The 53,086-nt window shown below is 43.3% G+C and overlaps 2 protein-coding genes, 1 long non-coding RNA gene and 1 pseudogene across 4 annotated transcripts; 2 read left to right on the plus strand and 2 right to left on the minus strand.

Moving 5' to 3' along the window:
- Positions 1–6,071: 6,071 nt before the first annotated feature.
- Positions 6,072–7,945, plus strand: LOC103652755 (glutamate synthase 1 [NADH], chloroplastic). Its single transcript, XM_008679726.4, has 6 exons — positions 6,072–6,122; positions 6,637–6,756; positions 6,840–6,953; positions 7,046–7,198; positions 7,281–7,381; positions 7,648–7,945. Exons 1-6 carry the CDS (start codon positions 6,072–6,074, stop codon positions 7,922–7,924), a joined length of 816 nt encoding a protein of 271 aa, XP_008677948.2. The 3' UTR covers positions 7,925–7,945.
- Positions 7,946–27,571: 19,626 nt separating this feature from the next.
- Positions 27,572–28,493, minus strand: LOC103652756 (uncharacterized; annotated as a pseudogene).
- An 8,986-nt stretch (positions 28,494–37,479) lies between these two features.
- Positions 37,480–43,899, minus strand: LOC103652757 (NHP2-like protein 1). The gene is made up of 3 exons (XM_008679727.3): positions 43,636–43,899; positions 43,436–43,539; positions 37,480–40,335 (listed from the first exon to the last, which is right to left on the minus strand). Exons 1-3 carry the CDS (start codon positions 43,754–43,756, stop codon positions 40,303–40,305), a joined length of 258 nt encoding a protein of 85 aa, XP_008677949.1. The 5' UTR covers positions 43,757–43,899; the 3' UTR covers positions 37,480–40,302.
- Positions 43,900–45,200: 1,301 nt separating this feature from the next.
- Positions 45,201–47,942, plus strand: LOC109945992 (uncharacterized). 2 transcript variants are annotated; one of them, XR_004857664.1, is made up of 7 exons: positions 45,201–46,301; positions 46,394–46,627; positions 46,728–46,816; positions 47,062–47,144; positions 47,233–47,342; positions 47,408–47,536; positions 47,616–47,942. It is a non-coding gene; the product is annotated as an uncharacterized lncRNA (long non-coding RNA). The 2 variants fall into 2 exon arrangements; XR_002268996.2 differs by having other exon boundaries at positions 47,426–47,536.
- The last annotated feature ends 5,144 nt before the right edge of the window (positions 47,943–53,086 follow it).

A 53,086-nucleotide genomic window follows, 5' to 3' on the forward strand; every position in this document is an offset into this window, starting at 1 on the left:
TGTGCTAAGCGGCGATGCCACAACCAGCCCATGCAAGTCTTAGCCATTAAGCATGCATCTAGACCGGCCTCTTCTTTTGCAAAATCAACTAAGTAAAGTTTGCCGTCTAGTACACCCTTAAAAGCTAGTGAACCATCACATCTTCTAAAGACAGACACATCTACATTTGTAAATAAACAATTATATCCCATATTACATAATTGACTAACAGATAGTAAATTATATCCAAGACTCTCAACTAAAAACACATTAGAGATAGAATGCTCATTTGATATTGCAATCTTGCCTAAACCTTTCACCTTGCCTTGGTTCCCATCACCGAATATGATTGAATCTTGGGAATCCTTATTCTTGACGTAGGAGGTGAACATCTTCTTCTCCCCCGTCATATGGTTTGTGCATCCGCTGTCGATAATCCAGCTTGAACCCCCAGATGCATAAACCTGCAAGGCAAATTTAGGTTTGGGTCTTAGGTACCCAACTCTTGTTAGGTCCTACAAGGTTAGTCACAATTTCCTTAGGGACCCAAATGCAAGTTTTATCACCCTTGCACTTTGCCCCTAATTTCCTAGCAACTATCTTCATATCATTTCTACAAATAGCAAAGGAAGCATTCAAAGCATGATAAATTGTAGAGGGACCATTCATAACTTTCCTAGGAGCATGAACAAAATTCTTTCTAGGCACATGATGAATATTTTTCCTAGGCATATCTCTACAAAGCATATAGGAAGAACTGGAAGCATACATAGCATAAGAATCATAGGCATGTGAATTAAAAGCATTACAACTCCTATGAGACTGTCTTCTATCATTGTACATAAAAGCATGGTTCTTTTTAGTACTACTTGCCATAGGGGCCTTCCCTTTCTCCTTGGCAGAGATGGGAGCCTTATGGCTTGTTAAGTTCTTGGCTTCCCTCTTGAAGCCAAGCCCATCCTTAATGGAGGGATGTGGCGGAACCGCCCGAATTATTCCAACTTAAGTGCCTAAGTCCCACCTTAGAGGCTAGACCACACTTAAATAGGAATAACCCGTCAGTCCCTCGGATCTAGTCCGATAAAGCCACTTAACCAGGATCGAATACCACTAGCTCACACGAAGGTGAGGCACAGAGAAATACAATAAAACATAATACCACAAATTTAATAAGTGTCATTAGTGATTACATTATCGGAGTTTCAGAAATAATAACATAAATTTTTAATGCAGCGGAATTTACTAACGGAGAAAACCGAGTAACATGGCGAAGCCTGGCCACGCTACTCCTCCTGGTCCTCTCCTGCGGAAGCAATAACCCAATCGACCGTCTATCCCGGTGGCAGGGATGAAGGCCAAGTCACACCATCAACCAATCATCCTAAGGAGTACCTGCAAAAATTGTGCCACAAGCAAGGCTGAGTATACTAATACTCAGCTAGACTTACCCGGTGTGAGGAGTCTACTCCTCTACCTCTAGACATGCAGCTGTTTGGCTGAGGGGTTTGGTTTGCCAAAAGCACTAGCTGAGTCTAAAATCAAGTTTTAGCTTTTCAAGTTTTAGTATGATCCTTTTTAACTAGATGTGTACCTAGCTAATCATACATGGTATCAAACATTTTTATCAACCAACATCTTTTGCCAGTCACCACATTTCCACTTATTACTCAATGTAGCAGCATGGATCAAGCAGTCTCATTAGCTGCGAGAAGCAGACGATTCGAATCGAGTTTTTAAACCTTGCAAGGTAAACCTAAACACACGACATGTAGGGGCACTCCGTCCCCACACATATCAACCGTCCCCATCGATTCCCTGGCAACAGATCAGGGCTCACCGCCTTGGCGTACAATGCCTCACTGACCCCGACTGCCGTCGTGCAGTGACCGCACTTGTACCCACCATAACCGGAATGGGAGACCACGTCTCAGGTCGCGTGAGGGGTAAAGTCTGCGGGCAGGTTCACTCAGGTACTAGGCTTACCGATTTACCATATTTCTCGGTATGTGTTTAGTACGTTCAAACGCTTGACACACGGTACCACACCTTAATCCTTATTCCAATTTTCACCTCGTAGACAACCAATCCCCATGGATTGTTGTCCACAGGCCAACATCATTATGCTATGAAAGTGGATACAACCAAGTCCTGACCTCGCGCGAGTGCTAGAAAAATCACTCGACTTCTACCGAGATCCCTAATTAGTAAAGCAACTACTCGACCTAGCATACTAGTATCCATCTCAAAAGGAATCCTGAGTTCATGCAACTAAGGTTTCAATCAACTCCTACACTTAAGTGCACAGTACAAGCCTACAAACATTAAGTGCAGTAAAATAGCATATATAACGGTTATGCATAAAACCGGGGCTTGCCTTTAATTTAACACTTATATAGTGTTTGCTGGGTGGCACTCGCTTGGCGAGCATCCACTGGTTATGTCCATCATTCTTCAGGTCGTCCACCAACTGTATCTTGTGGTTGGCACCACATCAATGGCTCGATCATCATCTCTCAGTCCTATATGAGGTGCAAGATGCATATGTATGAATATAAGGAAATAGCACAAGATATTTTAAGTACACGCTAGCGAATTAAACCCCAAGTAGTGAGACATCCCAAGCAACCACACACACTAGCGTTAGCTAACTACCTATCATCGAGCGCACAATGTTAACACCACTAAAAGACGACAAACATTTCGTATACTTACGCAACACAAATATGACCCCATAAGTACAAGCGTTTATTTAATTTGCTACGACTTTTCATTAGTTCTTCTATTTATCACACAAAAGCATCCAACACAAGTTTAACCGATGACATAGGCATCAATGGCTATGGAAATTCTATATCACAATCAACTAAAGAAGAAACATATAAAACAAGACACACATGTCATCTCTAGCTTAAACATGGCAAGTCTACATTACTTAAGAGCAAACCAAACATTTTTAGCGACAAGGGTGAACTAAACAATCAAAAGCGCACTAGCAGAATTTTTGGACAGCAATACAGCAGTTGCTAGTTTTAATCATATCTCTTCAAATATTAATCCAAAAATAGCAAACTAAGATTTTCTGGAAAGCTTAGAAGGTGCTCTACAACTTTGGTATTGTCATCACCGCACGATTAAACACTTAGCAAGGTCAAAAGGTGTTAACACAACAGCGCTGTCCAGATTTGGACAGATTCAGACTTGTGACTTTAAAAATTAATAACTGAAGATTCAGGCATCCAAACAAGGTAATTTTAGATTTTCTGGAAAGGTAATAAAATTTTCTACATATCATTTATAAACATCTCAAGGTGATTCAATATTTAACTAAGGACAAAAGACACTAGAAGGCTTTGCTGTCCAGAATTGGACAGATTCAGTCTTCAGACTTTAAACATTCATAACTTAATTTTCAGACCACCAAAAAGGGTGATTCAAGACTTTTTGGAAAGCTTGGAAAACTTACTACATAACTTTTATAAACACCAAGAAGTGATTCTATATTTAACTAAATCAAACAATACAGTTTTCTAAATCTGTTCTGACAGTGGACAGAATACGGCAATCCTCTTATAAAATTCATAACTCTCAAACTATCAGGTTTATTGTCATGACAATTTAACACAAGTAAGATAAGAACATTATCTACAACTTTCTTATAATTGATAAGGACTGATTCTAAACTGAACTTAAGCAAACAATGCGACCTCCGAAATCTGTACAGGAATTGGACAGATTCAGTTACTAAACTTGCGAAAAGCATAACTTCTAAACGATCAGACTTATGGCTGTCAAATTTTAACACAAGAAAGTTAATAAAGTTATCTACAACTTTCTTGTGACCACCAATAACTGATTTCAACATTAAATTAAGCAACCATTGCAATCTCTGAAATCTGTTCAGAAATTGGACAGATTCAGTTACTGAACTTGTGAAAAGTATAGCTTCTAAACAATCAATTCTTAGCTCATGCATTTTTAGGACAAGCTAGATACACAAGTGAACTATAACTTTTATATAGCACATATCTACAGAAAACATACTTTACTTAACTAGATTAATCGCACAACTAAAACTGTACGTGCATGAATTACAGTTTGATATCACAATAGCACTCAACTCAATCATCAATTAAAATCATGTAGAGACACCACCACCAATTTCTCAAGTTTAAATCATTATGACTTAGTTATCAAGTTTCAATTTATATTGAGATACTTTAGCATTTCAAAAAAAAACATGCACGTTTTTATTTACTTCTAATTTTTCTCTAATCCCTACTACTATTAAGAGAGCAAAGTGGGCGCCTGGCGTGGCCAATGCCCCCGCCTCGCTCCGCATCATAGTCTGCCATGCGGTCCCACCTCAGCTTCCTCTCTGCTCTGCGTAGCCGCGCCTCCACCCCATCGTCCACCCAGGCAACCGCGCTTAGTGCCCGCCGAGACCGCCCGACCCGCGTCCCACCAGAAGCTCCAGCCGTGAACACCAACCCCCCGTTGCCGCGACTGCCGCCCTGCTCCCTCTCTGTGTGTGCGTACTCCTCTGCTTCTCTACACGTCGGAGCAACAAACTGCCCCGACGCCCCACCCCCGGCCAAAGCCCGCCCCTGTCGTAACCCCCTGACTGTGATCCCACCGTCAAATCACGCCCCACGATGCAATCCCCTCATGGATCCGATCACAGGCCCATCGCGGTCGCGGCGATCCCTGAAGCAGCGGCCACCAGCGAAGTCACCAGAGCTATCGCCTGTAGTTGAACGGGGGAGGAGCTGATCCGTAGGGGCGAGGCCGTCCGCCCCCAAGCCTCGAGACATCCGTCGAGCGTCCCCCACCCCGGAGACACCGTCGTCCTGCCCCGCCCGTCGTGCTCGCCTGCCCCGAGGACAGCTCGTCCTCCTCTTCGTCCACCCCTGCTCCAGCCTCGCCAGTGCTGCCCTAGGACCTCCACCACAACCGGGCGAGGCCGTCCGCCCCCAAGCCCCGAGACAGCCCTCGAGCGTCCCCCACCCCGGAGACACCGTCGTCCTGCCCCGCCCGTCGTGCTCGCCTGCCCCGAGGACAGCTCGTCCTCCTCTTCGTCCACCCCTGCTCCAGCTTCGCCAGTGCTGCCCTAGGACCTCCACCACAACCGCCGCAACTCCCTTGACGCTCGGACCACCGGATCTGCTGCCGACCGTCGACTTCCAACAAATCGTCCCCAAGCCAAGCCACCATCAGAAGGTGAGCCCTTTCCCCGATCTGCACGTTACGCCTCCTTGCATGTCGAATCATCTCAGCGGGAGAGACCGAGCTTCACATATTTTAGTCTGGGCACCTAGCACTAGCAGCAGCCACACATTGATATTTGTCATTTTAGAAATCGAGTAGTATTTCATATTTGCTTTTACTTCAATTGTTGCAGCTACACAACACGTATTTCAGAAAAGATTTTCACCTTGCAGCAACAAATTTTTAGTTACAATATATCATATTCAGTAGGAGACCCCATTCCTTCAAGTGCTTGAATTGTTAAAATAAGAGAAGATACTGCTTCAATATTGCTTCAATAATGACAGTTTTGTGCATCGGCTGAATCAATCCAAAACTGACGCAAATCATGCCACGTTCAAATCCAAATGTAAATATTCTAGAGATGATTGTGTAAACTGCTTGTGCAATGACAACTCTGATATGGGTGGTGCTATGTTCAACAACAAATCTGAAACAGCAAAAATGTAAGCTCATTTGATTTGAGTTACTCCCACATGTCTTTCTGTTAACTTCATTTTATAAATTACATATACCATGCTCTTCTCAATAGATTGTGGATGAGTACAATCTCCTGCTCGCAAGTCAACTTGAAACTCAGAGAGGTGCAGTCCATACCTGCTAAGTTTTCTACTTAACTATTGAAAACAAAGTTTGTCTCTGATGTATAGAACTATAGATTGTATAGACTTTGTTAGCCAGTTGAAAACGTGGTTTATCTCTGATGCATCCATCTGCCTTATGTTCATATTAGCAGTATTATGAGGGCTTGTTGTCTGAGGCTAAAAAACAAGGAGCACCAAATTTTTTAAGCTGTTGATAAAGCTGTAAGTGCTAAGTTTGAAGAGATGCAACTTAAGCTTGAGAACCTTATTGTGGAGAAAAAGAAAGTTGCATATGTGAGCATTTAATCTCATGCATATTTATCAAGGACAACCACTTGTTAGCATTATTATAAATAATGACTTGTTGTGTTGGTATTTTCTACCTTTCCGCAGATGAACAAAAAAACTAACTAGGAGCCAAGATATTTTTCTATCTTTTCGCGCGCAGGTGCAACACTGCAGCTCATGTAGAGCCTCGTCGACCTGTTCTCCACCCAACCTAACCAGTAATTAATAAAATACTGCATGAACAATTAATTCTTCTTGCGCCATCGATATTTTTGTTAAATGCGGTGGCTAAAGCATGTTTTTAAGGCATGGTGTGTACTAACATTATTTTTGGCAGAGGTATTTGCATTCTATGTTCTGATACTTTAGAATTTGTTGTTTATGGTAGAATCAACAATGTAAATACATTATATTTATATCTTCCTTCAAAGTTCAAAGAGGCGATGCCACATGCATTGTAGCTACACTATTTTGATGTATCATGTTCGGGATGCCGATTTTGCTCTCCTTTTTACCCTAGGTTAATGATGCTATTGAGATGCTTGAGAGAATGGCTCACCGTGGTGCCTGCAGCTGCGAGAAGAATACAGGAGATGGTGCCGGCATCATGGTCGCTCTACCACATGACTTCTTCAAAGAGGTGAGTTTCTTTGCAACAAAAAGAAATAGAAGAACAAATATGTTCTTTTCAATAGTTATTCAATTGCTTTGGTGTTCTTGTAGGTCGCAAAGGATGCTGGGTTTGAGCTACCCCCACCAGGCGAGTATGATGTTGGAATGTTTTTTATGCCAACAGATGAAAAGCGTCGTGAGAAAGGCAAAGCTGAGTTTAAGAAGGTTGGTGTAACACTGTTAATAAATTTGATAGCCTATGATGCAGGATTTTCATGTTAAGCTCATTTCTCTGATTAATAATCTTGTCCTTGCAGGTTGCAGAATCACTGGGACATGTAATACTCGGGTGGCGTCTGGTTCCGACTGACAACTCAGACTTGGGTGAATCTGCACTCGAGACTGAGCCAGTCATTGAGCAGGTTTTCGTTACCAAGAGCTCAAGATCAGAGGCTGAGTTTGAGCAACAGGTAATTCCATACCACTAGATGTAAGTGCATATCAGCACATTTGATGGATTTGGCTTTAACATTTTTTCATGAATTGTCGCAGCTATATATCCTTAGGAGACTCTCAATCATCTCTGTTCGAGCCTCTCTGAACATTAAGCGTGGTGGAGAGAGGGATTTCTACATGTGCTCTCTATCTTCTAGGTGCTTCCCTTTTCTCACTTCAAAAACTTTTGTTCATGCTTTTGATTTCATTAGGTTTCAGGGCTGAAAAGGATCAGAGAGTCTCCACTTAGCACAGTTTTCAAAATGGAATTTTGGCATTTTTTTTGTTTTTCTATAGGGGGATAGCAAAAAAATTGCCTTAGATTTGCTCTTAAAAATTGTAAATATGTAGCCAAATGACATTCTGGTTGGCTTATGTTTGTATAAATAATTCTTATTCAAAGTTGTATATCTTTATATTACAGGACTATTGTTTACAAGGGCCAGCTTAAACCGTCCCAGCTTAAGGGGTACTACTATGCAGACCTAGGTCATGAAAACTTCATGAGTTATATGGCTCTGGTAAATACAAAACTTTGGCACTTACACAAAAATTGTCATGATCATAGTCGACGGATGGGAACCAATAATAGCAAGGTTGTTGTAAGAAGATACACTCCTATGCAGGCATCGAACTTTGAACTGTCCTACCATCACTGCTCTACTCATATGCTATTTCAGTCCTGGTTCTTGATGCCTTAAAGTGAAGTATTAGAAAACTCTATTAGTTGATACCCGATAACCATGTTGCAGAGTCCGGCTGCAGTTCTGCTATAGCCGACTGCTATGCCCGACTCATCAAGATGTGACCTCCAATTAGGTGGTGGGAAGGAAATGTGTTTGGTTTGAGGTAGCTTAGGGCTCCCAACTATTTTGCATGAATTTCTGTGCAACTGACATTTTTTTTGTGGTGTTGATCTCGTTTAGTGCATCAGAGACAATTCTACTTGAGATGAGGCAACCGACTTTTCTGGTCACCTTGTCATGCTGACACTATTAGGCACAAATGAGGGAAATGTACTGCCACATTAGGCACAAAGTAGTGTATATTGCTAGGTGCTTATTCCTAGACCATGCTCTGCTTTTAGTTTGTATTTCTCTTATTTTTCTTAGGGTATGTTGTTAGCTGTTTCACACAGGACATTTAAACCATGTTGTTGGTTCTAGGTGTGTGGCCTATGGGTGCTGCGCACAAGCCTGTTGCCTAAGTCGAACTTGGGAAGTTGGGGATGTGTGCCTCAAATTGGTTTTTGGGTGTCACAAGTAGGCCATCACACTTGAGGTTTGGAGTTTGAAGAACGGTAATAAAGTGGTTAAGTTTGCCAATAATCTGTGGTAAGCTGCAACATGTTGTGATGTCTTACCCTTATAGCCTTGTCTCTTTGCTGGTTGGCATGGTCACCATTTAGATTCTGTCCAACGAATGTAATGTTTGGATAAAACGTTTGTTTTGTTTGTGCTAAACAGAAGGAATTCTGGCTAGGTTATGGTTACTGGAACATTTACTTGTTTCTTCCATAACACTCATGGGGTATTATGGAGTAATACTCCTGGATCTGGCGACCGACTCCATCACCCACCGTCACCTGCAGCCTCTACGGCACCTCCCCCACACCCACCATCGCCGTGTCGCCATCTCTCTTGTTGTGGAAGAAGACGTTGATGATCTGGTCAGCTTCCACCTTTTTGGCTTCTTCAATTCAGTTCTGTTGTCTGTATTAAATTCTAGCTTAGCTAATAAGCAGGATCGATCAGCCTGATAGAAAATTATTTCTTTGCCTCATGTTACTTTGTTTGCTTGGTACATAGTAGTGTACAAGTTACTTCACTTGCCATATTACTTCATTTGTCCAAAACAAATTCGTTTGTCTGGTGTCTTGTATTTTTTCCAAACACTGGATGTTCTTAGATCTGTCATGGGTCCTGCAATCAATATTATAATTGTTTACCAGACACTGGAGTAGCTTCTTGTGATTTATGGATTCTTCATAGTTCAACATGACCCATCAGCTCATACTGGTAAGTCATTGGAACATAAATATAAGTAAGAACCTGCATCCTCTCCAAAGTTTATGCAACTATATAGCGGTGTGGGTTTTGTATGAGTTTTAGAAAATAGAAGTGATGTAAGGAACATCTTTAGCTACTCACAAATGCCAAAGGCAGGTGCACTAAGCAAAAGTTTCCTCCTAATCTTTCTTTGTGTTGATTGTTCTAAACTGCAGAGCCACATCACTTGATGCATATTGTCAGATAGAACAAAATTGGCAATTAGTTGTTGCAGCAATATGTCTTCATTTTGTCAACTGTCACTATCATATTTCATTAGGATTGCATCTACCTGAGAGATGGACAAGGAGTGACTGATGGCTTCGATGAAAACATAGGTATAGTATGCCTCTCACCTTTCTAAACCCCTGGTAAAAGTATGTTCATTTATGCTTCTTGATGCTACACTGGTTCGTAACATTTTAGCTGTGCTGAGAGATCGGAATCAGTTTGTTTGTGTTTTAATTGATCATATAGACTTATATACATATACAAAACATCTTCAGGAGTTGTTGCTGCCGGTGGTGAAGTTAATATTTATTTGGCGTACTTATCTGACTACTGCTACCTTTGCACAAACAAAAGGTTTTCAAAACAAAAAAAAACTCTGCTATACTCGAGGCTTCTTAGAATTCAAGATTTTATACTTCTTCCATTAGCTTTTTTTTGTATGATCAAGTGAATTTGAATCTGCTCCTTACAGATTTTTGTGTGTTGCACCTTCATAGTTTTTAGTCATGTTTTTATGAAACTTTGTGAGCTACTTCTTGCTTCCGTGTTGTTTTTATTTGACAAGCTCTAATTATTTAGTCAACATGTCACAAGTTGGCTTGTATTATTTTGATAATTGAAAGAGCTCTAACTACGCTGCTTGAGTTCACATGTTCTGTAATTTCTCAGACAACTGAACTGAATTTTGGGGTTCGAAGACGCAATGTTGCATATTGATTTTCGATATTGGTGTGTGTTGCAGGATGTTGGTAAGGTTCTTCCTCATTTGAACGGTAGGATGTTGCATGATGTTGATGCCTGATCCAAGAGCTCACACCCGTTTATTTAGTTCAATTCAGAGCTTGCATGCTCTATGTAAGAAAACTGCTATGTGCTGTGTTTTTAACAAACTGCTACATTCTGAATGGAGTTTGCATGCTCCGTGTACTGATACATGCCGCTTGTTGCTGATCGAAAATTTAGTTTTCAAACTATATGTTGAGGACAAATATTTTGTAAACTGCTACTTGTACTGATGTCTGCTTGCACTGTAATTTAACATGTCTTTGTCGCTTTGCGCGCGCGTGTATGAGCTTTGCAATCCGCAATTTAGCATCTAGCATCTCTGTGTCATTTCCAAGTAACAGGGTAACCAAACAATCGCATGACACCCATGCCCCGCAGGGCAGCACCACACGGGGCACAATTATCGCAGGTATTGCTCCGCCGGTGGTGGCTCACCGAGGGAATTCTGCCAAACGAGAAGCCTTAGAGTGGGAGGAGGGGACAATGAAGACAATAACAGAGAAGAAACAAGTCCAGGTTGTTTTTTTAGCTCTTAGGCCTATGATAAGTATATGATAGTAAGTGAGTGAGTAGTAGGCATAAATAATAGTAGTAGTAGTTAATTAGTAGTCGTTTATTAGTAGCTGCTGTCAGTGTCAAGAAGGTGATGAAAAGGCACACTCCAGCTCTCTCCTATGCTCGTTTGTGGCATGGATGGATCTCTCACTGTTGTTATGATATGTTGTTTTATTTACAATATCGTGTGTATAAATATTTCATATTTTTCACTTTGTTTGATTTGCGGTACCACACATATAACGATTTTTATATGTTTTCCGTGGCAACGCACGGGCATAGACCTAGTTGTTCTTATAATTATAAAATGGGTGTTATTTTAGCACCATATGAAACTACCTAATTTGGGGCTGGAATTTTTATGAAGCATAGGTAATGACAAATCATGACTAATGTATAAATTTCACATGCTCAGATTTTATATTTTATTTACTATAAAAATAACAATTTGTTAATGCAATAAAGCATGTGAGAGCAAGTCAAATCTAAAACTAATTATGTTCTGTGGATGCATGACCATGTTAAGTTTTCTTAGGCTACTATAATATTATGAGAGGACAATGAAACACCATTTTCTATTTTTACATCCATATATTATTTATAAACCATTTGAAACTACTTAAGGTGCATTAAACAAGTTAAATCACTAACTTAATCATACATGCACCACAATTCATGAAATATTTACCAGTCACCAAGCATCAGAACAAGAGTCTACTGTAAAAATTTGAATCAATTTGGAGCACTAGAGCTACAGATCTAAAAATAACATGAAAAACAATCATCTTTTTCCTATTTAACATGTTTAAATTAACACACCAAGAAAATAGTGAACAACCTACAAGTTTTATATTTTTCTTAGATAGAGTATGACAACATCTAACTAACAAAATAAGTTTCATCATTTTTGGATTTTTATAAATAAAACTATGGAGAGAAGCAAGTTCATTTATTCTCTAAACCAGTTTTTAAATACGAATTTCTACAGAAAAACTTTTCCACTAAAACATACCAACATATACATCCAATAGTTAGAGAATTTCATAAGGAAGCCAACAAAACAAGTTTCACGATTTTAGGAGCTCCAAAACTCGAGATATGAATTTTTGAACACAACACAAAAATCTGCAACTTGTGTACTGAAATCTCGCCTTGGGCCCACCTGTCATAGGCACTAGGCGTCTTCTTCAACCTTGACGTGAACAACAGGGAGGCTGCCATGGCTGGAATGGAGATGCAGCTCATAGGAGCTCTCTGGGCGCCATGGGAGCCGATCCCTGCTGCCGGAGGTGGAAGAAAGGGGCGCCATGGGGAGGGAGCTCCCTGCTCAGCCGAACAGAGAAGGGAAGGGAGTGGTGTGTGGGAGAAGGGAGAGGGTGGGCTGCCATTTATAGAGCCAAGCTCTAGACATGTCAGACTGCACCAGCAGGTGGCAGGTGCTGCAGTGACGACTTTGGACGACGTGTTTTGGCATTTTTCGCTTGGAATTGGATCTTGGTTGCTGCACAAAATATCTTCCTTGATCTATACTCTACATTTGTTGTAAAGGACTTGAGGTGATTCGGGCACTGGTTAGAGAGTTATAGACCCACGAAAATTGGTTTGTCAGTGGGTTAGAAAACAGTGGAAACTCATGAAAACTGAATGTCAAAGCATGTCAAACAAAATCGGATGAATGCCATCTTTTACTATGTTGTGCCCCTATTAGTTATTAACAACTTTTGTATTTGGGGAAACTTGAGTTGTTCAACAAAAATTTGGGAACGCGAGACGTCGACCCGAACGATGCTGATTTCAGACTTAGAAGAATTCGAATTCAGAAATCAGATTTTTATTCTGTCTTGATGTCACTGTTTGAGATACTTAGAAATTGAATCAAGGCTTGGTTTAAATATAAAATTTGTTGTATTACACAGGTTCTACAATGTTTATTAAAGGTCAAACCTCATATCTTGAATATAAATTAAAGTTTTACTTTGGTCAAGGTAGCATCATTATAAAGCTTCAAATTATATTTTTAAGGCATTCGGGGTATTTTCTTGGCATTTTCTCTACATGAACCCTTAATAACTTTTGTTGTAGAGTTGATATAGAGTTGTTTGAGTAAGATGGCAAGACTTGGTCGAATTTCAAAATTTACATTTGTTCAAACGAGAAGTTTCAAGCAAGTATAGGATTTATCTTTTCATGTGAGTATTTCGTTCAACCTTCTAGAAATCTTTAGAATACACTTGATGGATAGAGATGAATGATGATATATAGAAAACAAGTCGAGTTGCATAAGAATTAATTAGAGGTTCACACAAAGAGATCCTGCGGGAGAATGCAGATTTAGATTAAGTATTTGGACGTAGACCGACTATCGAGACAGCGGATTCGGACATAGATCGGATAATATCACAACTGTCAAGAGTCCGAATAAATGAGTCTGGACAGGAGTTACGGGACGATATTAACTTTCGAATTTGCATTTGCTCCGAGAAATAAAAGTTTTAACAGGCTCCAAATTTGGCTGTTCTCGAGATAGAATAATTCCAAATTTGGTGAAACATTCATGAGTAACTTGATAAATGGAGATAAATGTGATAAAGAGATAGAAATTTTCACTGAGCATCCGAGATTAGGATAAATATCCCGACAAAACGCGAAATAGAGACCTGGGGTGTCACAGGGATGTCTACCAATCGTGTAGGCATCCCTAGCAAATTTTAGTTTATCAAAATCACTTTTGCTAGCCTTAAGTTGGGCATTAAGACTAGCCATTTCATCATTTAATTTTGCAATAGAAGCTACATGTTCACTACAAGCATCAATATCAAACTCTTTACATCTATTGCAAATAACAACATTTTCTACACTAGCTATTTCTAACTTAGCATTCAAATCATCATTAATGCTCCTTAAGTTAGAAATTGTTTCATGGCAAGAAGATAATTCACAAGAAAGCATTTCGTTTCTCTTAACTTCTAAGGCATGAGATTTTTGTGCTTCTAAAAATTTGTCATGTTCTTCATACAACAAGTCCTCTTGTTTTTCTAAAAGCCTATTCTTATCATTCAAGGCATCAATCAACTCATTAATTTTATCTACCTTGGTTCTATCTAGGCCCTTAAATAAACATGAATAATCTATTTCATCCTCATCACTAGATTCGTCCTCACTTGAAGAAGCATAAGTAGAGTTTCGAGTACTTACCTTCTTCTCCCTTGCCATAAGGCATGTGTGACGCTCGTTGGGGAAGAGGGATGACTTGTTGAAGGCGATGGCGGCGAGTCCTTCATTGTCGGAGTCGGAGGAGGAGCAATCCGAATCCCACTCCTTTCCTAGATGTGCCTCGCCCTTTGCCTTCTTATAGTTCTTCTTTTTCTCCCTCTTGTTCCCTTGATCCTGATCACTATCATTATCGGGACAGTTAGCAATAAAATGACCAAGCTTACCGCATTTGAAGCATGAGCGCTTCCCCTTGGCTTTGGTCTTGCTTGGCTGTCCCTTGCGACCCTTAAGCGCCGTCTTGAATCTTTTGATGATGAGGGCCATCTCTTCATCATTAAGTCCGGCCGCCTCAATTTGTGCCACCTTGCTAGGTAGCGCCTCCTTGCTTCTTGTTGCCTTGAGAGCAAGGGGTTGCGGCTCGTTGATCGGACCATTCAAAGCGTCGTCCACGTACCTCGCCTCCTTGATCATCATTCGCCCGCTAACGAATTTTCCAAGGACTTCTTCGGGCGACATTTTGGTGTACCTGGGATTCTCACGAATATTATTCACCAAATGAGGATCAAGAACAGTAAAGGACCTTAGCATCAATCGGACGACGTCGTGGTCCGTCCATCGCGTGCTTCCGTAGCCCCTTATTTTGTTGATAAGGGTCTTGAGCCGGTTGTATGTTTGTGTTGGCTCCTCGCCCCTTATCATCGCGAACCGTCCAAGCTCGCCCTCCACCAACTCCATTTTGGTGAGCAAGGTGACGTTGTTCCCCTCATGAGAAATCTTGAGGGTGTCCCAGATCTGCTTGGCGTTATCCAAGCCGCTCACTTTGTGATATTCATCCCTGCACAATGAAGCTAGAAGAACAGTAGTAGCTTGTGCATTCTTATGAATTTGCTCATTAATGAACATGGGACTATCTGAACTATCAAAGTGCATTCCACTCTCTACAATCTCCCATATACTAGGATGGAGAGAGAATAGGTGACTACGCATTTGTGGCTCCAAAATCCGTAGTCCTCCCCATCAAAGTGTGGAGGCTTGCCAAGTGGAATGGAGAGCAAATGTGAATTTGAACTTTGCGGAATACGAGAGTAGTCAAAAGAAAAGTTCGAATTAATCGGTTTCCTTCTCTCGTAGTCACTGTGGTTGTCGTCCTTTTGGGAAGAAGTAGACTCATCGCTGTCGTCGTAGTAGACGATCTCCTTGATGCGCCTTGTCTTCTTCTTCTTCCCTTCCTTTCGTCTATGGCCCGAGCCGGAGTCGGTAGGCTTGTCGTCCTTCGGCTCGTTGACGAAGGATTCCTTCTCTTTATCGTTGATCACGATACCCTTCCCCTTAGGATCCATCTCTTCGGGCGGTTAGTCCCTTTGTGAAGAGAACGGCTCTGATACCAATTGAGAGCACCTAGAGGGGAGGTGAATAGGTGATCCTGTGACACTTGAAAACTTAAGCCACAAAACTTGATTAATCGTTAGCACAATAATTGCCAAGTGGCTAAAGAGGAATCCTCAACAAAACACAATAACCAACGAGGATCAATCACAGAGATGGCACAGTGGTTATCCCGTGGTTCGGCCAAGACCAACGCTTGCCTACTCCACGTTGTGGCATCCCAACGGACGAGGGTTGCAATCAACCCCTCTCAAGCGGTCCAAAGACCCACTTGAATACCACGGTGTTTTGCTTGCTTTTTTTCAATCCCGTTTGCGAGGAATCTCCACAACTTGGAGCCTCTCGCCCTTACACTTGAAATTCACAAAGAACACAGAGCAAGGGAGGGATTAGCAACGCACACAAGACACAAGAATCAGGGTGTCAACACGCACACAAGTCGCAACAAGAGCTCGCAACACAACTCAATGAGTTCACAACTCCACTAGAGCTCTATATGCTATCACAATGAAACGAATGCACGAAATCGATGTCTTGGTGCTTAGGAATGTTGTAGGAATGCTTGGTATTTTCCTCCATGCGCCTAGGGGTCCCTTTTATAGCCCCAAGGCAGCTAGGAGCCGTTGAGAGCAATCCAGGAAGGCTGATCTTGCCTTCTGTCGACTGGCGCACCGGACAGTTCGGTGCACACCGGACACTGTCTGGTGCCCGATTTCCTTCCATAAATGGCACAGTCGACCGTTGGTAGCCAGAGAGCCGTTGGCGCACCGGACATGTCCGGTGCACACCGGACAGACCGGTGCCCCATTCTAGCCGTTGGCTCGGCCACGTGTCCCGCGCAGATCGCGCGGCCGACCGTTGGCCCTGCCGACCGTTGGCTCACCGGACAGTCCGGTGCACACCGGACAGTCCGGTGAATTATAGTCGTACGTCGACGATGAATTCCCGAGAGCGACGAGTTCGCCTGTGAACGGCCCACCGGACAGTCCGGTGCACCACCGGACAGTCCGGTGAATTATAGTCGTACACCGCCGTCGAAGTCCCGAGAGCAGCCTTTTCCCTCGAGCCAGCCTGGCGCACCGGACAGTCCGGTGCACCCAGACTGAGCAGACTTTGGCTGCTCGATCCATCTCTTCTCCAACTCGATTTTTTCTGTTTCCAGCACTTAGACACAATACATTAGTCCATAAAACAATGTACTAAGTCTGAGAAACATACCTTTATCCTTGATTTGTACTTTGTCCACCTTTTTACAATTAGGCACTTGTGTTGGACACTAAATCACCAAAATACTTAGAAATGGCCCAAGGGCACATTTCCCTTTCAGAACCCGAGTCCGAGCCCTGGGGTCAAGCGATGCGGAGTTTCCTATGGCGCCCAAGGCCGGACTTGGCTACTGTCAGCCTCACTCTGTCGAGTGGCACAACAGTCGGAGCGGCGCAGGCGGCGCTGTCCTCTTGTCAGGCCGGTCAGTGGAGCGATGAAGTGACTGCGGTCACTTCGGCTCTGTCGACTGAAGGGCGCGCGTCAGGATAAGATGTCAGGCCATCCTTGCATTAAATGCTCCTGCGATACGGTCGGTCGTCGTGGCGACTTGGCCAAGGTTGCTTCTTGGCGAAGACTGGGCCTCGGGCGAGCCGAAGGTGTGTCCGTTGCTTGAGGGGGTCCTCGGGCGAGACGTAAATCCTCCGGGGTCGGCTGCCCTTGCCCGAGGCTGGGCTCGGGCGAGGCGAGATCGTGTCCCTTGAGTGGACCGAGCCTTGACTTAATCGCACCCATCAGGCCTTTGCAGCTTTGTGCTGATGGGGGTTACCAGCTGAGATTAGGAGTCTTGAGGGTACCCCTAATTATGGTCCCCGACACTTGTATTACTTTGTAGTTCCCACTAATAGAACCACTTTTGTTAATTGTGTTAGAAATAAGTAGGAGCATTGGATGGAACACAAATACCAGCATCAGTTCCTATATATGTGCAAGATAGATTTAGGGGTAGAAAGCACTATCCAACACAAAATGTGTTAGCTGTCATGGACTTTGATCTTAGATTTACGTATGTGTTGGATCAGCTCATGATTCCTTTATGCTCCAAGATGCATTGTCACACCCCTCAGGCTTAAAAATTCCAGAAGGTATTAGTAGTCGTTAACTAATTTTGGTTAATCCAACTTGAGAGCACCTAGAGGGGGGTGAATAGGTGATCCTGTAAAATTCAATACTAAATAGCACAAACTTGGTTTAAAGACGTTAGTGCAATTAAAACCAAGTTGCTAAAATGAGAACTCTAGAAGAAAAACAATCACAATGAATAGGGACACGAGACACAGTGATTTTTATCCCGTGGTTCGGCCAAAGCCTACTCCACATTGTGGTGACCTATTTCAGTTAAGGATTGCACTCAATCCCTCTCAAGTGATCCAATGATCAACCTTGAGTACCACAGTTTCCTTCCTTTGCGATCTTTTCCTGTTTGCGAGGAATCTCCACAAATTGGAGCCTCTCGCCCTTACAATCTTTGATCACAAGAGAAGCACAATAGTAAGGGAGGGAAAGCAACACACGCAAGACTCAATTCGCAGCAAACACATGCACACAAGCCAAGACGTGAGCACAAAACACGGCGCAGGGAGTTCACAACTCAAGTGGTGCTCAAATCTCTAACACAATGATCCGAATGCTTGGCGACGTATAGGCGTCTTAGAATGATCAGAGAATGCTTGGTGTAGTGCTCCATGCGCCTAGAGATCCTTTTTATAGCCCCAAGGCAGCTAGGAGCCGTTGGAGATCCAATTGGAAGGCAATTCTTGCCTTCTGTCGGGTGGCGCACCGGACAGTTCGGTGCACCACCAGACATGAAAAGTACTTGTCCGGTGCCTGATCTCCTTCCTTTTTTTGGCGAAACCGACCATTGCGTCCTTGGTCCCCTTGGCGCACCGGACACTGTCCGGTGCGACCAAGTGACCGTTGGCTCGGCCACGTGTCGCCCGTTGATCGCGCTGCCGACCGTTGGCCGCGGGCGTCGTTGGCTCACCGGACAGTCCGGTGCACACCAGACAGTTCGATGATTTTTAGTCGCGGCGCCTGCGCTTTTTCCCGAGAGCGACGAGTTCGTAGCCGGGCCAGTCTGGGCACCAGACACTGTTCGGTGCACCACCGGACAGTCCGGTGTTGGTTCTAATTCATTTCCACTTTTCTCGGCTGTGTTCCTAGCACCTAGAGATATATGTTAGTATCCAAAAACAATTTACTAGGGTTAGAAACGTACCTTGATTCTTGATGTGCACTTCTCAATCACTTAGCACATATGAACTAAAACAATATGTGTTGGGCATCTAATCACCAAAACATTTATAGAAATGGCCCAAGGGCACATTTCCCTTTCACAACTGTAAAACATGATGTCCCATATATATATGGGATTATGAACTTAATATGGGATATGCGAAAACAACCAGGATACAAAAGAAATTGTTTTGTTCTAATTTTGTATTTGTAGTCACATTTTTGTATCATTTTTTATTCGTCGGATAATATAAAATGGAGCATGATAAATATAGAAATCAATCATTTTCATCCCTATTTAGGGAGTACTAAGATGAGACTTGTTGAAACAAACAAAATATCAATTATATTTGAAGGCCAATGGATCGAAAGATGGTGTACTAAACCCGCTGACACAACGCTTCCATTTTCTTTGTTTGCATTGGGTGAATAAATAGTACACATGTGATCTTTAGTTCTAGCATAGCACATGATTCTCGTTGTATATCGAGTTTGTCTCCCCTTAAAACATTCGCTTAGCAAGCACATTAGAGTCAATCTAAAGCTACAACAATACACATAAAGGTTGCTGACTTATCCTTATCTCCCAGCACCACTAAGATCGTTCAGACATATATGTATCCACTAAACAAGGTCTAGGTGTGGCAGCACCATACAGTGACAAAGATCAGTCTTGAAATCGGTTTAAAGACGTGAAGAGATAGAATTGGGCAGAGTTGTGCCACAAACATTCTTTACTATCCTCTACAGTAAAATGCTCTTCTCCTGATACCACTCATTCCCACTGTGAAGCGGTAGCTACCTGGGACTAGGAGGCTTGAATACATAGCTGAGAGACAAGGGGTCTTCATGAGCTACCTAGGAGGCTTGAGAGCCATATGTATAAGGTGAGTGACGAACAGTGGGTGAGTGATTTCTTATCACATTTACAACAACGTCGACCAGCACCGTACCTCAGCTAACACATGCAACCCTTAAAAGTGGAGTCAGAAATTGAAAAGAGTGACTTCAAAATAAAATGAATGAACATATGTACTACACGACTTCACATCTTCCTTAAACCCAACTGAGTGAGCCACATGTATCATATTGCACATGCCACACAACGGATAACATAATCTAGCTACTTAATTTACAGGTAAACATGAGCGATGTCATGACTACGATATGAGCTATGGACATATATATAGTTACTGTTCCACACGATTAAAGTCCATGTTTCGCAGTTGATTGGCATATTTTATTTCATTGTGTCATTGAAGGAACAAATTTAATTATGGACACGTTGTATTGTATCAAATTGGGATTCTTACTCTAGGTGGCATGACTACCATACAAGCTATGAATATATAGGGACTGTTTGGTTTCTAGAGACTAATTTTTAGTCCCTGGAAACCAAACACCCCATAGTTATGATTCTACGCGATTAAAATGTTGAGCAGCTCAAGCATATGGTCACAGATGTATTAAATGCGCAACAAAATCATGCTATTTATGCGTCCAGCAGCTCAGTTGCACAATATGCATAGTCTTCCTAGGTGTTGCGCATATCCATGGGTTTCATCACATTGCACATCCACTTCTCTTTCTTGTCAGCCTCACAACCTCATTAGGTGCAACCTCTTATGCATGAACAGTTGGAAACACCTACTAAGAACTTATTCGGTTATTTCTATCCCATATGGATTGGATGTGATTGGAAACATTTATAAAAAGATTTTGACTTGTTTAGGATTTAAACACACTCAATCCGACCCAATCCACATGGATTGATAGCAAAATGAAATAGACCTAAAATTGTGCAATGCAAAGTGCCGATCAATTCGCAAAATGCACATGCTAGCCTCTAAAGTAAATTTACCATAAATGAAAAATCATGTGTCTTATGGCTGTAACCGCAGTGCCACATAGAATGGTCAATTAATGCATAAAATGTGATACTGCAAAATAGTAACTACTAGGCTTTAGTTCATCACAAATATTATCGTGATTTCTCATAACCGAGAGATCTCAATGAATGACAATTGTAAATAAAGGCATCAACTGGTAAGATCTATTGCAAATATGTGACCCGGATATACATTGCATTCCCAACAAAGTCTATACATAGAAGTAGAGACTACTGAGCATTAAATTGATGTTTAAAAACTACCAAAGTGATAGCAACATTCGTCAGGTTTTTACTTAACCATATATCAACCCTAATTTTTTATAGCAGCAGTCTAACACAGATTCAAATGATTTTTTAACGAACTATTGGTCAAAATAATAGCAATAATTTCTTGCAAGATTGATTCATTATTGCATGAAATTGTGACTCACAAATTATATCCTCCCTAAGCTCCTGCCATGAACGAACCATGCTGAACCAAAAATACTCTGAACTCTCGGGAAAACCGTGACTATAGTTCCTGTTGGACTACTCTACTCCTATCAATACACATGTGTGAAAAAAAGTCCTAAAACCAACACAGTTTTGGCAAGTGAAATTGACTGAAGAGATAAACAAAATTTCTATGCAGCCTAAATGTTAACAGAACTAGTGCACATACACCTTGTTGCTGCTACTGAGGAACAAGCTGAGCTTCTAACTTCAATGGGTGTTGCACAACTGTAGTTTTACCATTATTTGGAAACATTGAGTTTTTGAGAAATTTAAATCAGCACATTATTTGGAGAATATTTTTCTCATTGAAATCACTACACATGTACAATCAAGAGTATGACATTTATGTCTGATGCCAATAGCACATGTTATATGCATGCATTGATCTTTGGTTGAGTGACACGACACCATTAGCCATTTCAGTCGTTTTTGCTTTTGATTTCTTATTTTCAATATTCCATGTTTCAAAAATAATTATGGACATATTCTCACGTAAGTGGCATGCTAGTGGAAAAAATATATATAGGACTATAAGGTCATGTATAGTGCAGACGTACGGCTGCACCACATCTAGATATAGTGGAGACGCATAGATGGACATAATTTTCATCGTCAGCATTGGCCATATATATTGGAGTCCCTACCTTCCCCACATGGATCCTACACACTACAGTTTGATCAATACATTGGGGCTGATATTGTTCTGCTCAACTATACACAGGAGCATCATTGTATATAGAAATGAGATGCATCATGGAAGAGATGTATAAAAATACGTTCTCGACGGGAGGATACCACACGTGGATGCACTAGACCAATAATGATCCAATCACCTTAGCCTTAGAGCATAGCATTGTACGTGGCCTCAGAACATAGCGTTGGCGATGGATCCAAACACAAATGTTCTTGTCACCATCTTGCATTGACAAAGCATGTGGTGGCATGGATATATATAGCACTGAGTTAGAGCCATCATATCACCGATGGGTGTGTAAAAGCAACTTCCCTGCTAAAGAGTGCATGATCCACATGAGGCGCAAGATACCACCAAATAGCGCTAGAGAAAAAACAAAAAAAAAAGATAATGAAAAAACCTGCCAACTTGTCCCTCTCAGCTTACTGATATGTAAACAAAATGAGTAGCTCTTTATCTTGGAAATATACTGATAATAAAGAATATCCATTGTATATCATACAATATCTTTTACACAGAAATAATACTCCCGCTACTTAACGAAAAAAAGCTGAGGTGTTGTGGTTATTGTCGTACAGTTGCCTTTTTCACGTGTTTATGTGAGTTTTGTAGTTGTGTTGTTTTCTATATTTTACCTTCTAATATTAATACATTGACTCACAGATTTCCTGCCGGATTCTCTTCAACCTATTATGTTGTATATAACACATGAACACAAGAAATAATAGATATAGATGTGCGGGAAAAATAAGGGAAAAAGAGTAAATCGCATCAGAAGGAGGAGTACAAGAATTAGCAACGCTGGATTTCATATATTCCATGTTATCAAATGGTCAAATGGCCTAGCTATGCATGCTAGTCGCACATGACCTTTTGATTACCCTACACAGTGTAGCATCTCAATGGTTCGCATCCACATAAAAGAATAGTGTCAAGTCGAGAAAAATAATTGAAAAAGAAAATCAATGAACTGGTAGTACAACTTGACATTATTTTCCTTATAATCAACACGAAAACAAGAGTGATTATTAAATATTATATTGCACGTGAATAAATTGGTCACCAATCATAGCTTGTGTGAGTGCCATCATCCCTTAGTGACCTGAGCCATGGAGCTGACTTTCCTGCTTTCACAAGCTAGAGCAGCATTTGACGAGTACTGAGGTACTGATATTGTGTGGATTTCGAGACTGGACTATTGAAACAAATAGAAAATTACCAAACAGTCATACCGAAATCCAGCATCCAAGTGATGGAGACTGAGTAAGGCACCAGTGCAGTCCATAATGTTCAACCAAGACATTGCGAACAAATACAAAGATAGTTTCCTTGATGCCTCCAATTCCCAAAATGATAATTGTTCCTCCTTCATTGACATCGGAGAAACACATGACTCTGTCTTTTCCTAAATGGAGATTCAGAAGCAGCGTGTGAAGAAGGGCGTATGTATGGTGAGAAGCTACAGGCCATTAATGAATGAGATAAATATAGGTAATAGCAGTATGGTGAGACAATTATGTTCTCGCGTAGGTTGACACGGTTCTAAAGTTTGTCCCCCGTGAAGCCAGCCAGCCAGACGAAGGATTTTACACGGGGCGGGGCATAGCTGTGTCCCAGATGAAGAATTTGTCCAGGGTGGCTTTGAGCGCGAGTGCAGCATCCACAGAGCCTTTGAGCAGGATCAATGTGTCATCTGCGTATTGCAGGATAGCCAGGGGAGCCTGTAACAATAGGCCGGTGATGGATGATCCTGTTCGATTTGATCAGAGCTTGGAGCATATCAGCTACTAGGAGGAATAGGTAAGGCGATAGAGGCTCGCTCTGTCGAAGGCCCTTCTTATAACCTGATCAAGCTATTGAGAGAGGAAGAAATTAAGTAGTACCAACGGGCAAAGGAAAAGGATGTCCTACTAGGACATAATAACACTATATATTTCCATATGATTGCCAATGGGAAACACAGAAAAAAACGAATTTTCTCACTTGAAGTCGGCAGCAACAAAGTAGAAGGACAGGTTAATCTTAGAAAAAAAATCACATACTTTTATAGGGGTTTATTTGGTGAACTAGAAGAAAAATTCTTCACTTTTTAGATGAATCTATAACTCTTGACCTACCTCGGGTTTCCAGCCAGGAAAACGGGCTACTCACAATTGAGTTCTTCGAAAATGAGACTAAAGATGCTATTTTTTTCGATGAAGCCCAACAAAGCTCCAAGTCTGGATGGTTTTCATGTTGAGTTTTATCAGCAGTTCTAGGAAACTGTTAAGGGGGGACCTCATGCAAATGTTTCGGGATTTACACAAAGGGGACCTTCCCCTGTTCACCCTTAACTTTGGAATCATTACTCTCATTCCTAAAGTTCATGAGGCAAATGTCATTCAACAGTATAGACTAATCTGCTAAAGGTCCTTAAAGCTTAGTCATACCCCAAACGTAAATAGAGATCTGTGGAAGCTAAAGGTCCCCTTGAAAATTAAAAACTTTCTATGGTATCTACGAAAGGGGGGTAATACTCACAAAAGACAATTTGGCTAAACGAAACTGGCATAGAAACTTAACTTGTGCTTCCTACCATAAAGAAGAGACCATCAATCATTTATTCTTTGAGTGTCGTTTAGCTTGATCAGTATGGAGCATTATACAGATGGCAATTGACCTCAATCCACCGCATAATGTGGAACATATGTTTGGAGGATGGCTTCAGAGCCTCAATAAAATACTGAAATCTGTATTTCTACTTGCGGTAGGCTTGTGCTGGGCTCTTTCGATCTGTAGAAACAAGCTAGTGTTTAAAGAAAAAAATTGTTTATTGTCCCTTGCAGATTATCCTTTCGGCGACACAATGGCTTTCGCGTTGGGCTATTCTACAGAGGGAGGAGGTTTGGCCTCTAGTTGCATCGAGGTCGCGAATCTTGGCAAGGGTGGCCATGGCGTTTTTCTTCCGGATGCACGGGTGACGATCTAGCCTTTGGATTGATTGCCACTAGCTATGTGTAATTTTCGTTTCTATTTTTTCTTTTATGTAGCTAGCTATGTGCATTAGGCAGAGGCCGAAGGTTTGTACCAAGGCTTTGTATCCTATTGATGTAATGACTTGGTATTTTAATATAGGAACAATTGGATCTATACCATTAAAAGATCCAAACTTTAGATATATACCATGGACCCCACATGTCATTGACTCATGTGGACCCACATGTAAGTGAGATAGTAATGGTATGGATCCAAAGTGGTGATCTTTTAATGGTATGGATCCAAATTTCCCTTTAATATAATATTCCATTATGAAAAAATGTTATCAAATGCTCAAATATTTAGGATTGTAGCTGTGATGAGCTGAGAGCCATCACCTTCCACCTCACTGACCGGTGGCCTAGCTGTGCACGCTAGTCGCACACGACCTTTAATTCTGATCGCCCTACAGAGTGTAGCATCTCAATGGTTGTCATCCACATGCATGGTGCCATTATTGTACTTGCTATGTGTGTACCTGCCATCCGTATGGTTACGATGAGGAACACCGAAAATGCAGTAGTAGACGGAGATTCAAAGTGTTTATTTATTTGTATGCAGAGCTTTCGTCCTCTTACTGCATCACCTAAAAATTTACAGAACATAAACACACCTAAAATTCAAAGTGTTCATTTATTTGTATGCAGAGCCCTTCCTCTTATCGTCACACTATATCCTAGCCCTTTGCATGTATATATATAGTATCAGAGCCTCATCTCCTGGCCTATGCATCGACCATTCTATCTACAAAAAAAATATCGAGTATGTACAATGCGATCTAGACTACACAAATACCATGTTTATAAAAATTCTGGTAGACTAATAAGTCTGGTCATTATGGGAATGAGACGCACCAGAGAAATATGCGCGACGGATGAAGCTAGGAATGATGTTCTATCCTAGTTTCATTAGTACGCTGCAGGTAGGGGTCATTGCGATGGCGAGAAGATGAGATTATTACAAGAACAGTCGTCATACTGTCGACACGTACTAACATCTTGAGTGTTTACGGTGCAGATGACTTCTGAGCCATCAGAGTTCAACCGTGTTGGGTGGCCAAGGACCAAGGGAAGTCACAAGAGACAAACCGAGCTCCTCCATCTTCTGACACAAACATGAATACCTGATTTCCGGCTGACGATGCTCCAACTGGAGCAGTCTATGCAAGACGGAGACATAAGAGGTGTACGTGGTCACAAGTGTAAAAAATAAATAAATAGTTTTTGTATAGACAAAATTAAATGGGTTGTTGCTACTAATTAGTCTTATTAAAACTGGTCGAACGATGATTACTCACGCGTCATAGTAAGGATAACACAATATAATCGTGGTCACATAAGAATGTATACTTGCATTACTTCAGTTGATCCATGCACTGGTATAGAAAAGCATGTCGGCTTTTAACACATTTTCTATTTGTGTACTCAATCGTGCAGCGTCAGCTAAGAACTTCATGTTTATTGAAGGGACGTCCTTGGAGACATTAGTTGTTGGCAGACGCCTCCGCAAGAGACCTAGCTAGCTAGGGCAGTGTCCAAGACCATCGTCCTTGGGAACGCTAAGAAACCATTCAACACTGTACCCCTTTAGATGACATCTCATTCTTGGTGAACTAGTAAATGGCGCGCGTTTTGCGCGCGTGAGAAAGAATAGTAATATAAGTCATAACAATATTATGTTGGTTTGAGGTTGTATATGTACGTTTCATAATATAAATGATAATTTAGCAAACTATTTATATATATTGTAGGTTATATATGTATATACAAAAGATAGAATAGTAGTTTGTTCTGCAGCAGACAAATCTGGTTGCTATATATGATACAACTCCAGAATTGCTTAATTCAACCATGACTTTATATTAAGTAAAAGTTCATTTCGTGGTCTTCTAACCCAGGAAAACCTTTTTTCTAGATTATGGCTGAAACATTGTGATTATGGTTCAATGAGACAAAAAAAGAAAACATTTTTTCTAGATTATGGTTGAAACATTGTAATTATGGTTCAATGAGACAAAAAGGAACTTCGTATACATGATATACATTGGTTTATTTTAGTGCAAAGTATCAGGTATGGCACGGTATATTGGACAGGACGATGAAAATAAAGGAACACATTTCAAAATACTATTGAATTTTCTGAGTAATATTTCAATAGTACCATGAGTAATGAACCAATGATAATTCAAGTCATTCTAAGACCATAAGTTAAAACATGTTTCTGAGTAATATTTCAGTAGTACTGTGAGTAATGAACCAATGATAATTAAAGACATTCTAAGACCATAAGTTAAAACGTGCATGTAGTGAAGCCTGATTACCGGAGGTGGCAGCTTCCGTTTCAGGTGGCAGGTGAAATCGTCAATGAGAAATTCTTCTAGAGGAAGGATGAAGAGCTTACAGAATGCATAAGTTGTCAGAGATGAGCAAGTGCATCTCAACATTCAATTATATATAAGCTGAAGAAAACAACAGTGCGGTAAATTGAGACCACAATTTTACTAAAATGTAACAAAAATGCTGAAATTATAAGTATTTTATATTTATAAAAAATATGTGTGATAATAACAGAAGTGACAAAATTATCTGAAATAATTCTGTCACTACTATTGCTTAACAGAAAATTTTTCGCTTTTATATTTTCAGCATTTCTGTTATATTTTTAAAAAGGTACAACACACATCAATGGCTTAGCACAAGACAATTATGTTTTTACCTTCTAATTTGAACTTTATAATATAACATAAATGCTGAAATTCAGTTCAGTACAAAATGACAGAAACCATGTAATCAACTGTTGATCCTGCTAGCCCTTAGGTATTCTCTTCCAGATTTTCAGGTCCGACTATGATATGGTTCTCTAAACGTGGAAACATAGCCTTGTATGGTTTCATGAAATGTTTCCCACCAAAGAGTTCACCAGAAGCAAGGTAAATGTGTGTTTTATTGTCAAATCCCATAGCAGGTAGCACGTAGAATAAGACCTACATGCACAACAAACCAAATAGAATATTAGATTACTTTGGTAGTAAAAAAATTGTTCATGATGAAAGGCTTACCATGTGCCCAGGAAGCCATCGTAATACTCCAGCAGCGCTCGTTTTTTCTCCTGAGATGAAACCACTTATTCCCCATTCAGCAGCTTGGGAATGAAATTTTCTCCCTTCGTCTAACAGGTTGGGAGGTGACAAAAGGGGTATTAGCATCACCAAACCAGACCACACAGACAGGCAGCCCTTGGAAGCACTTCGAGCGAGGCATAAGGGCAACATGCCTAACGACCGGTGCGCACCAACAGAGGTGGTGTATGGCACTCAGAATTCCAGCAAGGATGAGGAGAAGACTTGAGGACTCCGTGTGCAAGACGAAGGATGGTGTGCCTCCTCTAAGCTCTCCTTACCGGTGCGCCCTTCATCGCTTTCTTCTCATCCACCACGGAAGCAAAGGAATGGAAGGGAGATGAATCAAATGACGTGATGCAACGATTCCTGGCCGATGGCGGGGCTTCCATCTCCCGTGCTATCTTGGAGTTTTCGTTGAGCGTGTCTTAACCGAAATGATGCCCCTCGATCCATCTCCCAGGCGCGTGGTGACTTGGTGGACAAACGGGGGCGACGTTGCAAGGAGAAAGGGAGAGAGAGGTGGGGGCCGCAGGGCGATGCGAGCAGTGACGGCCATATGTGGGGTGAAGCGAGGCGGCGAGGAATGGGGAGAGTAGGCGACAAAGCTATGGGAGAGAGGCGGTCTGGCGGCCACGTATCCTTGGGAGGTAGAGGAACCGGTCGACTGGAAACGTTGAGACTCTTCGAGCTGCGAAAGGACAGGCCGCTCGGTCCGATGAAGATCCTACGACTATTAATATTTCGATGACGTGGATGCACGAAGAGTTGCCTTTACGTCGCGCTTTAATATATAGGAAAGGAATGACTCGATGAGCATGGTGGCCTTCGGAACAAAGATCTCTAGTAGCCTTAGCCAGCCAGGTAGCTTATGGAGCACGATGGCCCCATACTGACTTGAAGAGGGCCCATCTAACAAGGCGTTTTAAGGGGAATCTCCCTTCAACCCTCATGACGATAAACATTCACTACAACACATGTGACCTTCTATAACATTTTGATTATATCACAGATAGAAGTTTTTTGACACTGTTTTTTTTTGTGACGACTCTGTGACGAAAAGACTCGTCACAGAAGGTGCGTGTTAAAGTAACTTTTACGACAAAAGGCGAAAAAGTGTCAAAAATGTAGTGACTAAAAATGCATTCGGCACATAATCTATGACGCTCTAAATTGTTATAAATGAGACCCACAAACGTCACAAAGCGTAGCATTGGACCATTGACACGTGATAATTTTATGACGACTATGTTCATCACAAATAGATTGACATGGCAGCTGACGTGGCAAAAATTGTGACAATTAATTTTGTCACGAGTCCGATGAGATGGCAGCTGACGTACCAAACAAATTATGAAGAATATTTTTGTCATAAAGCATGATGACATGGCAACTAATACAGTGGATGGCATGACAAATCGTTTGTGATGTATATTATCGTTATAGAATCAGATGCCATGATAACTATTTATGACATTTTTATTTCATCATCAATTAATAAAAAACAACATATTATTGAATTCAATCCAACCGGTCTATACAATTTCATTAAACAACATGTGTACACAACTTTTTCTAGCATTCACGTATAATTGAAGCATAAAGCATCTATCACAAGTGTTAAACATAAAACATGTCTAAATATATTATAACTTAAATCCAAAAGAAAGTAAAACATATCCCTAACAAATTCTTCTTGCTGCAGTGCACCTCCTTGAAAAGATTGAATGGACTTAGTTGAATATCTTCATACTTTTCTTGCCACTGAAAAAGATATCAAATATATTTAGTAAGCATATAGATCGAAACATAAGCTACATGTTGGTTTAGAAAGAATTGAAAAGGCTTATAAGACATATAAATGACTCAAACATGTAGTATTCTAGAGATGCTAACTAATGATCATCATCTGTTTTTAATATGGTTTAAACACATAGAGTTCAAAATTCCATCTTTGTATTTACAGTCGACGCCGCCCAGGTCAGCCATCCTCCCAGCCGCCGCCCAGGTCAGCCCTCCTCCAGCCGCCGCCCTCGTCTCTCCTCCCAGCCACTGTCCAGCCCGCTCTCCCCTGCACCCAGCTGCTACCCAGCCTGCCCTCTAGTGCTCCCAGCCGCTTCTCCTCCCAGCCACCACCCATGCTGTCTTGGTGGCCGCCCGATAGCGCGCTCAGGCTGCCTCCCTTGCCTGGGAGCAGGAGTATGCGGCTGTCGCTGCCCTTGAGTGCCAGCTCACCACCGCCGGTAAGGATGCCTCTATCCGTCTCGAATGCCCCTCGTCCGTGCCCAAGAGGCCACCACCACCCTGCATGGCACGGTCGTGGCCCCGTCCCCCTCGCCGGCACTGTCTCCTTCAACCCAGTCATCGTCGGGCGTGGGTCTCTTCTCCTCGGTGCCACACAGGATGTCGCTGCTGCCACCTAGCACAACGTGGGCGCGGCAGGGCACTGTCTCCTTTCCAGCGTCGCCCCCATTAGCACCAGCTTTCTCCACCGTGGCACAGGAGCGACCGCCTTTCCTCAGGCCACCGTCGCCGTCCAGGATGTCTCATGCCGCATGACCCTCTCCTCCAGGAACGTGGCGGCACGACCCTCCCCACCGTCCATGTTCTCATCGGCACCCCATTTCCCATTTGTGGCACAAAAAGTCTTTTCATGTACGGAATGCTTATGCTCCAAATGTTTCAGGTAACAAATTTTGGAGTTGTGGTCCTCCCTTCCGTGGAGGTTATGGGCGCGACACAGGGAGCCAAGGATATGTTTAGAATCGTTGGGTTGGTGGAGGCCGACGAGCTGGTGCTCGGCAGTTAGCTTTTATTGTATAAGCGATTTATGTGCGCATATGTAAAGGTAGAAATAACAACTTGTGTTGATTGGATGACCAGAAAAACTGAGGAAGGCTTGAAGCGTAATGAGAAAGCCCCTCTTCCTGAGAGGCATGGTGCATTGGAGAATACTCCACAGGCAGAGCAGAAAGCCTCTGTTTCTGAGAAACAGGGTGCACTGAAGGACACTTATATCGAAGAAGAGGATAAGCCATACTTGTGCATGAATTAACTTTTCTTTTTTGTTTGATATTGAAGTAATTTGAGGTAGAGGGAGGCTAAACTAGGGATAAACTAGAACTACTCCCTATGCATATGGTAAAAATGATAAGTAGACTTGATTTGATCGATTGTGGGTGCTTTAATCGGTCGTAGCCCTTCATCTATATAAAGGGGAAGGTCTAGACCCGTTACAAGTCGTTTCCCGAGTTATTCCCGTGGATTTAGCTAACAAATGCCGCAAGAAACTCGGAACCCTAACAGGTTATGCGCATGCGCGGACTATCCAGCCTTAGGACTGAACCGTCCGCACGATCACTTCATGCGCTCAACATATGCCCCTGCCTTTTGGTGGAGGTTGACGAACCAAAAGCATATGAACCAAGTCTAATGCAAGTCATCGACTTTTCAATCCAATATGGTGATCATTCAGTAGAGCTCTAATGCATAAAGGTCGTTTCAGATTGCATCTTTCTCAGCCATGACCATTTGATCAATGGATCAAAAGGAATAGAACGGAGGTGCCCCTAGCCCGAATAGACGAAGGGACTTTGCATATACCATGGGTTCATCGTCGTACCATTCCATATTTGAATAGAACAATATATCGATGATGAATAGACGGGTGGAAAGCATCCTGGCATCATAGGATGAATAAGCGATGCTTGTTGCGTCGCTTTTTGGGTCGTTTTGTTTCAGCGGGTGACCTGGTTTCTTTGTTGGCGATCACATAGAACGACCTTCGTTCTAGCATATTTGGAGAGCAACTGATAAAAAGTTGGGCCGACTTTGACCAACCGACCATGTGTGCTTTGCCCTTGCGTTTCTTTCCTTGCTTTGTGTGGAGGCTGACGCCTCTGGCCATGGACGGACTATCCGGCTGAGTCAGCCCGACCGTCTGTCTGAGCACCGAACCGTCCGCACGTAGGTGACAGACCGTCCGTGATGCTCGGCTCATGTTGCCGTGCTTGGTTCCTTAATTGAGTCTGCCCCCTAGCGCCTCCGGACTTATTTAGTCTTCTTATTCGGAGCCTTCCGAGCAATGTCTTCTTGTGATATATTTGACGTGCGAGGATCGCCAGTGACGATGTTTTTGCCTTTGCCTTTATCGGCCACTTTAGGCCGAACCAAGACCTTTTTGCATGTGGGTTCTATTGTATTGATAGGAAATGGTTGTGTGTCCACTTGTATCTTCTGAAAAGCCAACCGACCCTCATTTATGGCCGATTGTATCTGTCGATGACAAAACATTACAATCATTGGTGGCATGGGAAAAAGAATTATGCCACTTACAACAAGCACATCTCTTTAATTCGTCCATAGGAGGAATAGTGTGAGTTAATTTAATGTTGCCATTTTTAGTAGCTCATCAAATATTCTATCGCATTTGGCAACATTAAAGGTAAATTTAATCGCTCCTTACCGATTCTTTTGAACCGACTGTAAGGAAGAACATGCAGAAGATTTGTACTATGTTTGCCAAACAAACTCAGCGGTATATACATCTATGGATTCATCATCTGAACTATCACGCTCTACTAGATTAATAGTATGTGCGACCAATTTTGTTGTCTCTTTAAATCGGTTTTCACAGGCTAAAGCCCGTTGATGTAGTTGAGCTATTGAAAAGACCTAAGCGTCATCTAATTTGTCTCTTAAGTAGGTATCAACCCATTAAAAGCCAACCCTGCTAGCTCTTTGTCTGCGACATGGATCCGAAAACATCGGTTTCTAGTGTCCCAGAACCTCCGGATATAATCATTAACCGATTATTCGTGTCCCCGTCGGACAGAAGCTATATCAGCTAACCCTAATTCATATTCCCTAGGAAAAAATGTTCATGGAATTTACTCTCTAAATCATTCTAGGAATTAATGGAATTAGGAGGTAGGGCGATGTACCATGCAAAAGGGATACCAATAAGGGATAAAGAAAATAAACGAACACGAAAGCTTCCCCATCGGACAATTCCCTAGGTGTGCTAGGAACGGGCCTATATGTTCATGTGTGCTTCTACCATTTTCACCAGAAAACTTAGAAAACTCCGGTATCCTTGCCCCTTGTGGATATGGGATAGTGTCAAACCGGTGATCATATGACTTTCGATATGATTGCCCCACTCGGGCTACACTAACTCCGAGCCTATCTCGAAATAATTCAGCTATCTCTTCCCTAATTTTCTCCATTACGTCCGGTGGCAGACCATGAGACCTTGGGCTGTGAGGCTCATTTGGTCGGGCATTGCTGCGCCAACCTTCTTACCGTGTCCGATCGATAATGTTGATCGGCCTATGATCATATGGTGCGTTGTGGTTTAAATATGTAGGGGGCAGAACGTACTGTTGTTGTGGTGTGTAATAATTTGGTGCATAGTGTGTAACAGTAGGTTTTGCGTATGCATATCCGGTCTGTCCGGTGGTAAACCCGAACTGCCCAGTTGTGTTTGCTATTATCGGGGTGCCACATGGTGGTCCTGGAGCAGCCCGGACTCTCCGATAGGGAAAGCCGAATGGTCCGCATAAGGGCCGGACGGTCCGGGCAAAAGCTCGAATGATCCGACCGTGTCCAGGGGCACCGATCTACCAAGAAGGGATGGCGTTGGTGATATTTACCCTGGATATGGCATACCATATAATGGATGGGGTTGCGGATCCACATTTATTGCCGATGTATTAGACATAGATATTCTATTACTAGTTTCATATGATGAGAAACTAGGAGCAACAGACTTCTCCAATGAACGTGTTAATTTTCTAATTGATTCTTCTAATACTCCAATCTATTGTTTCATTTGATTCTGCTGATGATCTACATACTGTTTAATAGATTGGATGTCATCGGGTTTACTTACGTTGGGGACTTGAAACAAAGATAGAAGAGATGTGACGTCGATCTCTCCATGTTTGACAACGTTCTGGTGGCGATTCACCGTGTATTGTTACAAGAATTTCTCCTTCGCTTGACGCATGTAGTCCTCGTATTGCTGTTACTCATCGACCGTCAAACTTTCAACAATTTGCTTTAGGATATTGTCTAGGGAGATATCGGTGTGATCTTTAGAACCGGTCATTTGAGGGCCTGCTTTTAGTAGATCTAGACACCTTTCTCCAGCGGAGTCACCAAAAAGTATGTTGGCGCCGATCTGGGCGCCAAACAATGGAGATGACTGCCTGGTGGTGCTCTCTGCAGAGGCACAGACAGACCGCGACAAAGGGCCAGGCGGTCCGCGACCCGGCATAGGAGCAACTCCTCCTCTACGTACATTCGATTATGGGGGCTTCAATCGGCCGTAGCCCTTCATCTGTATAAAGGGGGAGGTCTGGACTCGTTACAAGTCATTTTCTGATTTAATCCCGTAGATTTAGCTAACAAATTCCACAAGAAACTCGGAATCCTAACTGATTGCGCGCACGCGCGGGACGTCCGCGCCACCACCGCGGACCGTCCGCGCGGCCACTTTCTGCGCTCAACACCTTATCGGCTCCTCTAGCGCGTTTCCGGCAAGCTACCTCGATTCAAGGTGAGTCTACGCGCATTGCCTCCTCCAACGGTCGGACCCCTTATCGACCTGACGCGATTCATGGATCCAGGCATCGAGGTATGTCGTATGCGTCGTCCACAGCAGTACAGCTCCTCCCCTCTCTTGGTTCTTGCTCTGGCACTCGCTCATTCATGCTACTAGAACAGACCGCGCCCTTACGGGCGCCCTATGGAAGATAATGTTTCGAAACAACTTGTCTGAGATTTGCTAGTCCTATTTATGTGATAGCTATAGCCCGTCTAACTATATTCATAGCTATTGCAACCTTTGCATTATATTCTACAGATGGTGTAAACATTGTGCCCTATGTAATTACTTGATCACTGTATTATGAGTAAAAACGCTACACAACGTACTCTTCATCATATCAAGCAACACCAAGTCACTATGCAGCAGCCTTGTCTCATCTTTAAGATCATAGAAGTCCCAAATTCTAGAGGCATGGACACGGAGGCGGTCAGCCGGTCACTGCAGTCCCCAATCAACAGCCCAGCAACTACTCCATCTCCCATCTGTGGTCATGGAGACAGAGATGTTAGGCTCCATACAAATAGCATGTAAGATAAGAATTTATTTCAGGTGAGGGCATGAACATATCAGGATAAACATACGTGTTTTGCAGAACCCAGCTCGACATTTTAGTTTTTTTTTGTGGGGGGGGATAATGACAGCGAGACGGAACTTCTCCAAAACCCATATATACATATAAAACATGTACACAGGACCCTATGTTTTTGCTGCATCAAGTGCAGTGACATTCGACCATAATTCAACTAAAAAACATCAATTCAAGAATTCAAACTTGGCATGCACAGATTACATCAGCAAAGAGCAACCAAATGGAGGGGCTTATGTAATATGACCAATTATTATAAATATAATGCTCATTGAAAGTTCGAAACACTCACAAGCTTAGTGTAGAATGGTATAAAATGCCCTGAATTATTGTATTCACATTTTTGGCCATTAAGCAATTATCTAATGTTAAGCACCTATAACCTGCAGATATACAGATGTGTCATTGAAGCCTTATGAATGTCTCAATAAACAAGTTATATTCCAAAAAGGGGTAAAATGAATAGCATGATACAAATCTTAGCTCAGCTATAATAAGCACTAAAATTTTAAAATTAAAATGAACCTGTTGGCTGGTCCCTTGCGGCATTAGTGACAATGAGTACCTTCAACACTACACCAAACTCGTTGAAACGGTGAGATAATAAGTCCTTGGTGGCAGTAAATGGTATAAATCTTCAGTTTGTGTGCTTGGTTGTTCCTGTTTGAGCCTTTTTTTTCATTTTCTATCTTTTTTGTTAAACAGGAAGGAACATTTTTTCTGGTGAAAAAAGAAGGAAGCCAGGTACCACTTGCTTGCAAGTCTGAAATCCCATCTCAACCGTTTGGACTGTTTCCCCCAACAGTACATGATATGCACATGGCCTGAAATCTTCAGGTTGTCATAAAGAGGCTTCTGCATTTGTTGGTTTGACTGACCGAGCTAGCCACCAATGCAAAACCATAATCCAATTCAGACCAAGCAAAGCATAGTTGCTAGATGCTTGCATGTCTAGCTCCATCACCTGCTGATAACAACATAGTTTGATCAGTACGATCGATAGCAATACTGGTGTACAAATGTTGCAGCCATCGAACACAAGGTCACGCAGGATGATTAATAGACATCATCTTGCTTTTCAATTATTTGTCATGCTGATTAAAAAGAGCTCACGATCGTACGTGAGGATCTACGCACCGCACCTGACAAAGAAGGGTGGGGGCGGCGGACTCTGCCAAGTCCCACATCAGCGATGATGGTCTCACTGCCGGAGAGGAGGAAGGTGTTGTTCGCTCCTGGTCGTAGGTGCGGATCGACGCCTCCGCGCCACAGGCGACAAGCGTGGGCACGAACACCATGAGGCGGCGGCGATCCATGGGAGGGAAGTTGCACTGGAGGCGGGAGATCTGGCTCGTCGCGACTCGCGACCACCACCCGACGGCGGCCGCGGACGTGAAAACCGTGAGGTGGAGGGTATCCATGGGACGGAGCCTACGTTGGAGGCGGCGAGCGGGCGAGGTGCAGTGGGCGGGTGGTTACACATTCCACTGGAGAGGAAGGGACGATCGATGGACGTTGACCCGAACGGTTCACTCAATCGAATGAAAAACTCGGGTCCGACCGCGCGGCCACGCGTCGTCACGCGCGACGGTGGAGCTTCCGTGGAACGCGGGGAGAGCTTCAAACCCGTTGAGGTTTTAATAAACAAGATTGTACTGTACGTTTGAGCAGAATAAAGTTGGGACGTGTTCTTGGTCTTTGCCTTCAGCTTCCTGACATCTACGATCATTACTAATCCAATAATAATGTTCTGCTGATAGGATTGCTCTGGCTGGCACATGGTCTTCCCTTCGAAGGTCTGAATTTACTGTTGATGTCACCAAACCCATCTTAGTGCCATCGTAACTTTTACCCCATTATACTGGTTTGCAGATTTCTCCGTCCGCTACACTTCACCGTTTTTAGTAATGTATCGCGCCTTATACTGATCTTGCTTAATCCTCTTGAATCATCTTCGTTGGAGGCTATTTTACGGTGTTATCTGCTAAGGACAAATGGATGATAGAGAAAGCTTAACCAATATTCTGTCATCTATTTTTGACGTCTGGCAGAGTATTCGGTTGCAGAGTCCTCTGGATAAGTTGACAGAGCCGAACCAATGAACCAAACTAGAACATTAGGCGCCCCTTCGGGCGCCCTACAGTGGTTAAAGGCAGAAAATAATAACTATGTAAATGGCATGGCCTAAAGAGAACCAGTTGCATTTCCAGCTATTCAATTTTAATATTTTCTGCATATACAGTCGTACAGGTGCAAAACTTGAACCCACCACATACAAGCGGATGCAAAATAACAAAGCAACTTGAAACCAGTTATTCCTGTCTAAATGACTTTGAATGTTGCATTTGCAGCAATATACCCATGACATATACATTTAAATGATAAAAGATAATATGATAAGCATCTGAAGATGAAATATATCCATGACATATACATTTTAAAATTTAGGACAAGGATTTTATATTGAAAGATGCCAGCAAATTATTCAATGAGAATTAAGATCAGTTGGCATTCTAACTTGTACACATAGAATCGGTTATGAAATGAAATGACGTGCCGCAAAAACTAATTCTAAACAAAATCTGCTCCTTCTCTATAGAGCATTGAATTTAACTATCAACCTATATCACCCTCCATTTGGTGGCAACAAGTAGCTCTCACTTTTGAGTACTTTTGTGCCTAACGACCACAATGTCGATAACAATGACTTCTTGCCTTCTCAGAGATTTAAACACCCCATGAATGCAACCCAACACTAATCTATTGATATGTCAAGGACAGACATAACAAGAAACAACTTTTATTTAGGTGGCACCATATGTATCTTCAAGAAGTAAGCAGGATTGGTGTGGCCTAGCAAGCGGTTGCAGGCCTTCACATGTGCACACAGTGCTGTTGGAATCATGGCCTGCGCTCCTAGAGATGGGTAAGTATTTCATTAAAATACCATGAAGTCGCTCCCCCTGTGGTGTATGTTCATTATTCTGCTGGTGTTCTTCGAGAGCTCCGTTTTATATGATAAGCCGTTCACTAAGTGAATATGTTTCACTGCCTTCTAATAGCCTTGGCTGCCATAGTCTCCTGCACAAATGTACATCATCCGATAAAAAATTGAAGGGCGAGGGAAACAGAAAAATAAAGATGGAACCAATCCAAGTCCCTTCTCTTCACCAGCCATAATTGAGCGCAGGGACTGCAGTTCTATGTCTTTTATAGGAATGAGAATAGGAGGGGATTAAGGAGTGAGCGCTTACATTTGGTGGAGCCGAACATGGCTGTCGATGCTTAGTGAAGCTAGCGTTCCGTTGACGGGACTCAGCCTGCCTCATGAATTATATTTAAATTCCAGGCTAGTACTTGACACAAATATGAACCATGAACTTGGTATGGATTTGTGTTGCTTGCTCGAGCATTTTGCACACTTGAAAAAGAGTTTGACAAGTTTCATAATCCCTATTTGGTAGTATTAGCTCCCCTACATATGTGCTAGATGTTTGGATTGAGGTTTACAAATATGTTGATCTAGTCTCTAAGCTTATACATTGTTTGTACGATTATGCTTTTATATTAAAATTATAATGATGCATGAATATTTTATGAGAACAAAAATAGCTGATCCGACCATCCATCAAGGATTCAACGTCCATGGTCAACCCACAAGGACCTCTCTCACTGGTAGCTGCTGACAAAGTAAAGCTACGCTGCTACTGTTCCTAGCAAATTGATGGGATGACCAAACAAAGCTGATGGGTAGCATTTTGAGGAGATAGCATGTATTTTTTAAAAAAATTGAATGTAATAAACAAAATGGAAGAATACATCCCATTGCAACAATAATTCTTCATATTATAATATAGTTTGCTCTAAATTGAGAGGTTGATGTTGTCTTAAGTATAATTGTTCTGTATTTATTGTAATAACTCAATATATTTGTAGTAATACTCCATTTATTTTATAAATGTAAGTCTTCTATCTTTCTCTTATTAACATTAACTAGGTCTATAGGGCATTGACTAAGTCTATAGAAATTACATCGATAATTATAAAATTAAAATAGTTTTTATTAAATCCACCATGGCATAGATTATCATAGTTCTGTCATCTAGTGTTGTGTACTTTCTATTTTAAATTATAAGCATAGCACCAAGTAGAACGATTTATAATTTAAAACGGGAGCAGTATATATTTGTATAACTTTCTAGATAGTTTGACTTACGCTAAAAGTAAAATAATTAGGACTCCTATGTTATTGGAACGGATGGGTATTATTTAGGATTTTTGTAAGGCTGGTTATCCTATATAATTTGTAGTCATTCACTGTTCTCTATTTCTAATCGGATACAGAACAATTTACACTATCAAGAAGGGAAACATCAAAGAAAAAGTTACAGTAAAATACAATGTTACCTGCAAAGAATTTCCTTCATGGTAAAAATGAATTGCTGTTATGTTTTACTTGGTCAGGAAAAGAACACAATGATGAGGACAATAGCAGGATTGCAACCACTGCAGTGTAGCCTGCTCTCGCGCTTGTGAGCCTTACCACACCGCTCGCTGGGTTCGCCGCCTTCTGAGCCTTCCTTTTAAGCACATTTATCTCAAATTTATTTATTAACTATATTTCTATTATCAGATAAGAAGGCCTACTAAACCTGCTACATTTGTCCTTCCTCCCAAAAAAGAACTGTAACCATCCAAAGCTCCCACACAATTCATGTTGCAGACCGCTAGAAAAACATGAATGAAACAAAAGAAGAAAACATGCACAAAATCCAGTAAAAGTAAGAAAGGCTGAGACACTTCTAAATCAGCTATGGATTTGTGGTAAATCTTAGCAAAGGGAATACTTAATAAATAGACAACAACAACAAGGTACAAAGAGGCGGAGGCTGTACCTAGAATCAGCAGCGATGGAAGCGGAGCTATCACCATCACCAGTTCTATCAGCTAAGTCTCCCAATATCTCTAGTAGCTGTCTGGGTAGGCAATCTATAAGGTGGCCTAGGTTGGCTACACAACGAACTTATTAATTGTTTGAAAGCACAAGTTACCATACCTTCAGGTGCGACGGAGTCTGCTGATGCAGACATGGATGCAGCCTGCGCACATGAAATCGATGAAGGCTGGGTACCTTATCCTTTTTAGAATGCAGAAGCAATTCAGTAGTCTTCAATCATCAACTCTTGTATGAGATGATTTTGTCTGCACAAGTCAATAGATTAGGAGAACATAGATGTTTCTTCATTTGTGCATGGACTTTTGTCCAGACAAGTACATCTGTTTTTTCCTTCTCTATGGTATCTTGTTTGAATGTGAAAGGAGTTAACTCCTTGGGAAGGTTCGAGTCTTAATTATCACTAAATTTTGAGATGTTTCCCTGGTATTTGGCAAAGAGCAACATATGCTATATATACACAGTTGTGATGCACTCACAACTGCAGATTTTCATTAACAGATACCCTGTAAAATCTGTATACCACTTTACCATTCTAAATGTCTTGGAAAGAAGACAGTTGAGAATGTACCATAGCTACAGATTATAAGTTATTAAGTCAACTATATCATCTAAAGTAACTATATGGATTCATGCTTTAAAATGCTTTGGTTCCATTCAGATACCATTACAATGTAGTAGATGCCAAACCTCATCAACACTCTACTAAATCAATCTTATATGTTACAAAAACAGGATTTGAGCCTAGCTCAGTTGGTGGGAGATATGGGCGTGCACCCCCCATTAGCTAAAGTCCTCTTTTTGCAATGTACCTAGTTCCTCCTAGGTTGGTTTAGTTTACTGTAAGGGCCTTCTTATTTTATATAAAACAGCAAACAACACTATAGAAAAGCATTAAACTGAAGTAGAATAAGGACATGGACAAACATTAGGAAGAACAAGATGACTGACACTCAACCTATATGCGGACAAAAAATTGAAAAAAGAACATAAACACAAAAATAGTCAAAATGGGATAAGTGGTCTTAAAACAGATAACATGTAGATACCTTGCACACATCATTCTTTGTGCAAATCAGTATGCGTAATTCATTTGAATGAGTGGCCTCAAAAGTCAAAAATAAAACAAAAAACAGTAGTTCATCTTTGGGTTGTATGGAGACAATTTATTCCTCAAAAGAAAAAGGGAAGCATTGTGTGCAAATCAATCTGTGTAGTTCATCTTCGGGTAAGTATTGCACAGACCAGAACCACCTCTTCTGCAAGGAAAAAGGAAACACAAGAAGTATAGGTTCCGTAGTTATCTCCTAATCATCCATTGCTCTCATTTTACATGTGCATAACTGCATATGCTTAAAGAAAAGTTAGCTCCATTTTGAATATAACAACCCTGAAGTAAAGGGAAAAATAATATTAGACTGATGAAAGCACCATGGCAGCACAAATATGCCAAATAGATCCACTGTCAGCCTTCAGGCACAAACTCAACCAATGAAAAAATTATATCCTTACTGCCATCGGTGGAGCTAACTTTTTTCATTAGTTAGGAGATATCTCTCTCCGCACTTCTAAATCAGCTTACTCCGCACTGCCATCGGTTCCTTACTGCTAATGAAAATCATGATTTGAGAGCTCTCTCCGCACTGCCATCGGTTCCTTACTGTCAATGAAAATCATGAAACCGGAGCCTTCAGGCACAAACCGGAGCTCTCTCCACACAAACTCAACCATGATTAGGAGATTGGAGCTCTCAAACCGCAACACGCGCTTCCTTACTGCGCGGAGAGAGCTCCAATTCCTTACTGCCATTTCAACTTCTTAAATTTAATTAATTAGATCGAACCGATGAAATTGGCATGTAGATTTGTCTCGGAAAACAAATGACAAAATATATTTATAACAAATATATTATAATAAAACTCGGCATCACAGTTCACATTTTAGAGGTTAATGAATGAGGATGCATACATGTTGTTCCCACTCCCAAACATTGAATCAAGAAATTTACAAAACATGGATCTGCCAATCCAGGCGGTGGTATCGGCTGAGTGAATCAAGTTTGCACTAATTTTCTTTCTTTCATGTTGGTCTCAGGGAAGGGGAGAAAAGAGAATAAGGACATTATGAACAACTTCAACAAAATTTGCCAGAGTGAATGCAGCAGCAATGTTCTCTATCACGAAAACAGAACCTAGCCAAATTTGAGCCTATCATATCAAGACTGCAGTTGCTTATAACTTTTAGACTGCAGTTTGGGGCCCTCTGAGTAGCAGCGATCTCCTGCTACTCGGCCGCTAGTTGTAGTGTGCCCTGCAGTTGACACAGCAACACCATGTCTCCGAAGATAACACCTGCACTACCTTGGCATAGAGGGGGTGAATAATTTTCTGGGACATGCACAAATGTGCTTTGCCTCTCTGTCCTGCTTCACTACAAGGGCTATGTAAGTGTGTTGCACTCACCTACCTGTTGTTATATGTGTAATATATAATGCTAGTTTCCTGTTTAGCACGTTTCTCCTCAAACAAGTGCCTATTATTGATTAAAGGCTGAATTGCGACTGCGGGTTTGAATGTGATTCTCGATGATGAATGGGTTCAGTGACATTCATGTATGGCAGCATAGGCTAATTTACTAATGAATAAATTTGTTCAATGACCATTTTTGTTGTCAAGTGATTGCATGCAAATAAAGAGCAAAAGGATATTTTACACACGTGGAGTACTACCACATCCAAAGTTTGCTGAATATAAAAACATGTTGTCGTGTAGCACTGTTGCAAGGGTTAATGTGTTGACCTAATGATTTGTGGCAACCTTAGTTAATAACAAAGTGCTTCAAAATTTCAGTGGCACAATTTCAGTGCTTCAAAATTTAATATGTGCTTCCTGGTTTAATGCACTTAAGTCAGTAAAAGAATCAACTTGCAAAATAACTTGCCTATTACAATTATGAAAAGATTCATATCTAGAACGAGGTGGATGAAAAAATCTAGACTAAATTTTGCTCTCTAAGTATGATAATCAGGTATATAGAGTGTCTGTGTTTGGTTAGCTTAAAAAAATTAGCAAGACAAAAATTTGGCAACCAAAAGTTGAACAAAAATATTTGCTAGAAGCCGTATGAACACCAACCAAACAAATTTATCCTAACGCAATATTAAGAGAAATAACTGAAAACAACCCTATTAAGCATTTGGCATAATCTTTTAATATAGCATTTGGGATAAAATTACAAAAGAGGAAAGAGAGAAAAACAACCAACATGACATATAGATGGCGTCCAAGCTATAATCACACATCACCATATTACAAAACAAAAGAGGAAAGCGAGAAAAAAAATCAGTACCTTATCCTCAGCTAACAAGGGGAGGTGGAGTAGGATCTCAAGAGGCTCTGTATCCGCCGCCATCACAACAAACTCTGATATCCCCCTATTCAGGGTATTCGTCGCTGCGCGTAGACACAAAAGACACAACTTGAATAGTATAAGCCTCAGAACTAACAGATTACAGGACAGGGGACGTGCACAATGGATTGGTGCGGTACCTTCGTTCGCTCCCTTCTTGAGCTGCTTGTAGTTGGTGGAGTGCTGGATGATATCGAGGATACCCATCGTTAGCTGCGCATCAGCCAGTGGGTACGCCTTCGGGTTCACCGTGGACTCCATCGCAGGGTAGATCTAGTAGACGGACATGGGCTTAAATACCATCAGATAGTTTTTTTAAGTTAGAAGGTAAATAGGCATCAAATAGCCAAATAACTTGATATTAGAGTTTGAAAAATCAGTTTCGCACATCAGGCAGGAAAGAGATGGTTGGGAATACCTGGAGGGCGTTCTTTGCCGGTGAAGTGCGGCGGCAGCGGTAGCCCTGCTGCCCTGTAGACATATTCGGCCCGGGCTTGTGGCGGTGGTGTACTGTTTGAGTGGCAGGCTGGGGGCTGGAGTGCCGTGTGGGGGAGCCGAGAGGGGAGGCTGAGGCTGGTGGCAGTTAGGGTTACTTCGCAGTAATATATACGAGCGACGGGAGCAGCTGGCGCGACAACGCGAGCTCTAGCGGCGGTCCTCCTCCGTCCGTCGGGACGACACGACCCGTGATTGAGCCCAATTTTGTAGTCTCAGATTAAGTGCAGGCTCACCTGCGACCATGTCGGGTGGGTATGGTATGGCTTCTTCTCCAGCGTGGCCACTGCCGAGGCGAAGGGCTGGGCACTGGCGGGTGTGGGATGCAAGGCTGCCGCGCCCTCGGATGGTTGGATACAGTCGCTGTGGCGGCGGCGAAGTTGGTGGCCAGCGCCGTGCGAATGCGACGGCGAGAGACCGAGAAGCTAGGTCGCTGAGCGGCATAGGCGGCGCGGGCAGATGGGAAGCGAAGAGAGAGATGCGGCGAGAGGCGGTGGCGCACGTCGGGGTTGGCGGAGGTGCCTGGGTTGCCCATCGCGGCGCTACCCTCTGGAAGGCCCGGAGCAGGAACTGCCGGAATGCCGGCGGTGAGTGCGAGGGGGAAGCAGGACTGGAGGCGGACAGAGGCAACGTGGGAGTGAGAGGCTGGAGGGAGCGGACTCAAGAAAGCTCAACGGGATTCAATAAAAAGTTCGGGTCCGTGAAGGGGCTGTGCACCTGTGTTTTTTTTGCTTCCACACGGCGGCACCGTATAAGGCAGAAATCCACCGATTGCGGAGAGGCCAGCATTCCCGTGTTACTTTTAACTAGAAGTAATGTTCCTGCTAATTTCCATAGTCTACAACCTAACTTTGTCTATTATGAACTATCAAGTAGGTTGGTATGAAGTTTATTAGTTGTAGAAATCAAATTTCTCAGACAAAAACCTCACTATTTTGCTGCGCCGACCGCATTCGGCGGCCTTCCCGCCATCCATCTCACGACACGTGACAATCGTTCGGACCCGAAATTTCTCTAAATTTTAGCTCCGAGCGGCTAGCCGCGTCCGTCTACCGCCAAAAACTCTCTCCCACGCCATCCTTGTCCTTGTTTCCTGTCCTTCCTGTCCCTTTCTCTTCTCCCTCCCACGCCACCGCCTTCCGCTTTCCCTTCTTGGCTCGCGGTCGCTGGCGTTCCCTGTTCCAAGCCTTCCAGGCTCCGCGATGGGCCTTCGTGGTAAGCTTCCGGCTCTAAAACCCCCATCTTTCTCCCCCGGTCCTCTTGTTCCAATCTAAGAAGCAAAAATCCTAAGGGAAAAATCTGGTCCAAAAATTCCATGGATTCGAGCGATGGGATGAGCGACATGGTTCCTAGCGGCGGTGTGCTTCTTTGCCGCGACCGAACTCTTCGTCCCTGATGCTCTCCATTCCCCCCTCCGGCGTAGGCTCCATCACGTCCGCCAAGCTGGCTCACGTCCTCTCCTTTGCCACCTTCTGGGGCGCCACCCTCTGGCCCACCTTCATTAGCGCCGCCCTCTAGAAATCCAAGAAAGGCAGCAACCAAAACAGAGGAGGTGTGCAGGAGGAGGAGGTGGTGCTGGAGGGGAAGATCTCACAAGCGAGTGAAGACCACACAGTCTCGCGCACTCGCAAACCCAGTGCACGCTGCGGTTTTCCTCTTCGCCCACCTTCTTGGAGCGGGGAGGTTGGCCATGAGGAGGTGGTGCCCGGCTGCCCTGCTGGGCTTCGTAGTGGCGCTGTCCGTTCTGGTGGCCGCCGTGGAATGCGCTGTGGCTTACGACAAGAAGGCAGTGCTGATTGATGGGCAGATGCGGATTCTCTTCTCCGGATCCATACACTTCCCCAGGAGCACCCCTGATGTAACTGCATTTTACAAAATCTCTTCTCCCCCCACTATTCCCTGGAGAGGTTTATGGCTGCGGTCAGTTGTTTCTTGATGCAAAGCTCTCAAAAGCAAATTGTTTTAGCCGTCCCTCTTTCTTCCACGGTTAGTTTCTTGTATGGGGTTTGAGATTTTCTCGGTCATTGTCTCCTCCGGCCTCCCTCCCTTGTTTTTCTCTACAACAACCGTGTTTCTTGGTTCTTCCTTGCACAACATTTGGATAACCCAAACTAAGAAATTTCCGACGAAAAAACTATTTTGGGTGGTTTTGTGGCATTTTTTAGAATCTATGGATCTGAAGTGAGTGCTTCTTCTTTCTTTTCTTTTCAATCAAATGTGGGAAGGGCTGATTCAGAAAGCTAAAGACGGAGGCTTGGATGTCATTCAGACCTAAGTCTTTTGTAATGGACATGAGCCTACGCCTGGAAATGTAAGAAACTTGACACCTCTGCTATTCCATTCCGCTGCATCATCATTAACTCATACAGGATTTGGATGGTATTTTTTCCCCGCTTCGAGCAGTACTATTTCGAGGAGAGGTACGATTTAGTCAGGTTCATAAAGACGGTCCAAAAGGCCGGCCTGTTTGTACATCTCTGCATCGGTCCTACATTTGTGGCGAGTGGAACTTCGGGTATGGGGTATTTCTCCATTTCCTGAAATCACCTCCGTTAAAAATGGAGCATTATCGTGTCTCCAGTTTGGTTTAAGTATGTACCCGGCATCAGCTTCAGGACAGACAACGAACCTTTCAAGGTCGGCCAGTGAAACCACCTGACCAACTGTAGCATGCTATGTTTTGCAATTGTGTCTGTGCTGTAAACTAGTTCTTGAAATTTGATTTTACTCCTAACAGATCAATACATGCAATGGTTTCTACTGTGATGCATTTTCTCCTAACAAACCTTACAAGCCCAGAATGTGGACTAAAGCTTGGAGTGGCTGGTAAGTTTTCCCTTTTCCTTTTCTTTTTGGATTGTTATCCTTATCCAATAGTGATTGACGCGGTCCAGATCTCTTCTGTTTCTGTTTAATTTTAGCAACCATATGCATTAACTTAAGCAACGTGTGCGGCAAGCCCACAACGTCTTGCTCTACTTCTCAACATGGATGAGAATATTTTTGTCTCTCAAAATCTATTATTCATGTCTACAGTGTTAACATAAGCTCATCTGAAAACTTTCTACAAGGTGGCGGCAAGCCTGTCTCTCAGTGTGCACTGTGCAGTCTGCTGGTCATGCCTTGCATGTCTTTGTCAATGGACAGCTTCAAGGTATTTACTGCGAAAAAGGTACCTGTTTCTGAATATTGGTGTCATGGAACATGCTTTGTGAATCAGAACTTTTATTTCGCCGCTGCAGGTTCTGCATATGGTACTAGGGAAGATTGAAGAATCAAATACAATGGCAATGCTAACCTTCGAGCCGGTACTAACAAAATTTCCATGCTGAGTGTTGCCTGTGGATTGCCGGTTAGTACCATCATCAATTTGAATTTATATTTACTGATTTTATAACCTAATATATGACTGTTCAGATCTTTGTCCTGATATAGAATGTTGGAGTGCATTATGAGACGTGGAACACTGGTGTTGGTGGTCCTGTTGTGCTTCATAGGCTGGATGAAGGTTCACGAGACCTTACTTGGCAGACTTGGTCCTATCAGGTATGTTTAACACCACATGCCTTGGTCAATGAGTTATTGTAAAAAAGAGACAGGCTAAACTTGCTTTTCTCCATGCTAGGTCGCCCGAGTGCTACTTGTGCTACCGAGTGCTGCTGTGCAGCCTATGCTACCTGGTGTGTGACTGCGTGGTGACTGCTTGGTGCTTGGCTGCTTGCTGCCGAGTGTAAGACGCCAGGACCAGGAGGCAGGACCGCCGGAGCAGCGAGTAGGAGCCAGGAGCCCAACCTAGGTCCATGTGGCGAGCACAGATGTGCAGAGAAGATAGGCAGACAACAAAATCTACCTTGTAGTTCAAGTATACCCTTACCCAAACCCAATACTTTGGGTACTTGAAATTTCAGGTACCTAAAATATTCAGCTCAAGTTCGGTTTGACCTGTTAGATACCTGAAATATATAAAACCCGAACTACCTGACCTGAATTTTTGGGTATACCCGAATGCCCAGTCCTAACTGGGATAGATGCGAGGCGTGCTCCTCTGCCTTGGGGCGACAGTAGATGGGCTCCCAGCGGCTCCCAGGTCTACGCCGGCGGCTCCAGCTGATCCTTGCAGTGTGCGTGTGCTTGTGCTGGAGTGGGACTGGACACCGTAGGGCTGTGCGACTGTGGCTCTGTGTTGTTTAGTGTCAACCCTAGAAAGCCCACAAAGGCACAAAGCAATTGCCCAGTTAAACCCAACTGAAAAAGGCCATCTAGAACTACAGACCTAAACAAGTCATCCTCTCCCTAATTGGACTAGTCATGACTAGTCGTCGACTCGTCGGATGACCCGATTTGTAGTCGGACTAATCGCCTCAGTGACCCTAGTCGTAGCCAGGGCATAGATTAGTCTGATGGAATTAGTCTTGAGCATCTGTGGAGAAGATCAGTCTTTTGACTGCACAAGGACGACATCTAGACAACAGTCTTTTGATTGTACAAGGCTGTCGAGGACAACAGTCTTTTGACTACACAAGGACAACATCTGGACAACAGTCTTTTGACTGCACAAGGACAACATCTGTAGTTTTGACTGCACCTTTAACATCCAGAGGACAACATCTATAGTGCTGCAGACTAGATGACAACACCTTTTTGTAGTGTGTAGTGCAACCCCTATGGTTATAAATATGTATCCCCAACTCTTAGATGAGTATGATATTTGAATATTGTGTGAGAAATAAACGAAAAATAGTCCAAACTCGTAGTGTTTTCCTCTTGATGAGAGTGAGAGTTCTTGTTATTCGAGCAACAATAGTAACTTGATTAATTGCAGTTAATTGATTTTAGATTCGCAACAGTTAAATTTTTGTTACCTATATATTTTCACAAGCGGTTTCTCCAAAGATTAGTGAGCAAATCAGATGAATTTGTAACTTAATAAAGTTGTTTAATGCTATGACACAAAACATGGTGAAACAGAAAATAGATTTTCAATCGAACCATAAAGTTTGTAGCACGGTTGACAAGGTAAACTTATTTAAACTCATTACATACATTTCGTATTATAATATTAGTTTTTTTATTATAAATCGTTTATTATTTTTTTAATGACATTGACATGTGTCGTGAAAAAAATAAACGATTTATTATAAAAAGTAATAATATAATACAAATTGTAAGTAATGCGTTCAAATAATTTTAACTTTGCACCCGTGCTGCAAGCTTTATGGTTCGATTGGAATCTATTTTTTGTTTTACTATGTTTGGTGTCATAGCATTGATCAACTTCATTAAGTTATAAATTAATTTAATTTGCTCACTAGTCTTTAGAGAAACTGCATGTAAAAATATATGGGTAACAAATTTAATTCGTGCAAATCTAAAATCAATTCGAGTTGGGGCAATTTTTTATTTCTCACATCATATTTATATATCATAACCATATAAGAGTTGAGGATACATATTGATATACATATGATCTTGTTGTAGGTGGACGACTAAGAGTCGATTAGGCTCGACTAATCAAGCAAATCGATGACTAATCGCGATTAGTCACCTTATCGGTGCTCAGTCGACTAGGCGATTTTAAAACCTTGTATATATATATATATATATATGACCATAAACATACGGACGATTAAATGAACGACCAGCTCGACTAGGGTCGATTAGTCGATCTGGTCGACAACTAATCGTGACTAATCGACTAGTCGGTCCCTATATGATTAGGTTCGACTAGACGACTTAAACATTGGCATCAACTTGTTTATTTCAAATTACTTCAATATAAAAAAAGAAATGTTAATTCACGTAAAAGTATAACTTATTCTTTTCTTCAATATAAGTGTTCTCCAGTGCACTCTACTTCTTAAGAACAAGGCTTTTTGCTCCACCTATGAAGTATACTCCAATGCATCCTGCCTATTAGAAAGAGAGGCTTTCTCATTACGCTTTAGGTCTTCCTTAGTTTCCCTGGTCATCTAATCAACATAAGTTGTTATTTCTACCTTCACAAATGTGCACATAAATCGCTTATACAATAAAAGCTAGCTATTTTGCCGAGCACCAGCTCGCCGACCTTCACCAACCCCACGGTTCTGACCATATCCTTGGCCCCTGTGTCGCTTTTGTAACCTTCACGGGAGGGAGGACCATCACTACGAAATTCGTTGCCTAAAACATTTGGATAATAAGAATTTCGTACACGAAAACACTTTTTATGCCAGAAATGGAAAATAGGGTGCCGATGGGAACATGGACGGCGGGGAGGGTCGCGTAGCCAGGTTCCTACAGGAGAGGATCGTGCAACAGGAGGCATCCTGTACGACGGCGGTGGCCTGAGGTGAGACGGTCGTGCCCGTGCCACGGTGGAAGAAGCTGGTGCCCATGGGGTGACGCCGGGAAGGAGCCCACGCCCTGTTGCGCCCGCCCCGTGCAAGGTGGCAGCGGCGATATCCTGGGTGGCACCGAGGAGAAGAGACTCATGCCCGACCGCACCTGTGTTGAAGGAGACGACGCCGACGAGGGGGGCGGGGCCACGACCGCGCCATGCGTGGTGGCGTTGGTCTCCTGGGCACGGATAGGGGCATTCGAGGCGGATTAAGGCATCCTGGCCGGCGGCGGTGAGCTGGCATTCAAGGGCGGCGACAGCCGCACACTCCTGCTCTCAGACAAGGGCGACAGCCTGAGCGCGCTGTCGGGCGGCCACCAAGACAGCATGGGTGGCGGCTGGGAAGAGAAGCAGTTGAGAGTAGTGGAAGGCGGGCTGGGCAGCAGCTAGGAGCAGGGGAGAGCGGGCTGGACAGCGGCTGGGAGGAGGGCCGAGGGCGGGTGATGGAGGAGGGCCGACCTAGCTGGCGGTTGAGAGGAGGGTTGACGAGGGCGGCTGGGAGGAGGGCCGACGAGGGCAACAACGTCCTTGGTGGCAGGGTGGGGAGGCCCGGCCATGGATGGGAGCGGCTGGGAGCAGAGGAGGGCGGATTGGGCAACTGCTAGAAGGAGGGTCGACGAGGGCGACGATGTCCTGGGCGGCAGGGAGGGGAGGCTCGACCAACGACCATGGATGGGAGGCAGCTAGGAGCAGGGGAGAGCGGGCTGGGCAGCGACTGGGAGAAGGGTCGAATGCGGCGGCTAGAGAAGGGTCGACGTGGGCGGCTGGGAGGAGGGCCGAGGTGGAGAGATGCTCGGCTGGGAGGAGGGCCACCGAGGTGGAGAGAGGCTCGGCTGGACGAGGGCGGCTGGGAGGAGGGCAGACGAGGGCGGCGGCGTCCTAGGCGGTAGGGAGGGGACGCCACCGCCCTCGTCGGCCCTCTTCCCAGCTGCCGTCGTCCAGCCGCCGCCCTCGACAGCCCTCCTCCCATCCGTGTCTTTCTCCACCTTGGCCCTCCTCCCAGCCGCCGCATTTGACCCTCCTCCAGCCGCTGCTCAGCCCGCCCTCCCCTGCTCCCATCCATGGCCGGGCCTCTTCTCTCTACCACAAAGGACGCCGCCGCCCTCGTCCAGTCATCGCCCTCATCAGCCCACCTCCCAACCGCCCTCATCGGCCCTCCCAACCGAGCCTCTCTCCACCTCGGCCCTCCTCCCAACCGCCCACGTCGGCCCTCCTCCAGCCACCGTATTAGACCCTCCTCCCAGCACGCCCTCCCCTGTTCCCAGTCGCTCCTATCAATGGACGGGCCTCCCCTCCCTGCCGCCGCCCTTGTTGGCCCTCTTCCTATCCGCCCTCCTCCCAGCCGTCGCCCTCGGCCCTCATCTCAGCTGCCCTCAGCCCTCCTCCTAGCCGCTGCCCAGCCCGCTCTCCCCTGTACCTAGCTGCTGCCCAGCCCGCCCTCCACTGCTCTCAACCGCTTCTCCTAACCGCCAACCATGATGTCTTGGTGGCCGCCCGACAGCGCGCTCAGGCTGCCTCCCTTGCCTAGGAGCACGAGTGTGTGACTATCGCTGCCCTTGAGTGCCAGCTCACCGCCGCTAGTAAGGATGCCTCTATCCGCCTCGAATGCCCCTCGTCCGCGCCTAGGAGGTCACCGCCACCCTGCACGGCGCGGTCGTGGCCCCGCCCCCCTAGCCGACGCTGTCTACTTTAATCCAGTCGCAATCAGGTGTGAGTCTCTTCTCCTCGGTGCCACCCAGGATGCCGCCGCTGACACCTAGCACAACGTTGGCGCGGCAGGGCGCTGGCTCCTTTCCGGCGTCGCCCCCATTGGCACCAGCTTTCTCCACCGTGGCATGAGCACGACCGCCTCTTATTAGTCAATCGCCGCTGTCCAGGATGCCTCCTGCCGCATGACCCTCTCCTCCAGGAACATGGCCGCGTGACCCTCCCCACCGTCCATGTTCTCATCGGCACCCTATTTTCCATTTCTTGCACAAAAAGTGTTTTCGTGTACGGAATGCTTATGCTCCAAATGTTTCAGACAACGAATTTCGGAGTGATGGTCCTCCCTCCCGTGGAGGTTATGAGAGCGACACAGGAGGCCAAGGATATGAACAGAACCGTGAGGTTGGTGGAGGCCGGCGAGCTGGTGCTCGGCAAAATAGCTAGCTTTTATTGTATAAGCGATTTATGTGCAAATATGTGAAGGTAGAAATAACAACTTGTGCTGATTGGATGACTTGAGAAACTGATGAATGCCTGAAACGTAATGAGAAAGTTCTTCTTCCTAAGTGGCAGGATGCATTCGAGGATACTCCATAGGCCGAGTAGAAAGCCACTGTTCTTGAAAAACAGGGTGCATTGAAGGACACTTATATATTGAAGAAGATGATAAATCATACTTGTGCGTGAATTATCTTTTTTTGTTTGATATTGAAGTAATTTGAGGTAGAGGGAGGCTAAACTAGAACTACTCCCTATGCGTAAGGTAAAAACGATAAGTAGACTTGATTTGATCGATTGTGGGGGCTTCAATCGGTCGTAGCCCTTCATCTATATAAAGGGGAGGTCTGGACCCGTTACACGTCGTTTCCTGAGTTAATCCCGCGGATTTAGCTAACAAATCCCGCAAGAAACTCGGAACCCTAAAAGGTTCTGCGCACGCGCGGACCGTCGAGCCTCAGGTTGACGAACATATGCCCCGTGCCTTTTGGTGGAGGTTGACGAACCAAAAG

The sequence above is a fragment of the Zea mays genome, chromosome 4 (genome assembly GCF_902167145.1).
Source record: "Zea mays cultivar B73 chromosome 4, Zm-B73-REFERENCE-NAM-5.0, whole genome shotgun sequence".
NCBI classification, from domain to species: domain Eukaryota; kingdom Viridiplantae; phylum Streptophyta; class Magnoliopsida; order Poales; family Poaceae; genus Zea; species Zea mays.

Bases quoted from the DNA above. Each gene is read 5' to 3' on its own strand.
- LOC103652755 (XM_008679726.4), top strand. From the start codon at position 6,072: ATGCAACTTAAGCTTGAGAACCTTATTGTGGAGAAAAAGAAAGTTGCA. The intron at 6,123-6,636 runs GTGAGCATTTAA...TTTTTACCCTAG, and splicing joins AGAAAAAGAAAGTTGCATAT to GTTAATGATGCTATTGAGAT. The intron at 7,199-7,280 runs GTAATTCCATAC...GAATTGTCGCAG, and splicing joins AGGCTGAGTTTGAGCAACAG to CTATATATCCTTAGGAGACT.
- LOC103652757 (XM_008679727.3), bottom strand. From the start codon at position 43,756: ATGGAGTCCACGGTGAACCCGAAGGCGTACCCACTGGCTGATGCGCAG. The intron at 43,540-43,635 runs GTACCGCACCAA...GTCTACGCGCAG, and splicing joins CAAGAAGGGAGCGAACGAAG to CGACGAATACCCTGAATAGG. The intron at 40,336-43,435 runs GTACTGATTTTT...TGACTTGTGCAG, and splicing joins CCTTGTTAGCTGAGGATAAG to ACAAAATCATCTCATACAAG.